The sequence below is a fragment of the Muscardinus avellanarius genome, assembly GCF_963383645.1.
Source record: "Muscardinus avellanarius genome assembly, chromosome: 1".
Taxonomy (NCBI): Eukaryota; Metazoa; Chordata; class Mammalia; order Rodentia; family Gliridae; genus Muscardinus; species Muscardinus avellanarius.
Window position 1 is genome coordinate 4747728 of NC_137786.1, and position 72089 is coordinate 4819816.

Here is a 72089-nt window from a genome sequence, read left to right on the forward strand (position 1 = left end):
TTACAGGCAAGAGACAATGGGTAGCGGTGAATGCACCACTTGAAGTGCTACAGGTTCAATTAACATTGGGTTTCAGTACATTTCTCAATTATACCAATCAGGATTTAAAAATTATGCCAGCAGACAGCAGATAAACAGAAACAACTCAAAATACTCCCTGAGCACCAAGTATTAGTCTGTACCCTGAATCCTCTAGATTCTGTTACACTCTCAGAACATCAATTTCCTATTCTAAAAAATGGAAGGACTGATTCCTGAATGTTAAAATAAATAATAGTTTTGAAGTGTCTTGCAGGGATCCTGAGAAATATCACATGTTTAAAAGACATTGGTTGTGCCAATTAGACAGCTAAAGAGAAATTAGGTAATAAAAGATACTTCAGATGAAGAATGGGAGACTCCAGTGGAATGAAGGTGGGGTTTTGGGAGAGAGTTAGCAGAAGGATATTTTATGAAGACGACAATACAAACAAATGCTATGTGCATATTCAAAATCATCAATACAATTTCAGCAACAGGTATAGGAAAGGGGAAGGAAAAGGGTGGAGTTCAGAGGAAAACACACAAGGCGCTGTGTGGGTATACATTCCTATCGCTCTGAACCTCATTATGATGCATAATTACAATGCACCAATAAAAGTATATTAAAAATTAGGAAGCTTACTGTAATGAGAACTTTTCATTTTCTATTTCTGAGTTCCTTGGCATTTCACACTTCATTACTGTCCACTGATGATTATTCTACTTTCAGTATTTTCAAGGAAGAGTTTCCGCATAAGTAAGTTTATGGCTTTCTCAACATTCTTTCTAAAAGCAAGGGGGATAACTTGATTAGAGAAATAAGTATCAGCAGAGCTATGGAAGGGGATGTTCACTGGCCCAGGCTGAGGGTGTTTCTGATGGTCCTTGACGGGCCTGGAGCTATTGGTTAAGGAAGATGCTTAGATCTCAGCATTCACAGAAAAGATGTTAGAATCACTGCATTTTGTGCTGAAAGGATCATGAGTTGTGAAGCACTATTCTTTTACAGATAAAGAAGCCAAAAGCCAGAAATGGAAAAACACTGTCCAAGCTCATGCAGCCAGTCAAAGAGAAAGATTCTAATCTCCTGACTCCTATCCAAGGCCTCCCCTCTAAACACTAGCAGGGTAGGTTGGACAAAAAAAAATTCTGAGCCAGATCCTACAGCTCAAATGTATTTTTATTAATCCTATATAAATCCAATAGAAGGGTTAAAATTATTATTATAACCAACAAAAATAATTATGTAAAATGAAAGTATTTTCCTGCTAAGCTCACTAACCTATATTAGATGTAGAACTATGTAAATATTTAACTTTATTGGCCACCTTTGTATGAGATATTAAAGCTGAGTCCAAGGGCTGCATTCAAAATATAGTGTCAGGAAAAATTGTGAAAGACTTTGAAGTGAGCAAAAGCAATTACTGTGCGGGGCACCTTCCTGGAGCTCTCTGCCCTTGATTGTCTTCAAGCTATGGTACAACTGAGGAGGTGACAGCGTGCTGACAGTAATGCAAGTCATTTTTGCCTGTAGAAAAGCAACTGTGGACTGCTGAGATGGACTTGAGTAATGCCCTGTTTATATTAGCCAAATTTGTATGTATTTGCAAATTCACTTTTATATTCCTAATGGTCTTTGTGTGTTCCTGTGAGTGTGTGTGTGTGTGTGTGTGTGTGTGTGTGTGTGTTCTTGTTCTAATTTTCTTTTCAAACAGTTACAACATCATACTAGTCCCCTCACTAACCAAAGAGTTAATAAAATGTTTAAGGCATGCTTATTGCATATTCCTATGAGAGACCTTATTTTACTGTTTCTTAAAATTATCATTCAATAGCACATACAAATGACAATGGCCACCTTTCATCCAAAAATCTAGAATCCAAGCCCTCTTTCTAAATAATGAATGAAATGTCATTTCTGTTCATTGCCTCTCCAGCTTTGAGCTATTTCAGGTCCGGATGTATCCCCCACACATGCAACCACGAAACTTGGCCAGGACCTATCAGCAAGAAGGTATCTTTGCAAAAAGGTGGCAAGTGAGAGCTCCTCTCCAGCACTGTGATTGGGAGAATCTGTGCCTCGATGCAAATAAATAACATCCAGGGCAGAATGATGAAGGCAAGTCTGTCACTGGGCCACACAGGCTGACGCCAGGGAAGCCTGACACCTTAACTGGCCCACGTCCTATTTGCTATCATCTCCTTCACGCCCAACACAAAATGTCATTCTCCATCCTAGAGAGGGATCAGTCACACACGCGATGCTTTAGGAAAATGACAAAAACGTAATTGCAACATCAATTGTTTGACCTCTCATGCTTTTCTTTCTTGCATTTGTTAAAATAATCTCAAGTGAAATGTTTCACAGGCGCCTCACCACTCTAACCACTCAGAGAGAATCTCGTGGTTATATATGAACCACGATGGATGTGCACATTTTGCTCTGTTTTCTAAATCTACCAAAAAAGGTATCTATTGGATATAAACAAGGATTAATCCAACTTCATTGTAACAGATAGGGAAATTCTTTCGATTAAAATTTTCACCTCTGCATGAAAACGCCATGAAAGTTGTCAATCTGAAGTTAATTTTAGAGTCCTCTCAACAGAAATGGAAGGTTAGGCTAGAATAAGAAAATTCAGAGGCTGGGAGTAATCATACTTCTGATTGGCATTTCCATCGTGCCTGGCATCACCCTGGGAGGCAGGAGCTGTTCCTCCTTCATCTCTGCATTTAAAGGTTGTAAATGTCACTCATTTGAAGGGAAGCAACAGGAAGTTGACAGCTCACACTCCTGGAGAACTGGCAAAGGTAATGATTGTCTCAAACTGTGTTTATATATAGTGTCAGCTCTGTGTTGCAAAACTCAGGAGTCCTTTGCCCTTCTTGGAATTGTACTGATAAGTTTTACTTAGAGTATGAACAACTTTCTGGTTTTACCTTAGTCTCTCTGTACGTGACTTGACATGCTAAGCAGAAGTAATAAAATCTAACAGTAAATTACCTATTTGAGTCAAGGAGGCTGGAGGCTTCAGCCCCTCAAAGAGGAATCTCAAGGACATAGCTTCCAAGATATTTGCTTTGGGGTTTCTGACTTGGGATGTTTTGGCATAGGAAAGGACTCTAAGACTATGCTATCTCTGAATATCTGCAGTCCTTTCCTGGGAACTTGAAATGTTAGAAAGAGCTCCCTGCCAAGGTCATTCTTGAGCAAGTGAGGGTCAAACCAGGCCAAAAACTCCAAGAATCCCACAGAGGAGCTTCCTTTACTCAGGGTAGAACTTCTCATTAGCAAAGGCTTGCGGGGCACATAGGCTACCAGAACTGAATCAGGGGATTTCCATTCCTTTACATAAACTATCCTTAGTAGCAGCAAGACTTTGAAGTATCAGGAATTTTTACCTTAATGTGCTCTTTTTTTTTTTTTTACAAACTTTCAACTGTGGAACTTCTACTGGATTGAACTATGCCTTCCCATACACACACACACCTACACATACACATACACACACACTATACACACACCCGTGAATATGACTTTACTCAACAGTAGACTCTGTCCAGATGCAACCCAGGAAAGATGGGGCCAGAAGGGTAGCCCTCATCCCGCAGCACTGGTGCCCCCATGAAAGGGGAGTGTCACACACAGCTGATGCCTTGGGATGATGGAGGAGGAGATGGAGTGATAGATCTACAGCCAAAGATGGACCGCAGCCACCAGGAGAAGAAAGAGTCTAGCAAATACTCTCCCCTGGAGCTTGCAAGAGATCATGACCCGGAAGACACCTTGGCTTGAAATTCTGAGATTCCAAAGCCAAGGAATCCATCGCAGGAGAATAGACTTCTATTGTGTTAAGCCACCCAGTTTTTTGGTAGTTTTTACAGCAGCCCTAGCAAAATTATGCACACCTATTGGAGGTCTGTGAGATCAGTCGATTGGTCACAGCCAGAAACTTGGGGGAAGAAAGGGAGGGAAAAACATTAGAGTGCCCCTGTAGCAAGGGCAAGCTTTGTTATGTGACGAGTTTGTTTCTGTTTTTGTGTACACAAAGTGGTCATGGAAAAAGCACTTCTTGCTAGAAATCGCAATCAGAAAACCACCAAAGGCCTTGTGTGAGGGGAGAGAGGCTGCAGAAGATAGAGAATCAGAGAAGACATTAGCCAGCCACTGCCAGGCTCCTCCCTCTGGTGGAATTCTGCCTGTGCTTCCTGGACAGCCTGGCCCTCAGCTGAAACTGCTGTGGTTAGCCTCCCACGTTCAGGAGGGAAACAGAATTTAAATCACAGGCTGCTTTGGCACCATGGCCAATTTCTACAGCTCCTCGGGGGGGCTGTGTACTTTCTGTGAAGTCCTGTTCAGCAACCAGTGCCAGTCCCCACTTACCCTCCTGCACTGGGAGACCTAATCCACTGCCCTGACTCCCAGAGGTACTGCAGACTACAATACTGTAAAGTTCATCACAGCCCTCCTTCCTGTACCCATTCTAGGAGAGGATTATTCTTCTTGCCTCCAAAGGGCAGGCCTGACCATGTGACTTGCTTTGGCCAATGAAATTCTGGCAAAAGTGGAATAGTTCCTTCTGAACAAAAGCCTTCCACGACATGCCACACCTCTGTGGGCTCTCTGCCTGAAGCCAAGCCATGTCCAGGGGTGGCTGTTGACAGGTTGAGTAAAGAGTCCATAGACCAGAGACACAGATGGTCTTATTTGGATTCTGAACATAAGCAAAAAAAGTAATCCTTGAGTCAGCCATTGAGATGGGATACTTTGTAACTGCAGCATAATGTTGTCTAAGTGGACTACTGCCCTTTATTCCTGAAGTAGGTGGAAAAACATACCATACCAAGTGAATGGTATGGTGGGTCTTTGGAAAACATGCAGTAGACCTAATGCTACATAGCTCAGGTGTCCCTTCCAAAAAGGACTTGTTGCCATGGGTGTAGAAATAGCTCCAGCTACCAAGATCCTCCTCAACGGAGCTCATACTCTTCCCAAGGAGACTCTGAGCCAGTGCTTAATTGGAGCAGGGGTGTGAAAGGCCAGCTAACTCCAGACAACTCTGCTGGCTCATTCAGCTGCAGAGCAATCTTGAGGCTGATCACAGTTTTCATCAGGTCTGGATCAGAGCCCAGCCACTCCTTCCGCCTGGTCCTGCTTCCTTCTCTTCTCTTCCTCAGCTGTTATCCAAAAGGCCTTCCAAAACACACATCCCACACACTGAACTCTACCTCTGGGTCTGCTTCCTGAGAACTTGGCCTTCAAAGGAGCAGGTATAGGGCACACATGTTCTAACCTTGGGTGTCAGGACACAGGGAGTCAAACCAAGCAAATCCCTTGCAGCCATCAAACCTGTCCCCACCCTACCTCATAAAAGTGGCTAGACATCACTTTCTACCCAGCAAAGCACAAAGCACATGGAGACTATTTTTGGAAGAAAACCACTTTACATCACAGTTTCAGCCACTTGCAGTAACAGTGCCAGGCTAGAAGAGTTCATTCTCCAAACCCGTAACCTAAAGAATGGGTGAGGACCATGGTGGCTGGAAATAGGCTCTCCTAGACTTCTGACATGCTCCCCAACACATGTCCCTCAGTGATAATGCAGGCAGATTGCTCTGGGTATATTTTTTGATCTTCATAAAACAGAGATTTGGAAAAGAAGAATTAAATCTTTAAGCCCCATAATATTAGTTGACCACATAAGAGAAAACCAGTCTCTCATTAGTTAAATATCGGTTTCTTCCATCTCAATTGCAAAGAGCTAAGGTGTGTGCATCTTTATGTGGCACTTAAAGATTTTTGTATTTGTACAGACTGGTAACACTTTATCCATGTTTACAAAGAAACAAGTGATAATCCTTGGTGATACTGAAGTGTCTTATCCTATTAATGATGCATGATGAGAAAGATCTTCTATGCCAATTAATACTTAGGATGTAGAAATTCTCCAAAACAAACAAATCCTATTTCTACATACTGTTTATACCATACAGCTCCCGCCAGGTAGTTAATAAGAGTGTCAAGTCAGGTGGCTCATGCTGAAACACCTTAGGCTCTGCAAAGCAGGCAGCTGATGTGGGCTCCATTAGAGGAAATGTGCAAGTGCGGAAGGCCCCCAGCTTTGCGTGAGAATGCACAACATGACTGTAATTTGGCACAGTGAGGGTAGCACTAACATTTGAATATATTAATCTCTTTATTTCTTGTAGGTCTCACATCCTAGTTTTGAAGCCCCCAAAAAGAAAAGAAGCTTTCATATACTGAGCAATACATAACATTCACAGACCTATGGGCACCACACAAATCCAGTCTACCAAGTGCTTTTTAAATAATGCACAGGACACACCTGGAGTGCTACCTGTGGAAACGAGCCAGCCCAGAAACAACACAGAGGAGGGAGGCCTCCCCCACCTCAACGGGGGAAAACTGTATATTCATAGGAATGTTTCCTTCTTCCAATTTTTTATTGTGATAAAATATACATAATATGCAATTTATCATCTTAGCCATTTTTAGTATAGTTTAGTGGGATCAAATACATTTATAATATTGTACAACTATCTCCAGAATGCTTTTTTAAGTACTTTTATTTAGAGCATTGTAATTATATATCATACTAAGATATAAAATGATAGAAACTTACATACACACACCTTTTGGGGTACTTCTCTCAGGGTTCTAACCCTTCCCTCCCCCCCATACATGTCTTTGAGACTGGAATTGGTGATTTTGGACACATATGTAACATTATTTCAACCATCACTCTTTACCTCTCTGCCCCCCTTTACCCTCCCCAAGTCCTCTCTATCACTCCACTGGAGTTTCTGTTTTCTACCTGATGTTAGCCTTATTTCCTAATTTCAATCTTGTCCCCACATGTAAAAGAAACATAACTATTCATCTTTGAGACTGCTAATCTTGCTGAGCATAATATTTTTGAGTTCCCTCCATTTTTCTGCGAATGGCATGATTTTGTTCTTCTTTATGGCTGAGTAAATTCCATTGTGTATATACCACCAATTTGTGGTCCATTCATTGTTGATGGACACCTAAACTGGCTCCATAATTTGGCTGTTGTGAATTGTGGTGCTATGAACAATTCCTTTGGAAAGATGCCCAGGACTGGTATCTGGGTCATATGGTAGTTTCATTTTCAACCTTCTGAAAAACTTCCACATTGATTTTCATAGTAGCTGTACTAGTTTGCAATCCAACTGAAAATGTAAGAGTTTCTATTTTCCCAAATCCTCACCAGCTTTATTATTTTTGTGTTATTGTTTCTGGTTTCTATTCTAACTGGAGTTACATGGAACCTCAGTGTAGTTTTAATTTTCACTTCCCTGATTGCTACTGTTTTCATACATTTATTGGCTATTTGTATTTCTTCTTTTGAGAAGTATCCATTGAGTAAAGTGTACCTTCTACTTCCGGGCTACACTCTAAGACCTATTTTATTTTTTATTTGGAAACAGGGTCTCGCTAAGTTGCTGAGGGCCTCACTAAGTAGCTGAGGCTGGCTTCAAACCTGTGCGATCCTCCTGTCTCAGCCTCACAGGCGCGGGGATTACAAGCATGTGCCACTATGCCTGGCTAATTCTTGTTTTAATGTCCTGAATGTTGGGGTTTATTGAGGACATTTCTACCAGTACCTAAGTGTTACAGTGTTTGTTCTCTGTCCTCTTCTAGCAGTTTCAAAATTTCTGATATAATTTCTAAGTCCTTGATCCATCTTTAATTGACTCGTGCAGGGTGAGAGGTTGGGGTTTAATTTCATTCTTCCACAAATGGATAGCCAGGCTGTCTTTTCCCCAATATATGCTTTAGCAAAAATCAACTGGTTATAAATAAGAGGGTTTGTATCCATATCTTCCATCTGTTTCATTGTTCTATGTGTCTGGGGGATTCTTTGTTTTTGTTTTTGCTAATACTGTGCTGTTTTTATTACTATCACTTTGTAGTATAATTTGAAATCAGGTATTGAGATACCCCCTGGCATGATTCTTATTGATGATAATTATTTTGGCTATTCTGAAACTTTTATTTTTCCATATGAATTTTATGATTAATTTATCTAGATCTGTGAAGAATCATCATGGTATCTTAAAAGGTATTGCATTCAATCTGCAGATCACTTTTGGTATGATAGCCATTTTGATTATATTTATTTTGTCCATACAAAAGCATGGAAGGTCTATTCATCTGCTAATATCTTCTTCATTTTTTTTTTAGTGTTTTATAATTTTTGTTGTAGGGGTCTCTTATCTCCTGGGTTAAATTTATTCCCATATATTTTATCCTTTTGGAGAATTATTATGAATGAAATTGCTTTCTAGATTTCTTTTTCAGTGAATATATGATTGATGTGTAGGAATGCTATTACTTTTGGGGCATTGATATTTTTATCCAACTACTTTGCTGAAGCCATTTATCAACTCTAGAAGGCTTCTGGTTGAGTTTGCTTGGATCTTCTAATAAAGGATCATGTAATCGGTAAACAAAGATAATTTCAGTTCTTCTTTTTCTATTTGTATTTCTTTCACTTCCTTGAAAGAAAATGTCAGGTAATATTAAGAGATAAATCAATGAGAATCATTCCAGATTTTTTAATTCAGAACTATTTTCATCTCCTGAAACTGATACTCTGTACTCATCAAACACCAACTTCCCATTTCCCCTCTCTCAGACCCTGGTGACTACCATTCTACTCTTTCAGAATCATCAAGATTCTGACTGCCCTTAGAACCTCATAAGTGAAATCATACAGTATTTTGTCTTTGTGTAACTAGTTTATAACCCTTGGCATAATGTCCTCAAGACTCATCCATATTGTAGCATATGTCAGTATGCTACCTTTTGAAGGCTGAATGCTATCCTGTTGTTTTGTAATAAATTTCATTTATTTATCCATCAAAGAATGCTTGACTTTCCCCAAAATTTTAGCAACTGTCAGTAATGCTGCTATTAACAGAGGTGTACAAATATCTCTTCAAGAATTTGCTTCCAATTTTTAGTTTAGTGAATAACAAAGTATTTAGCAAGGTGCTTGCTATGGTCAGATATAGAATGTTCCCCCTGAGAGCTCAAGGTAAATATAATTAAGTCATAATAGATTTATCTAATGGCAACCTAGGTCAGTGGCTGGAGAGGTGGGTCCCAGGGGTGTGGCCTTAAAGGTCTGTGGTTGTGTCTTTGAAACCTTTTGCCTGCTTGCTCTCTTGCTTACAGCCTCTCTGAAGTCAAGGAAGAACCTTGCCCTCCCCTTCTCTTTGCTTCTCACCACCATGCCTTGAGATCTGGAGACCCTGGCCTCATATGGACCGAACCTTGAAATCTCAAAAAAAAAAAGTAAATGCATCTTCCTTCCTCTAATATGTGTGCTTAGGTCTTTTGTATTATAGCAGTGAGAATTTTGATGGCAACAGAGTGCCATTTCAAAGGGCAGAGTCAAGGGTGTGTTTAAAAAAAGACAAGGATTACACACAGTAAAGAAGAAGGAAAGCAGGGAGAAGCTGATCTTTCTGGCAGTGGACTGAAGGTTGAGTGTATAGGACCTGATGAGTGCTCTGGACTTACATCAGAGAGGACTGGGTCTTCTTGTTAAGGATTGTGTACCAAGAAACGCACTAGAGAAGTATTGAAGGGTTTTGATCAATAACATGAAGTGATTACTTGAGAATGTCAGAATGAACAATTATGTGGAACAAGCTGATCCAGGAGAGAGAAATTAAACCATTAAGTCAACTCTTAATAAGCAAGTGGCAATTAGGATGATGCCTGGCCCACAGTGTAAGGTTAGGAAATAGCTGTTGGTCAACTGGGTTGTGAAGTGACGGTGGATAAAGAGACACAGATTTGAGAGAGTCTGAGAAAGTCGGATCTTCAGGATTCATTAATACAATGAACTTGGAGTGCCCCCCAAGCTGAAGTCATAGCTGCTGTGGCTGGGGTGCAGCCAGCATGTCCAGGCACCACATCCATCTTTAGGACTCAAGAGCAGTAGTGAGGAGTGCAGCCCTTCTTGAAAATTCATGAGGAAACTGTTCTAAAATACTGACCCTTTCACAGCCTCAGCCCTAAATCTGTTATTAATGTCACTTCTGGACATTTGTCCCCTCAAAGTTCCCAAAGCTCATTTATACTTTATCTAAAAATAGCCACCTCACCAAAAAACAGAAAAAGTTATTGCCTTAAACATGAACTGGAGGAGTCTCCTGGGAGCTGCAGGACTCTGAGAGTAGCTCAGTAAACAGAAACCTGATTTATGGTATTAGACTCTCTCCTGAAAAACCACATGAGCAGAAAAATCACCATATAGGACCTTCATACATCACAGAAGAGTTCCCGGCACCCTTAACCCGAGACTACACAATGCCAGTGGCTCCATCAGTGACAATGGAAGTAAAAAACATCCCATTTCCCTTCTAATTCCTCTTAGTGATCAATAAGTCTCCAGGTAAGAATTCTGGGAACGCATAAAAACTAGAACAAATATTCAGGATATATCTGGTTTTGTCCAGAATTGCCCGAGAGAAAGACCCAGAATCTAGAGAACAGATGGTGGTCCACTGGGGTTTATTGAGCTGGGTGGGAAGAACTTTAAAAAAAATCCATCAATGGCTCACACACACCCTTATAGAATTTCCTGCTCTTCTATGTGGACAGGACTTTGTCCTGATGACAGGACCTTACTCTACTGATGAGGTTATGCTCTAGGGTACAGCTGACTTAAGAAAGATAAACACCTCCACTGACTTCAGCCAATCAGGGGAGCTTTAAAAGGGATGTGGATCTATTTCATTCAGCATTCTCACCAACACAACCAAATGCCTAAAACATACAAAAAAAAAAAAAAAACTTGGAGAAAAAAACCTTTATTGCGCATCTCTTATTTTTTAAAAATCTCTCATATGGAGATTTCAGCCCTTGTTAGAATGACTTCCAAGCAGGATATGGAGCTTCAGTTCCTCAGGGCATTATGGTAGGGAGCAAAAAGGAAGAAAGAGCTTTTTATCAGCTCATGGTAATAGGTAAGAAAGAAGAACAAGAAGTTGTTACTTGCCTAGGGATCCCTCCCAGCAACAAGTCCTGATTCCAACATGGCTACCTTATCTACTGAATGAGTTCTACAGATATTTTAAATCCAAACCATAGCAGGATCTTTCTGGGGGAAAAAAAAGATGCTTGATGGCTAGAAGGGTCTTCAAAAAGAAAAATTTCTCCATTGATGGTTTTGAGGATGTTAGAAACCATGTAACGTTAAATGAGGACCATTCCAAGTTGCTGAGAACTAACTCCACTTGACTGCCTAAAGAGACAGATACATCAGTCTTGCAACCACAAGGATCAAATTCTATCATCAATCTGAAAGAACTGGGAAGCAGGTTCCTGAACAGGGCCTCTCATAAGGAGGTATCCAAGCCAACACCTGGATTTCAGTCTTAAAAGTCCCAAGCAGAGAGCCCAGCTGTGTCATGCCTGGGTTTCTGACTTACAGAACAATTAGATAATCCACAGCTGCTGTTGTAAACTGCCAAATTGGTGGTGATTCACTACACAGCAATTGAGAACTAAAACAAAAGGCTATGTTGATAATTCCTCAAGACAACTGAACTTTTTGCTGAAATTTTTGTTGTTGTTGCTGTTGTTACTGTTATTATTATTATTGTTATTATTATCATTATTATTATTATTATTATTATTATTAATTATCTTGTTTCTCACATACCTCAGCCAGGACTCTAGTGAGAAACAACATGACCAGTAAGACAACTAAGGAAAGGTTTTATTTACAGAGTTGTGGACTGGTGGGAGGGAGCAGGGTACAGCACCAGATCCAACTGAAAAGGTAGTACATAATTTCTAGGACTCAGAGAGAGCAGGTGTATAGAGAGCTACTGGCTTTCGGTGCAGAAATTAGTCAAGACATGGGGCCCTCTTAGCGGGAGCTAGCAGGTCATCTTCCTGTTCTCTGGATAAACTCAGAAAGAAGACAGGATGACAGACTGGGGAAAAGATCCACATGAGTCAGTCTTGTGCAGATTACAACAGGTGGAGGAGGGCGGGAAGAGAAGGCAGGCAAGCACTGAAAATCTTTGGCACTGTGGAGTTGATACCAAAGCTGCCTGAATTGAAGCAGATGGAGCTTATGAGACATCTGGCCTCCAGAGAAAAATTGCCCATCACAAAAGCTCAGGAACCAGCAGCAATATTGTTAATTCTTTTTTAGTTTGAGGAGAACAGGGTGGAGATGCAGGCTCTGGCCACATCTGGCAATGAAAAGCTGAGAAGACATGCTACAGTCTCTGGGTAGCAGACACACTGCAGCTCAGCCCCCTTTTCTCTTTATAAAGGATGTGTGTGAGCCAGGCACAGTGGTGCACACCTGTAATCCCAGTACTTGGGAGACAGTGATGGGAGGATTTCTTGTGTGAGGACAATCTCAACAACTTAGCAAGATTCTCAGCAACTTATGAAATCTTGTTTCAAAATAAAAATACGGATGGAGGTGTAGCTCAGAGGTAGGATACCTTTGTTCAATCCCCAGTACCAAAAAATTAAAAAAAAAATAGGAAGGCTGAGAGAGGAGATGAGGAGGAGGAGCAACATAGCAACTCTCCATGAGTGAATCATAAGAAAGGAGTGCCTTGTAGGTGGCCCTAAACTTCAAGACAGAAGAAAAGAGAAAGATACTCCCGAGAGGGGGCAGCGTGTGTGAAGGAATGAAGTAGGTGTGTTCAGTCCATGAGGTCCAGCCTGACTTGAGCCAAGAGCATGCTCCAGATCATGTTCACAGCTGTGCACTGCACTGGGAAAGGACACTAAGCTTAGATTTGGGTGGCACTGGTGGTGCAGTATCTTAAAGGAGAACATTTAAAAAATCTAATCGTAAAATGCCTGCAGTAAAAGCTGCCTCGAGTGTACACCTGAACCCTCTCACCTCACAGGACTGGGATCAGCAAACTGGCTGGCGACTCCCCACGGTGCTGTGGGTGGATATCGTCATCCCATGAAGGTTCATGTGCTATATGCTTGGCCCCAGATGTGGTGACGCTGAGGTAGTAGAAACTTTAAGAGCTAGAACCAGAGGAGAGTAACTAGGTCAGGGGACTCCACCCTCATAAGTGCTGCTTCTTGGGAGTAGACATGTTCTCAGGCTCATCTATCTTGCGATAAAGAAAACTCAATGGACAGCTCATCCTCTTGCACACAGGCTCCTTCTTGTGGGAACAACTTTCTTCCTGTTTCTCTTCCACATTGTGATGGAGCCAAAGGGGGTCCTCACCAGAACACTCGTGCCTGCTCTTTGGACCTGCTAGCCCCCAGAACTGTGAGCCAAATAAACCTCTTGTTTTATAAAGTACTCAGCCTTAGGTATTTTGTTATAGCAACACAAAATGGGCTAAGATGCATGGCCTTTTGCTTCTTTATAAAAGTATTTTATAAAGACCTTGATGAAAGGCCTCCTTTCTAATGGAAATTCCAATAATCACCTCATCAAAATCAGTCCTTCCTCCCTCCGTGGTCCTTTTCCATCACATGGCCCTATCTTATCCCACTTTTTGGAATAAGCTGGCATATTTATGCACTTGTTTACTACCTACCCTGGAATCATCAGCTTCCCGAGAGCAGTCACCCCACTGCGATGTGTGTCTCTGCTCCCGTAACAGCACCTGGCAGAGCCAAATGGAATGCCAGCCTCACAGGTCTCAAACGAAAAAGAAAGGGCTTCCCAAGCAGAGCCCTGCTTTCATGAAGCAAGACGATTCAGTTTAATGCTGATAAGAAAGGAAGAGCCAGAGGACTGAAGAGACAACACAGAAAGAACCCCTTGGAAGAAGGAAGGGAAGAGGACTGAGAGCTCCCATGATACAATTTTTGCTGGAAGCCAAGAAAGCAAAGCAAGCCCCCTTCTGTATCTCAGTCCCAGGAAGCAGATGGCATGTGCCTGTCCTTAGGAAACCTACAGATGTCACCCTAACCACCCTTCTCTCCAAACAGCAGAGAAGCCCACTGGTCCCACCCTTTTACACCCACCAGCACCATCCTTGTTCTACCAAGGACGTCTTCCTCTGGCTTAGTGAATGACTTAATGCTGCCTCTTGGGAGTGAGTGAGTTCTGCCATGGCCTTAGTTCCAGCTTGGTCATGTTCAGCACTCCCCTCATGTACACACCCACTATTCTCTACAAAGTGGTCTTTGTGGACACATCTTTCATCATGCCATTCCCTGTTCTAAAATGCTTAGCAGTGACTGAGGTAGCAACAGAGAAAATACAGATTAGCCTGGAACATTTTGTGGTCCATAAAATAATAAAGTGCTTAAAATAAGTACATAGGTGAAATAGGTAAATGGATGGGTGGGTGAGTGGGAGGGTAAACAGAAAGCAGGATGGATGGATAGATAGATGGTGGCATGTCAAAGGGAAACAGAACCCCCTTGAATCAAATAAGTACCAAGCAAATTAAGTTGTGAGTTGAACTGATAGAAAAATCCCAGTTATCAAACTGAAGAAATGAGGGAATTAGAAAACCCCAATTGGATGTCATAATCGAAGATGTTGTGGCAGGATCCACCAATGAATGATAAAATCAATGGGCAAAAAATTAAGGAGCAAAACGATATTTGCATCACCTCAAAGTATCTGCCCCCAGATTAAGAAGAGAAGCATCATAACTTTAGCAGAAACCTACAACACCAAACGACCTCAGTGAAATACCCCAGTGGTGAGGCACATTGATATCAGGAACCCCCTGGTATGTGCTGAGGAGGTTCTCTTCCTGAAACCCAAAACCTCTCTCTGATCATGAGAAAGCATTGCTCTAGCCCAAACTGAGAGACCTTCTACAAAATAGCAGTCCTCAAACGCATCAGAGTAAAGGTAGTTGGAGGGTATGCTGAGGAGCTGTCACACACCGGATGGAGAGGCATGAGAACCAAATGCCTAGCAGGGTCTTGGACTGGATCCTGGTGCAGAAAGGACCTTGGTGGACCAACTGATAAAATCTTAATAAAGCAGTTCAGTTACCAACATTATGTCAGTGCCAGCATCTGAGTTTCAACGAAAATACTATGGTAATGTAAGAAGGGATCAAAAATTGGATGAAGGATACAGGAAACTCTGTCTTCACAACTGTTGTGTAAATCAAAAATGATTTCAAAATATGATAATCATTCAAAATGGTAATTCAGGCATAGTGGTACAATCCCAGTGCTTGAGAGACTGAGACAGGAGGATAGCAGATTTGAGGACAGACTCAGCAGTTTAGTGAGGCCCTCCACAGCTTATACCCTGTTTCAAATTTTTAAAAAATAATAAAATTGGGCTGGAGATGTTTTTGGATATTTTCTGCACTTTACTGAAGTATCAGCTTTGGTTTTTCCACCCTGGCACTACAGTTAAGAATGGCCTTTACATTCCTCCCCAAGAGGCAGAGGAGGAGGAGGAAGAGGAAGAGGAGGAGGAAGAGGGGGAAGAGGAGGAAGAGGAGGAAGAAATAAACTTGCCTTCTTTCATAAAAGTCTAAACTTCAGTTTTCAAGATTCTGCTTTGCTAGACCTGCTTCTCAGTGCCCCATGAACCTGCAGGACTGTACGGTGGAGGTGGCTGCCCCATCTTCTGTACTGTGCTTAGCAGGTCTGGAAGAAAGACGTTTCTCTCGTGACTTTTCGTCTTGACTCTCCACTGACATCAGCAACTTTCTCAAAGCAACAGGATGCAAGCACTTTGGGTATTGCTTCTTGGTCAGTGAACATGGTTTTTAAAGTTGCCCCTGGCAACTTTATATGCTTTTTTATATTGATTTCTTGCCTTTCTAAAAGAGAGTCCAAAGAGTTCTGCTTTGGGGATAAGATTTCCAAGTCTGCTCCTGCTTTGTGGCACTGAATGTTTCATTCACATGGCACTTACATAAGTCTATGCCTCCACCTTGTCATTGATTTTCTCATTTTCACCTTCAATACTTGATTACAAGGAGAGAACAACCAAAAACGTAACACAGCTTTAGATTCAAACCTAATCTGTTTTCCAGTTACCACAAAAAGTCATAAAATACAATCAAATAAAAGAGAAGGAGGGAGATAAGAGAGAAAGGGAACAAGAATCATATCTCAGAAGAGAAGCCTGCTATTTTTGAAAATTATGGTTTTATTGAGTTCCTTTTCACAACAAAAGCTGGAAGGAGAGCTACTGAATCACCCCACATCTTCTTCTCTGCTGAGGACCAGGCGGAGAGGTCAGCAGTGCCTCCACCATCCCTGGTTCTCAGAGAAACATGGACTGAAGGAAGTCTGATGCGTACCTGTCACCAGAACATGTCCAGTGACCTGTCCGAGGACTCATATTATACTTTGAAAGTAAAATGACCCTCAGATGGGCTCATGCTCTGGAGCAGCCAAGCAGGGTGGTTAGTCCCGGGACGTGACTGCAGGGACTGTGTGTGCCTCTCCATCTTTCCTCTGTCTCTGCTCCTGCCCACTCAGAAGCCCTGAGGAAGGGCAGCGACAGAAGAAGCATGCCCAAACGGTCTATGACCTCAGAACCTCTCCAGAGCTGCCAGAAAGTAACCCTTCCTTCCTCTAACAGTGTGCACCTGAAGTGCTTGGTTCTCAGTGGCGAGGATGAGGACTAAACCAAGCCCTTCCCCACCCTCCTGAGCCAGCTCCTGCAAAGCTGAGGTGTGATCGCAAAGACACCTCTATTTTAGCCACATGGTTCTCTTTAACTTCTTTCCACTGCAGAAACATTTCTGGACATGTTCCAGCACATTCAACTGATAGCTAATCCACTCGCCATCTAAGCTAAACACATGAAGTCTCTTCTCCCTTTGCTTAAACCTCTCACCCTCACTAACCCTACTAGTCCCAAGTCCTGCGATCCCCCCTCTGAAAGACCTGGTTAGCAGCCCCCTGCGTGTTCATCTGCACTTTACTGAAGTATCAGCTTTGGTGTTTCCACCCTGGCACTACAGTTATGAATGGCCTTTATGCTCCTCCCCAAGAGGCGGCAAGGGAAAAGGGACTGGGGAGAGAGGAGAGAGGAGACCTCCAGCCCCAGCAGCAAAAAAGTCTAGAAGATGCACACAAAGGGAGAATGGGAGTTAAGAAGATAGGGATGACATCCTATTCCGTCTGCATGCCCATCCCACCTAAGACCCCAGTAGAGACTACACAAAATTAGGTGTATGTGCGGCTTTCTTCATTGTTGGCTTTTAAGCAATCCTTTTTGTTTCTTTATACTGGAAATTAATTGGCCCTTAGAACATCTTGAAAGACTTCATATTAGAGTGCCTGTGTTTGCATGGGGCCGGAGAATGTAGAATGTAGAATGTAAATGGAAGAGAGGGGAAGAGAGGAGAAGAGAGGAGAGGAGAGGAGAGGGGAGGAGAGGAGAGGAGAGGAGAGGAGAGGAGAGGAGAGGAGAGGAGAGGAGAGGAGAAGGGAGGGAAGGGGAGGCAGGAGATGCAAGTAAGGAACTTTGTATCCACACCTTTCTCTGCACTGGAATAGGTAGCAAAAATCCTTACAAGGGGATGGTGACTTCAGAAGAGAATAGAGGGACTATTCTGTTTTCATCTTTCAGACTCTGGCCTCTGCTACAGATTTACCACCTCCTGTCACCACACTAGCTTTTTCCACATCTCCAGCAACAGGATTTCTGCTACTTTCTTCTCCAGTCAAGGTCCCAACAGGAGACACAGCAACACCAAGGAGGTGCTAAGAAGTTATTAAGATCAATAACCCAATCCCTTCCCAGACAGGTTACAGAAATAGTTGAGTTCATTTCCTAGAAATTTTGAGTAGACTCGGCTACCTGAAGTATCCCAAAACTTAGCTCTCCCATGACAACTGTAAAAGACTTTTTGGAATTATGGCTTTACATTCAACCATGAAGTTTAGTGCCTTTGTTTCATTTAGTAGTGTTACCTGAGTGGATTTTTTCCAGGTGATGTTTAATTCAGGTTGGCACAGAGGTATAAAAGTACAGCTCATAACTTAAAACATAAGACAGAAAATATTCTTGAGGCTATGTTTTAAAGCTCTTACGGCACAGGCAATTCAGACAAGCTTGCTAATATGTGCACCACTTTAAATTAAAACATTTTCATAGGCTCCTAGTGGAAATGTGATTTTAGTATAATCATACTTAAGAATGTAGAAACATTAATAAAAGTAAATGTGAAATGTTTATGTTTATAGATTTTATATGCTTATAAAACTGAAACAAGTTGAAAAATTAAGGGTGTATTCATTCCAGTCACCTCTCCATGCCACTCTGGCATGGGGCTGTAACTATCTTCTGTATTTCTATCTTTTTCCTCTTTTTCTGTTTTTCTGTATTTCTCTGTTTTTCTGCTTTTTTGTGTGTGGGTTTTTTTTTTGTTGTTTCTTTGGGGAGTTTTCGGGAAATTATTCCCAGGGGTTTAACAAAGATCCTTGGGGACAGTTTCCCAAACTGCAACATATTTGGCGCCCACACGGGGCTAACTTTATTTTGGGTCATCCCACTATGTCACTATGTGGCATGGTGCTTTACTCTAAGCTCTAGCTTTCCCTCTTTCTAAGGGCGCCAAACCATATCATATTTGGTGCCCAACATCTTGGGGCAACATGGGGCACATGGCTCTGTATTTTTTCATGGGACTTTTTGGTGGGCAGCAGCAGCTTTACTTCCAGCTGTTGAGCTGTTGAGCTTTAAAACAGCTATAGAGCAGCCTTTGCATCACTGCATCTCTGAAAGTGACTTCCAGGGCATCTCGTCGGAGGTCCTAGTACCACTGCACCCCAAAAGGGTTAAAGCTTTCCGACAGACAGAACCTGACAGACATCTATCGAGGCCCTTTGGATCGGCATAGACGCACACGGCATGAACCCATCTGATTCCCCCATGCCAACTACATGCATGAATGTTACCCTAAAGCTGGGGCACCCAACTTCACCCCTGTACAGCTCGAAGCAGTTTATGACCAACTCGACGTCCTTATTCCTTTGCTGAGCTCGTGTTAAATGTTTGTAAAATTGTAAATGTCAAAATGTATTTTCTGTATCTACCTTTGGCCTGACAGGCCTGTCAGGAAGTTACTAGACAGAGGGGGAAATGTACCAGTATTGGGAATGGCCTAGGAAGATTTGAGAAAGCAATGATTATTAATATGTTTCAAAAATTGGGGACTTCCGGGAAGATGGCGACCGAGAAAAGCGGGGCTTAAGAGCCCCGCTAACAACAAATCTACATTACCACAAAATCAGAGCCTTTCATAGCCAGAAAACACCATCACCAGATAAACAAAAAAATCACCAGGCTCCAGAGAAAAAGCGGACTGAGAACAGAGCTCAGAGCCACAGAGGAGATACACCGGCCTCATGCCCGAGGACGCGGCAGCAGCACCATACTGCCGGCGGCAGCGGCGAGTTCACCGGACGGCTACAGCAAGCCGAGGTGAGCCGCTGTGGAACAGCCAGGCGGGATTTCTCGGCGCAGGGAGCTTCTAAAGCTCCCAGTGGCTGAGCTCAGCACACGCTGCAGGGATTCAGAGTAGAACTCAAAACCAAGAAGAAACACGCCAGCCTCACAGCCGAGGGCATAGCAGCGGCGCCATATTGCCACCAGCGGCAGCAGCAGAGAATTCACCGAATCCAGTACAGCTATATCTGCGTACTCAAGAACAGTGAGTCAAATTGCGGGCCACAGAGGAGAAATCCCAGTACTGTACTCCCTGGGACTTGACCCAGTGGGGGAGTGGCGGTAGAAGATATCACACCATAGGAGAATGTGCAACCTGGCACCCCCCACCCCAGTCTAAAGCAGCCTCTATCGACTCTCTGGGTCGGAGACTCTGTGATACAACCCAGTAAAGGAGTAGTGGGGTCTGAGATACTACAGACTTGAGATCCAGAGCACCTTAAGTGAAGCCGTAGTGACCCAGGGAAGAACCCAGAGAAGGCACAAACTTCCAAAATCATGGAAAAGAGGAATAATACTGGAGCAATGAATGCCCAAACCCCACAACATCAGAACCCGATAAAACAGAAAATCAGAGATTTCTAGAAGATCAAATCAGGAAAATAACTGTAGAAATAATAGAGGTGCTTCGAAAAGAACTCAGAGAGAGCCAAAAAGAGATAAAGGATGCAATTAATGAAGTAAAGGCCTCAATTCAAAGCACAAACCACTGATTAGACCACATGGAGAACAGAATCTCGCTCTTAGAAGATAAGCAATCCAAAAATGAACGCATAGTTTCTAATCTAGGAAAAAATATCCGACAGCAGGAATCTGATATTGAAGAAATATGGGCCCATTTTAAGAGAGCTAACCTAAGAATAATTGGAATAGAGGAGGGAAAAGAAAGTGAAACTAAAGGGATCAACAATCTCTTCAAGGAAGTAATAGCAGAAAATTTTCCAAACATAGAGCAAGAGGTTGATACACAGGTCCAGGAAACTTATAGAACTCCCGTTAGAGAGGATCAGAGAAGAGGATCCCCACGCCACATAATTGTCAAAATGACCAATGTGGAAGCCAAGCAGAGAATCTTAAAGGCAACAAAAACAAAGGGCCAAGTGACATTCAGAGGCAAACCAATTAGAATCACTCCAGACTTCCCAAACCAAGTCATGAGAGCCAGAAGGCCTTGGAGTAACATATTCCAAACTCTGAAAGAAAACAACTTCCAGCCAAAAATTTCCTACCCAGAAAAACTTTCTATCAAATTAGATGGAGAAATAAGAAGCTTCCATGACAAACAGAAACTGAAGGAATTTATGTCTTCAAAACCACCACTAGAGAAAATACTCAAAGAGATTAACTACAAAGAAGAAATAGGTAACACTCACCAGAACCAGAGAAACAAGAGTTTCCATCCAACAGTCAACTAAGATTGGTTATCTGTGGAGATTCATTACTTATGTTAGTCTTTTACCTATCTCTAAATGGTATTGTTTGCCTTTATTGTTGTTAATTTTTAGGATTTCTAGTTGGAATATTAATATACCTTCAGATTTAGCATTTGGAAATATTTTATCCCATTCTATTAGTAACTGTTAACTCTGTTTACATTGTCTTGGGATATACAATTTTTTTTTTAGGGAGTTTGTATACTCTTCTGTTGCCTGTGCCATTGAAATCATATCCAAGAAATCACTGCCAATTTCAATGTAGTGAGGTTTTATGACCCAGATTTTCTCCTAAAAGTTTATAGTGTTAAGATTTATAGTTAGGTCTTTTATCTATTTTGAGTTAATATTTGTATATGGGATTAGGTAAGGGTCCAACTTTATTCTTTTCCATGTAATTATTATGTTTCAACAATATTTAGTTAAAAGATTATTATTTCTACCACCAAATGTTCGTGGAAACCTTGTCAAAAATAACTTGACAATATAGGGAAGAATTTAGCTCTAGGCTTTTATTTAACTCCAATGGTTTATATATCTGCCTTTATAACAGTACTACACTGTTTCAATTATTGTAGCTTTATATGGTTTGAAATCAGAAAATATATATATTCTAGCTTTGTTCTTTTTCAAGATCATTTTGGGTATCTAGAGTCCATATTCCATATTAGGATAGATTTTTTTTTCTGAAAAATAAATATATAAATATATGATAGTTTCACCTAAAAAAAAAATAGAAAAAAAATATGCTCTGGTAAGAAAGAAAGCAAAAAGAAATATTGAAATGTTATCTTTAAGTCATTGAAAGCTTGCTATCAGACAAATGAAACTGTTATGTGAGATTATAATTTTTAATTTTGGATAAATTGCTATAATACTAGATGTCAACCACTAAGCCAAGCATGGGAGGGAGGGATGGGGAGATAATGGGGTAGGGATCGGGTGGGGGCTGACTGGGTGATGTGTGCATGTATGTCTACAAAAGTTTGTATCCCACTATGATGTATGAATACAGTGCACCAATAAATTAAAAAAAAAAATTCTAAAAAAAAAAATTGGGTGAGGGGCAAATCTGTACAAGGACTTGGTTTCTGCCTAAAAGCAGGAAACTATTCCAATGTAAATTAACCTAGCTAAAAGTAATTAACAAGTCAATAGGAAAGGAGAACTAGGACTTTATCTAAAGAGAGATCTACATGATAATCTAGGGAGGATGAAGCAGGGTTTGACCTTCATCCTTCAATGAAAGGAGACACCTTGCCACACTTTGCTGGGGGAGGTACCTTACAGGGATGTTCACTGCGTCAGAATGACGTAAGCAAGATGGAGGTCATGGGAATAAAAAGGTCGAGTCCACATGTGATCCCTTTGGTGTATTCATTCGACCCACCCCTCCATGCCACTCTGGCATGGGGCTGTATTTCTATTTTTTGTATTTCTATCTTTTTAATAAACTTCTTTAAATCTTCAAAAAAAGAAAAAGAAAAATTAAATTGTCATATTTAGCCTTAAGTTATGTTATATATTTTGGTTGAATTTAATATTATTAATTATGTTAAGTTACCAAAAGCTAACTGGCATTCTTAATAGGAAGAGAGTATAGACAGACCGTTACCATCCAGGTTCTACTTGACTTGGCAAGTCCCGTGGTGTAGCTCACCATGTGGAATGACCCGTATCTCCTTTCACCACCTTTCATTCTAATGACTCTCAAGTTGTTATCCATTTAGCAGTTCATATCATCACTTATCGTTCAATCTACTCAAACATATCAGTCTTAAATTAACAATGTTGATGGAATTAAACTAATTTGGATTCTTTTCCTACAAAATTAGAGACAAAATTTAAAAATTAATTAAATAATTTAACACTTAATTAAAAATTAAACAATTAATTACAATTCACAATGAAATCAGTTCCTCAGGTACTAGACACATAAAGGGAACCCAAAGTCAGAAGAGAACATTCAAGCTGTTACTGTCACCCAGGATAACATGAGGAAAGAGATAAGAGGCTCTGTGTCTAGGAGCAGGACAAAACAAAGATGTGGCCATGTCCTCTCAACTAGAAAAGCTAGAGTCTAGAGTCCCACAGAGATCCAACACCATAGAAGTGTTTTCTCCCAGTAGCAGATCTACAAAAACAAGACCCATAATTCTATGAAACCAGTAAGGAGGTCTGTAACTCACTAGGCCTGGTCGTTAGAAAAATAAAAGATCAAACATGATTAGAACCAGGCTTCGATAATGAGTCAAAAAGTCTTTCATACGGTAAAGAAATAACCAAGTCAATATAGTAACCTTTAAAAAGTCCCAAATTGCCAAGAGTTTTGGTTTTTAATCAAATCAATTGCAAATGCTGGCACAGTGTCATTTTTAGAACTTGGGGAACTGGTTTTCATAAGGAACAGTGGGAAAAAGGAAAAGAAAATTAGCTCACAATCAAACATTAAACACACACAAAAGAAGAAGTGCTTATGATAAGTCAACAGTAGATACCTTGAACAGAATAAATACTTAACGAAACAATTTGACCAAGACCACAAGAGAAGAATGTAAATCACTAGTTATCAAAGAACTAAGGCTAGATTAGTTTTAAAGTAACAAGAGGGTTCTGTATTCAACAGTGATGAACTTGATAATCGGGAACCACTCTCTCACTGAGAAACTGTACAAAATATAAAATAGATAAAATCTAAAAAATAGTGAAGAATTACCATGATCAAATATGACTAATATGGTAACGGAGTCATTCATTTGGGATTACTTTTTCTTTAAGAAGAAGAGAAAAATCAGGAAGCCTAGTTAGCAGAAGGGAAAGTGGTTAGTAGAATGTACATGGAGAGATGATCTAGGCTTTGGAATAAACAGAAATGAATTTGTAGAATAAATCAATTAACTTCCTGAAAGAAAGAATAGTGTGTGTGTGTGTGTGTGTGTGTGAGTGAGAGAGAGAGAGAGAGAGAGAGAGAGAGAGAGAGAGAGAGAGAGAAGAGAAGAGAAGAGAGAGAGAAAGAGAGAGAGGAGAGAGAAAGAGAGAGAGAAAGAGAGGAGGGGGGGGAGAGAGAGAGAGAGAGAGAGAGAGAGAGAGAGAGAGAGAGAGACTGCAGATTGAAGCCAGGAGCACCCTACCTCTGACCTACACACTCAGCTTGTGTAATTTTTATTTTTGAATAAGGTCTCCAAAAGTTACCAGACAGTGGATTCCTCCTGTCTCAGCCTCCCAAGTACTCCAAGGAAGTGATTATAGGTGTGTGCCACAGCACCTGACAAAATTTTTGAAAAAATGGATCATAATTTTCTAAGTTGAGTAAAATAAGTAAATTTACAATTCTAGTTATGTGCAAGAAGGAAAAGAGAAGGCACATGCGCAGCACAGCCCCTGACCGGGAGAAGCACTCAGAATGGTCCTTTGAGTTCCTGGAGGCCTACCAAGAGACTAAGACATTTCTGGACACACGAGGGGTGGAGGAGAAGGAAGGCCACACATTCCTGGACATCACTACTAGAACCTAGCAGGTTTTCATGGCAAAGATCTGAGAAAGATCTGTGAATATGAGAAGGGAAGACATTTTATCAAGAAAAATCACAGACCTTCTTAACAATAGTGGCTCACTCCCCAGGGAAAACATGACCAGAAACTTGTTCTGGGTGGGCTAAGGGCATGAGTACCAACCACTCCTGTCCTTCCCTTGAGAGAAAATAGTCAATAGGGGGCCCAGACGTCAAGGAACAGCCTCAGCACACCAGAGAAGGGAGCAGGGATTGAGGGGGAAGACCTGAACCAAGGAGAATCCCTGATCAAGGTCACAGCCAAGAACACCAGCCCGCTAAGATGCTGGGATCCAATCACAACATTATGGAATTCTCTTCCTCTCCTGCTTCTTCCAACCCACACCCACCATGACCCTGGTGTATCAGTGGATTGCAGAGAAAAAAAATGCCACAGTCACAGACTAAGGAGAGTTCTTAGGAGAGTTCAGGATAACAGGGAGATAACAAAAAGAACAGCTGAGTAACTTGAAGCCTCTAGAACTTAGAACAAGCAAATGTTAAAAATAGCTGAGTCTTAGATGACCATAAATCCTCACAATGAAGGGCTATGATAATAATAAGGCCCCAGTTCTTGTTGCCCAAACGTTGAAAAAAATTACAAGTCATATAAAGAGGCAAGAAAAATTACAGTCTGGGAGGCAAAATAAGCATCGAAAGCAGACTTGGTATGACACAGATGTTGAAATTAGCAGCTATTGAATTGAAAACAACTATGATTAGTATGTTAAAAGATGTAGTGGGGAAAGTAGTCAGCTTGGAAAAGTGTTTGGGTAGTGTAAGCAGAGGGATGGAAATTCTAAGGAAGAATTAAAAGGGAGGGTAGGCATCAGAAGCAGGACAGCAAAAATAAAAATGCTTTGGTAGGCTTGGGCAGATGACACATAACCAAGGAGAGTCGGTGAGCTTGAAGATACATCCACAGAACCTTCCCAGACATCAAACGTGTGGGACAATTCAGAACACATGTGTAATTGGAATGGCGGAAGGAAAATTTTAAAAACTGAGCAGAAGAAACATTTGAAGTAACAATGGCCAAGATCTTTCCAAAATCAGTGACACAAAAGACACACATCTAGGATCAGAGATCAGGCAGGGTTGATTTCAAATCTCTCTCTCTCTCTCTCTCTCTCTCTCTCTCTCTCTCTCTCTCTCTCTTTCTCTCTCTCTCTCCCCTCTCTCTCCCTCTCTATCTCTACCTATTCTCTACCTATCTCTCTCCCTCTCTCTCTCCCACACACACTCACACAGAGACATAACACAAACTATAGATCAAAGAGAAAATCCTTGAAAAAAAGGAAAACAAGAAAAACAAGAATAATAATTTCAAGGTTTCTACCAAGAATGCAAGTACAGAATAAAAGAATAGAAAGAAATCCATCAAGTGTTGGAAACAAATAAAAATTCTAGAAAAAAATTTTGTTTGTGCTACTGAGAATTTAACCCAGAGTCATTCTACCTCTATTTTACACGCTCAGTCTTATTTTATTATTTTTTGAAACAGGGTCTCACTAAGTTGCTGAGGGCCTGTTATACTGCTGAGACTGATCTGGAACCTGTGTTCTTCCTGTCTCAGCCCCCCAGGTACTGAGGTTAAAGGCATGTGTCACCATGCCCAGCTAAAACTAGAAATTTATATGCAGTGAAATCATTCTTCAAAAATGAATGACATATAGACGATCTCAGACAAACCAAGTGAGGGAATTCACCAACAGCTGATTAGTGAACCCGCCACATTGCAAAAGTGTTCAAAGTTCCCTATCCAAGGGAGAAGATGACAGTAAGTCAGAAATCTGGGTCTACATTTTTAAAAATCAAGAGTATCAGAGACAAAATAACGAATCTTCTCAAGCTCACCTGGAATATTTAACAAGATAGTCTACACTCTAGGCTATGAAAATTCTTTAACAAGCTTAAAAGAAAATAAATCATACAAAGTGTGTTCTCAAGCTATGAGAGAAATAAATTAGAAATCAACAACAAAAATAGCTGAAAACCTTCCAATATTTGAAAATTAAACAATATGTTCCTAATTAAAACAGATTTTAAAAGTAGTCTCAAAATGTAAAAGTATTGTGAATATGAAATACAACTTAGCAAAAATTCTGGAATTCAGAGTAAGCATCAAAGAATCAAAATCATGGAATCAAAAAGTTAATTACTGGGGACTCTGGGCCCCGGGCCGGACTGCGCATAGCACACCAGACCCCTGGAGAAACCGGGCTCAGTAAGACCCTGGGTCCCAGGCAGGGGTCACGCGGGGCACGCTGGAACCCAAAACAGCCGGGGCCCGGGTCATGGGACTCTGGGCCCTGGGCCGGACCACGCATACCACTCCAGACCCCTGGAGAAACCGGGCCCAGTAAGACCCTGGGTCCTGGACTGGGGTTGTGTGGGGCACGCTGGACCCCAGAACAGTCGGGGGCCAGGTCGCAGGACTCTGGGCCCCAGGTGGAGTAGTGCGGAGCACGCTGGACCCATGGGGAAACCAGGCCGGGTCACAGTGCTACTGAGTGCCTGATCCCACTACCTCCTCAAACCACACATACTGTCTTCTCTTATTAAAAAAAAAAAAAAGGAAAATAAAAAGAAAAATGAAAAATATTGGAGAGGAGTTAAGAAGGCCGTGGCAGATTCCAGGATACTGGAGATGCAGACAAAACTTATCCAAATGCACTGGAACTTATGGAAAAATTCCCCATGAAGGAGGACTGCTGTTTCTCTATATTGTTAAGAATCTTGGACATCACCTGTAAGGAGAGAGTTTAGTGGAGACCAAGGAGAAAGGCGGTGTTGAAAGTGGTCTCCGTGATGGCAATGGAGACTTGTATTCAGGAGAAGCAGAAATCGGATCCTACCAACCTTATTTTTTTGGAGAAATTACACCAAATGTCGAATGCTACCATCACACATGCTTAGGAACAATGGACAACATTCAGAGTGGAAAAGAGCTTGAGAAATATTTGAAATGGTGGAGGCAGTGGCAATGGCAGTGGCCAGTACTCAGGGGAGGCAGAGATCTGATGCATTACACCTGGAACCTTTGAAATAATAACCCCAGAGGCAGAATGCTACCACCACGCACCCTCGAGAACATGGGACAATTGGTTGGGCGAAGAGGGTGCTCGGATTGGAGCCTGCCGAGGGGTGAAGCTGGCAACGGACACAGCAAAGCTGAGATTGGAGCCTGCTGTGAGGCAAGGCCAGTGCTGGAGCCTCTGAGGCCGGGATCAGAGCCTGCCAAGGGGTTAGGCCAGTGCCAGGGCCAGCGGCCAGCATCTGAGCCTGCCGTGAGGCAAGGACACTACTGGGGCCTCCGAGGCCTGGATCAGAGCCTGCCGAGGGGTAAAGCCGGTGCCAGGGCCAGCGGCTGGCATCGGAGCCTTCCGTGAGGCAAGGCCGCTACTGAGGCCTCCGAGGCCGGGATCGGAGCCTGCCGAGGGGTTGGGCTGGTGCTGGGGCCAGTGAAGCAGGGATAGGAACCTGCCATGAGGCAAGGCCGGTGCTGGGGCCTTCGAGGCCAGGATCAGAGCCTGCCAAGGGCTTAGGCCGGTGCAGGGGCCAGTGGCCAGCATCTGAGCCTGCTGTGAGGCAAGACCACTACTGGGGCCTCCGAGGCCGGGATTAGAGCCTGCCGAGGGGTTGGGCCAGTGCTGGGGCCAGCAAGACTGGCATTGGAGCCTGCCATGAGGCAAAGCCACTACTGGGGCCTCCGAGGCTGAGATAAGAGCCTGCCAAGGGGTTAGGCCAGTGCTGGGGCCTCTGAGGCCAGGATTGGAGCCTGCTGAGGGGTTAGGCTGGTGCTGGGGCCAGCGAGGCCAGGATCAGAGCCTGCTGTGAGGCTAGGGCAGTGCTGGGGCCTCCGAGGCCAGGATCGGAGACTGCTGAGGGGTTAGGCTTATGCCAGGGCCAATGGCCAGCATCGGAGCCTGCCAGGAGGCAAGGTCACTACTAGGTCCTCTGAGGTCAGGATTGGAGCCTGCCAAGGGGTTAGGCTGATGCAGGGGCCAGTAGCCAGCAGTGGAGCCTGCCGTGAAGTCAGGCCAGTGCCGGGGCCTCCAAGGCCGGGATCGGAGCCTGCCGAGGGGTTAGGCCGATGTTTGGGCCAACAGCCAGTGTTGGAGCCTGCCGTGAGGCAAGGATGTTACTGGGGCCTCTGAAGCTGGGATTGGAGCCTGTTAAGCGGTTAGGCCGATGCCGGGGCCAGCGGCCGGCATTGGAGCCTGCCGTGAGGCAAGACCAGTGCTGGGGCCTCTGAGGCCAGGATAAGAGCCTGCCATGAGGCAAGGCCAGAGCTGGGGCCTCCGAGGCCGAGATCAGAGCCTGACGAGTGGTTAGGCCAATGCCGGGGCCAGCAGCCGACATCGGAGCCTTCCATGAGGCAAGGCTGCTACTGAGGCTGCTGAGGCTGGTATCAGAGCCTGCCTTGAGGCTAGGCCGGTGCTGGGGCCAGTGAGGCCAGAATCAGAGCCAGCTGAGGGGTTAGGCCAGTGTTGGGGCCAGCGAGACCAGAATTGGGGCCTCCCATGAGGCAAGGCTGCTACTTGAGCCAGTGAGGTTTGGATCAGTCCACCGGGTAACCATGCCACTACTGGGGCCATCAAGAGTGGGATCGGTACTTGCAACGCGGCATGCACAGAGAAATATCTCAGAAAATAAAAACCAGATGCTTCCCCTAATCAGCAATAACTAGGAGGAAAGGGGCAACAGGAAGAGGTCGAGCTATAGAAAGGGCCCTATAGTGAAGTAATTAAGGTGACCAATCAGAGGGTATGGAATAGGGGAGGATGGAGCCTCTTTAAAAAGCAGGAGGTACATAAACACATGTATCAAGGTTAATCACCAAACAAGCATGGGATTGAGGAAGGGGGAGGGAATGGGATGGGGGCTGGATGAGGGCTAATTGGATGATGTGTGCTTGTATATCCTCTCAAGTCTTGTATTCCAATGTGATATATGATTAGAATGCACCAATAAAAAATAAATAAATTTTTTTAAAAAGTAATTACTTGGAAATATTGATAAAATTCATATATATATATATATATATATATATATATATATATATATAGAGAGAGAGAGAGAGAGAGAGAGAGAGAGATGGAGGGAGGGAGAGGGAGAGGGAGAGGGAGAGGGAGAGGGAGAGGGAGAGGGAGAGGGAGAGTCAGGACAACCATGAAAGGAAGGAATAGAATACAAATAGCCAATATAATAAATAAAAACCAGTACAATTTTGCCATTAAATGACAAAAAAGTATAAACAATTTATGTTCCCAAAATTGGTAACTCTGATGAAATGACATATTGATGTGTTGATTATAAGAGATTTTAAAATTGAAAAATATCAGAACTCTCTGGATCTCCTTCCCAACCTCTCCACAAATTTAAAATTATTTTTAAATAAAATTTTTAGTTTTTGGACTTTGGGAAGATGGCAACCAAGGAAGCAGCACATACCAGACCTGCTGGCACCTAATCTCCATTGCCTTAAAAACAGCATTCTACAAAGCCATGAGATACTATCAGTAGAGGAATAACATGATACATACAAGGCAGCAGGTAAAAGAAGGTTAAAAGACCTATCAGAGAGCAGAAAAGAAACTCACCCACCTTGCAGCTGTGGGCACCCCAATAGCACCACCTTGCCTCACTGTGCCCGACTCCAGAAACAAACAGGAAAACAACCAAGGACCTGAAGTAAGCAGTCGCAGATCATCAGAATTATAAGTCATCAGTTCCTCCTGTGCAAACACTGGCTACTACTCCCAGCAGTGGAGGCTGAGCTCACCACATCCTCCAGAGATCTACACAGGCACACAACATGCCTGAAGTGAAGCCACAGTCTCTGCAGGAGAAAGCCCAGTGCAGTGCCTCAAGGGACTCGCACAACCACAATAAATGCCCTGGATCTGAGATTTTGTGGTTCAACCAGATGCAGGTGGGGTTGGAGTCTGGTGTTGGACATAGCAGAGGCTCAGACAGACTCAGGCTCTGCATTAGTGGAAAGTGTGAGGAGAGACCTACGCTTAATACTAGAACCAACTAGTAGGATTTCCAGGATCACTACAGACTACCCAATTATGGTGAACAGGGAGAAGTCAGACCAGCCCAGCCCTAGCTGTGGAGAACAGAGACTCTTACATTGACCCAACAGAATGGGAGAAGACTTTTACCAACTACGTCTCTGATAGAGGACTAATATCTAGAATATACAGAGAACTCAAACTCAGAACTAAGAAAACAAACACCCCAGTCAAAAAGTGGGCAGGTATCAGACAAATGAAACTGTTATGTGAGATTATCATTTTTAATTTTAGATAAATTGCCATAATACTAGATGTCAACTACTAAGCCAAGCATGGGAGGGAGGGATAGGGAGAGAATGGGGTGGGGATTGGGTGGGGGCTGACTGGGAAAAGTGTGCATGTATGTCTACAAAAGTATGTATCCTACTATGATGTATGAATACAGTGCACCAATAAAAAAAAAGTGGTCAGGTGAACTAAATAGACACATGAAGAAATTCAAATGACAAAAAACTGCATGAAAAAATGCTCAACATAATTATCAGAGAGATGCAAATCAAAACTACACTGAGATTTCACTTAACTCCAACTAGAATGGCAATCATTCAAAATACAAACAACAACAAAAGCTAGTGAGCATATGGAGAAGTGGGAACTCTAATACATTGTTGATGGGATTGCAAATTAGTATGACCACTTTGGAAAATAGTAAGGAGAATCCTCAGAAGAATGGGAACAAACTTACCATATGATCCAGCAATATCACTTCTGGGTATCTACCCCAAAGAAAGGAAACCGAACTACCAAACTAATGTATATGTATATATGTTCATAGCTGCACAATTCACCATAGCGTAACTATGGAACCAGCCAAGATGTCCATCTCCAGATGAATGGATTACAAAACTATGGGATATGTACACAATGGAATTTTACTTAGCCATAAAGAAAAACACAATAATGTCATTTACAGGGAAATGAATGGAGCTGGGGGACATTATGGTAAAATTCTTAACTTTTCATTTACCTAATGTACTTAATTCTTATCTTCATTTCTTAGATTTTTATTTTAAAACATCCACTTCTGGGACATGACAAAGAAAACCCAAACTAGCAGAATACACTCAAGGAATTTAAAGCTGTCTTTGAAGGGGATGGATCTTGGTTCATAACAAACAAAGTTGCTTTCAGCATTGTGTACGGTCTTCTTCATAGTCTTAAAAACATGCCTATTTCCTGTTTCTAATTTTTCATACTAGAATGTCATTTCCAGTCCCCATGAGCAAAATCTACTTTCCTAAAACAGTTTTTCAGACCTTGTTAATCCTTTAAAGAAAAATTCTCACATTTTGAATTCGCTTCTTTGTCAGCTTTTTTTATGTTATCATTTCAAGAAACAGTACATTCCAAATAGCTGTAGATGTTACAAACATAACCTTCATTTCATTTGTCTACAAAGACCAAAATAACTTTTTTATTTGAGCATCATCTCTTGCTTTACTGAACTCTTTAGAACATATATTTTCATGTCTAAATTAACTTTAATTTATATAATAGAATGTATTTGGCAATCCCAATTGTATGTTGGAGAATGGTTGCAAAGTCAAATTCAATAAGAGATCCCATATTTGGAACAATGCAGAAAAGAATATACATATAATTATGCTGGGCGTGGTGATGCATGCTTGTAATCCCCACTCTTATGAGGCTGAGACAGGAGGATTGCACAGGTTCAAAGCCAGCCTCAGCTACTTAGTGAGGCTCTCAGCAACTTAGTGAGACTCTGTTTCCAAATAAAATATGAAATAGGTCTGGGAGTATAGCCCAGAGGTAGAAAGCCCCTGGATTCCACCCCTAGTACCACCAATATATATATATATATTTGAAATTTATCCAAAAATTTTATTACTTTGTGTTACCGATGGGCTCAGTCCTTGTGGGGGGGGGGCAAGTCCACTCGTGGCCGGGAGCCTCAGAAAGATGGGGCAAAAGGCAGGTGATGTCCTGCAGAAACTTATCTGCAGCGATTCTTTCCCCTCTATGAATTCCCTAAGTTTTTAGGTACGACGTTTGGGAAAGAATCTGAGGTGGACAAAGGCTTCTTGAGCCAATGACACTTTATTACAAAAACCCCGAAAAATTTATACCCTTCACCAGTGAGATTAATAATAGGAGAAAAAAGAAAGGGAAGGGGGGCAATCACAGCAAAACAATAGTGAATTACATATAAACAAAGTAAATGACTAGTCCAGCATTTAGGAGATAAGCTCCGGATCTTTGATATTGCCGCAGGGCAGGTCCAAGGGTAAATTCCAAAGGCAATACAGGCACTCCCAAGGCCCAGGGCTTGGAGAATACGCCTTCTCATGGAATCTTCTTTTGCTTTCTTTTTTGAAGTTTCCATCTATATCCATATGACAAGCATGGGGAGATGTGGCGGTCCAGGGAGATGCGATGGGAGTCTCTCAGATCTCATCCGCTTTGCCTTCTGAAGTCTGAAAGCTTACAAAAACTCACAACACAGCTTGGCAAATAAGACACCACAAACAACACCATGAAGTTCTTGGATTTAGTTGTCAGATGTATTTCCTTAACTGCTGAACACTCTTCTTTAGACAACAAGCCTATTAAAGTTCTATCCATTTTTAATAATCCATTTCCCTGTCACAAACCCTCTGTAACCTGCTTTTAACCTTCTAATTCCTTCCTTTCCCAGTTGGGACTTTCTTATGATAAGCTCTTCTTCGTGCAAAAATGCTTTTCTTACTCTTACGGTATTTCCTTTCCTTCATACATATATACTTAAAACGTCTGTCCTTTATTTTGTCATATTCATTAACCATGCGGTCAGCCTCTCTGTCTTCAGGAATATTTACACTGGGCATAAAAGTCACCAATCTTTTTCCCTGAGTCTATTGTATTTGGGCAACTAAGTTGTTTATCAACTAAATTGCTTTAAGGTCACACACAAGGTTTTTATCTTTTCTGTCTCTAGGCAGGATCTCAAGGGTAAACAAAGTTACCTTAAACTGAGCTACCTTACCGGAGTTAATAGCTTAACCTAAGTTAGTGATAGTGAGGGTCGGAGACCCTTTGTGATTGCTCAGCTGGAATGCTTATCACAGCATCTGAATTCTGGCCAGTTTTTATTATTATTGAGCAGAGCCAAGGACGTTTAGGCAAATTATTAGAGATTTTATTTCCACAGACTCAATTTCATCATAGTCCTGATTTCACATCATTGGAGCAATTCGTGTAGAGAGTTAAAAGAATAATAGTAAAAGTGGGGGGTACTTTGGCCAGAGACAACACCTCCTTCTCGGGGCTTTTTGCCGAATTAACTATGTGGAGTGGGGTCTCAACACATAGATGCCGAGGCAGCAGGATGTCTTGGCAACTTTGAGTATGAGTCACTGCTCTTAGGAATAAATGTTTTTTTCTACTAGAATTCTGGCTTGCGTACTTTCCTCTTTGTCAACATTATTAATGTCTTTACCATCAGGTACTCTAATCTCTTATTCCCCAGCTATACTGTAGTATAATAACAAATAAAAATTGTATGTATTGAAGGTATGCAATTTAATGTTTTGCTGAGTCTATGTTTTGCGAAATAACTTGTACAGGCATGTTGCTTAACATATCCATCACATAGTTTCCATTTTGTTTTATTTATTCATTTTTATTATTTTGGTGCAGTTGTGAGAATACTCAAATACTCTAAACTGAACATTGTTAGGTCCATTTTTTTATGTCAAAACTTATACATTTTACCATAGATTTAAAACTAATGACAATCACTAACTTTGATGTCCCTTTTTTATTTGATACTTAGGAATAAATGTTAATTGGTCAATGTAACTTGTCATTAACAGTCTAGCTGAAATGAGCAACATTTAAGTGTTTATGATTTCTTCTCTCATTTCATTATTTTTATTTTTTTTCTGTAAGCTTAAAAAATTTTGTTATTACAAAGACAGAAAGATAGGACAGAGTTAATAAAGCCCTATACCAGAGAGGGTATAGGGGAGTAACTTGAAAATAAGTTACTGAAGATTTTAGATACAGAACAGTTTTTTTTTATATACAGAAAAGTTTTAGATACAGAACAGGTTTTTATACAGAAAAGATACATTATAGGCCATCATCGGAGAAAAACTATAACAGAATGAGATGTAACCGTGGGTTCTTGTTCTTAGCTATCTTAGAAAATAATAGCCTGAACTCTTTTTTTTGCTGTAATGTTAAGCAATTTTATTATTACAAAGACAGAAAGAAAGGACAGAGTTAATAAAGCCCTATACCAGAGGGAGTATAAGGGAGTAACTTGAAAACAAGTTACTCTCAGTTTATTATTTAAAAACATGAGTCTCACGTGAATTTTGCATCCTGAATAATGTTCACATGCTTTACTTTTCATCTACATTCCAATATCAGTAATTTTGTCCTCTAATTTTGAAATAATTTCTACTGGATTAGAAAATTGTGTTGCTTTCTGAACATATTGTAGTAATGTTACCATAAATGCACACTGCTCCCCTCATTGTCCTCATCAAGCTTGCTAAATACAGGCATAAAGTGTTATACTTAACCATCACATCAATGAGCTTCAGTGTTCAGATGTTTTTCTTGACACTCTTGATTTATATGTGGTCATTCAGACTTTTGCCCATGGTAATAATTGCACCTGTGTTATTTTTATGTCCTGTTGCTGTTTTATGTTCTTAAAGTTAAAGTGTTTCTAGTCACAGATACCATCTTAGCTAAACCAACTATAAAATATAAAGAGGGAGTTACAAAATACTTTAAGCACTTTATCTTTAACTTAAAAACAGAAGAGTTGGTTTCACCACTTTTTTCTCCACTTCAAAGAATTTTGATGTAAAATACAAAACTTTCTGCCACACTTTCCAAAGAAAAGTCAAAACCACCAATTCAAATCAGATTGTGTTTTCTAGAAACTCAGACGCTATCAAACGATGTGATGACGTTTTATCTTTCTTGCCCAATTTACCAATTCTATGAGTATTATTCTTCTCATCATAGAATAGAAGGTTGAAACTATCCTTGGGGCTTCCAGTCACAGATGTGGTAAGAATTATTCCTGCCCACTCTCAATAACTGAGAAAAATCCAATCTTCTTCAACAACAAATATGAAGAGATTTCATCAGAATTGTTTAAGCTTTATCTTTCGCAGAAATAATTTCTTACTCATTTTTATTAATTTTCAATAATTAAGTCTGATAATTAATGTTTTGTTTGCAAATTTCATGCAAGTCATATTTAACAGAGGTCAGCTCAGTTTCTTAGTTTCTAGATATTTAAATTAAAGCATAGGGGCACGCCAGATGGGGCCCGGGTCGCGGGACTCTGGGCCCCGGCCGAACTGCGCGTAGCACGCCAGGCCCCTGGAGAAACCAGGCCCAGTAAGACGCTGGGTTCTGGGCAGGGGTCACGCGCGGCGCACAAAAGCCGGGGCCCGGGTCGCAGGACCCTGGGCCCCGGGCCGAACTGCGCGTAGCACGCCAGACCCCTGGAGAAACCGGGCCCAGTAAGACGCTGGGTTCTGGGCGGGGGTCGCGGGCGGGGCACGCCAGATGGGGCCCGGATCGCGGGTCTCTGGGCCCCAGGACAAACTGTGAGTAGCACGCCAGACCCCTGGAGAAACCAGGCCCAGTAAGACGCTGGGTTCTGGGTGGGGGTCGAGCGCAGGGCACGACAGCTGGGGCCCGGGTCGCGGGACTCTGGGTCCCGGCCTAACTGCGCATAGCACGCCAGAACCCTGGAGAAACCAGGCCCAGTAAGATGCTGGGTTCTGGGCAGGGGTCGCGCGCGGGGCACGCCAGATGGGGCCCGGGTCGTGGAACTCTGGGCCCCAGGCAGAACTGCGAGTAGCACGCCAGACCCCTGGAGAAACCGGGCCCAGAACAGAAAAAGATAAAGAAAAATATCGGAGAGGAGGTAAGAAAGCCGTTATGGATGCCAGGACACTGGAGATGCAGACAAAACTTATCTAAATGCACTGGAACTTATGGAAAAATTCGCCGTGAAAGAGGACTGCTATTTCTCTATATTGTTAAGAATCTCAGACATCACATATAAGGAGAGAGTTTAGCGGAGACCAAGGAGAAATGCGGTGTTGAAAGAGTTCTCCGCGATGGTGGTGGAGACTTGTATTCAGGAGAAGCAGAAACCGGATCTTACCAACTTTATTTTTTTGAAGAAATTACACCAAATGTCGAATGCTACCATCACGCATGCTTAGGAACACTGGACAACATTCAGAGTGGAAAAAGAGCCTGGGAAGGATTTGAAACGGTGGAGGCAGTGGCAATGCCAGTGGCCAATATTCGGGGGAGGCAGAGATCTGATACATTACAACTGGAACCTTTGAAATAATAACCAAAGAGACAGTGATCGGAACCTGCTGAGGGGTTAGGCGGGCGCCGGGTCCAGTGGCCGACATCGGAGCTTGCTATGAGGCAAGGCCACTACTGAGGCCTCCGTAGCCGGGATTGGAACCTGCAGAGGGGTTAGACCGATGCTGGGGCCAGCGAGGCCGGCATTGGAACCTGCCATGAGGCAAGGCTTTTGCTAGGGCCTACGAGGTCGGGTCCGGAACTTTCTGAGTGGTTAGGCCGGTGCTGGGATCAGCAAGGCCGGCATCGGAGCCTGCCATGAGGCAAGGCCAGTGTTGGGGCCCCCGAGGACGGGACCGGAGCCTGCTGAGGGGTTAGGCCGGTGCTGGAGCCAGCGAGGCTGGCATCGGAGCCTGCCGTGAGGCAAGGCCAGTTCTGGGGCTTCTGAGGCCAGCATAAGAGCCTGCCGAGGGGTTAGGCCGGTGCTGGGGCCAGTGAGGCCGGCATCGGAGCCTGCCTTGAGGCAAGGCCGGTACTGGGGCCTCGAGGCCAGGATAAGAGCCTGCCGTGGGGTTAGGCCGGAGCTGGGACCAGTGAGGCCGGCATCGGAGCCTGCCATGAGGCAAGGCCAGTACTGGGGCCTCGAGGCCAGGATAAGGGCCTGCAGAGGGGTTAGGCCGGTGCTGGGGCCAGCGAGGCCGGCATCGGAGCCTGCCTTGAGGCATGACCAGTGCTGGGGCCTCCGAGGCCAGGATAAGAGCCTGCCGAGGGGTTAGGCCGGTGCTGGGGCCAGTGAGGCTGGCATAGGAGCCTACCGTGAGGCAAAGCCGGTACTGGGGCCTCGAGGCCAGGATTAGAGCCTGCCGAGGGGTTAGGCCGGTGCTGGAACCAGCGAGGCCAGCATTGGAGCCTGCCTTGAAGCATGACCAGTGCTGGGGCCTCCGAGGCCAGGATAAGAGCCTGCCAAGGGGTTAGGCCAGTGCTGGGGCCAGCGAGGCTGGCATCGGAGCCTACCGTGAGGCAAGGCCGGTACTGGGGCCTCGAGGCCAGGATAAGAGCCTGCCGAGGGGTTAGGCCGGTGCTGGGGCCAGCGAGGCCGGCATCGGAGCCTGCCGTGAGGCAAGGCCGGTACTGGGGCCTCCAAGGCCAGGATAAGAGCCTGCCGAGGGGTTAGGCCGATGCTGGAGCCAGCGAGGCCGGCATCGGAGCCTGCCTTGAGGAATGACCGGTGCTGGGGCCTCCGAGGCCAGGATAAGATTCTGCCGAGGGGTTAGGCCGGTGCTGGAACCAGTGAGGCCGGCATCGGAGCCTGCCTTGAGGCAAGGCCAGTACTGGGGCCTCTGAGGTCAGGATAAGAGCCTGCCGCGGGGTTAGGCCGGTGCTGGGGCCAGCGAGGCCGGCATCAGAGCCTGCCGTGAGGCAAGGCCGGTACTGGGGCCTCCGAGGCCAGGATAAGAGCCTGCCGAGGGGTTAGGCCGGTGCTGGGGCCAGCGAGGCCGGCATCGGAGCCTGCCTTGAGGCATGACCAGTGCTGGGGCCTCCGAGGCCAGGATAAGAGCCTGCCGAGGGGTTAGGCCGGTGCTGGGGCCAGTGAGGCCGGCATCGGATCCTGCCTTGAGGCAAGGCTGGTACTGGGGCCTCCGAGGCCAGGATAAGAGCCTGCCGAGGGGTTAGGCCGGTGCTGGGGCCAGCGAGGCCGGCATCAGAGCCTGCCTTGAGGCATGACCAGTGCTGGGGTCTCCGAGACCGGGATCGGAGCCTGCCGAGGGGTTAGGCCGGTGCTGGGGCCAGCGAGGCCGGCATCGGAGCCTGCCGTGAGGCAAGGCCGGTACTGGGGCCTCCGAGGCCAGGATAAGAGCCTGCCGCGGGGTTAGGCCGGTGCTGGGGCCAGCGAGGCCGGCATCGGAGCCTGCCGTGAGGCAAGGCCAGTACTGGGGCCTCGAGGCCAGGATAAGAGCCTGCAGAGGGGTTAGGCCGGTGCTGGGGCCAGCGAGGCCGGCATCGGAGCCTGCCTTGAGGCAAGGCCGGTACTGGGGCCTCCGAGGCCAGGATAAGAGCCTGCCGAGGGCTTAGGCCGGTGCTGGGGCCAGCGAGGCCGGCATCGGAGCCTGCCTTGAGGCATGACCAGTGCTGGGGTCTCCGAGGCCGGGATCGGAGCCTGCCGAGGGGTTAGGCCGGTGCTGGGGCCAGCGAGGCCGGCATCGGAGCCTGCCTTGAGGCATGACCAGTGCTGGGGCCTCCGAGGCCAGGATAAGAGCCTGCCGAGGGGTTAGGCCGGTGCTGAGGCCAGTGAGGCCGGCATCGGAGCCTGCCTTGAGGCAAGGCCGGTACTGGGGCCTCCGAGGCCAGGATAAGAGCCTGCCGAGGGGTTAGGCCGGTGCTGGGGCCAGCGAGGCCAGCATCGAATCCTGCCGTGAGGCATGACCAGTGCTGGGGTCTCCGAGGCCGGGATAAGAGCCTGCCGAGGGGTTAGGCCGGTGCTGGGGCCAGTGAGGCCGGCATCGGAGCCTGCCTTGAGGCAAGGCCGGTACTGGGGCCTCCGAGGCCAGGATAAGAGCCTGCCGAGGGGTTAGGCCGGTGCTGGGGCCAGCGAGCCCGGCATCGGAGCCTGCTGTGAGGCAAGGCCGGTACTGGGGCCTCCGAGGCCAGGATAAGAGCCTGCCGAGGGGTTAGGCCGGTGCTGGAGCCAGCGAGGCCGGCATCGGAGCCTGCCGTGAGGCAAGGCCGGTACTGGGGCCTCCGAGGCCAGGATAAGAGCCTGCCGAGGGGTTAGGCCGGTGCTGGGGCCAGCGAGGCCGGCAGCAGAGCCTGCCGTGAGGCATGACCAGTGCTGGGGCCTCCGAGGCTGGGATCGGAGCCTGCCGAGGGGTTAGGCCGGCATAGGAGCCTACCGTGAGGCAAAGCCGGTACTGGGGCCTCGAGGCCAGGATTAGAGCCTGCCGAGGGGTTAGGCCGGTGCTGGAACCAGCGAGGCAGGCACTGGAGCCTGCCGTGAGGCAAGGCTGGTACTGGGGCCTCCGAGGCCAGGATAAGAGCCTGCCAAGGGGTTAACCCAGTGCTGGGGCCAGTGAGGCCGGCATCGGAGCCTACCTTAAGGCATGACCAGTGCTGGGGCCTCCGAGGCCGGGATCGGAGCCTGCTGAGGGGTTAGGCTGGTGCTGGGGCCAACGAGGCTGGCATTGGAGCCTGCCCTGAGGCTAGGCCGGTGCTGGGGCCTCCGAGGCCAGGATTGGAATCTTGCCAAGGGGTTAGACCGGTGCAGGGGCCAATGGCCAGCATCAGAGCCTGGTGTGAGGCAAGTTCACTCCTGCGGCCTCCAAGGCCGGGACCAAAGCCAGCTTAGGGGTTAGACCGGTTCAGGGGCCAGCGAGACCAGAACTGGGGCCTCCCATGAGCAAGGCCGCTGCTTGAGCCAGCGAGGTCTGGATCAGTCCACTGAGTAGCCAGACCACTACTGGGACCATCAAGAGTGGGATTGGTACTTGCAACGCAGCATGCACAGAGAAATATCGCAGAAAATATAAATCAGACGCTTCTTTTAATCAGCAATAACTAGGAGGAAAAGGGCAACAGGAAGATGTTGAGCTATAGAAAGGGCCCTATAGTGAAGCAACTAATGTGACCAATCAGAGGGTATGTAATACTGGAGGACGGAGCCTCTTTAAAACGCAGGAGGTACATAAACAAATGTTTCAAAGTAAATCACCAAAGAAGTGTGGGATGGAGGGAGGGGGAGGGAATGGGATGGGGGCTGGAGGAGGGCTAAATGGGTGATGTGTGTTTGTATATCCTCTCAAGTCTTGTACTCCAATGTGATTGATATATGACTACAATGCACCAATTTAAAAAATAAATTAATTAAAAAAATAAAAATAAAATAAATAAATAAATAAATTGAAGCATAATCTCTTTTAAGGCTTTCCTAGTTCCTTTTTACATTTTTAGTCCTGAACTTTGCATTCATATTTTCTATAAAAATATATTTTGACTTATATTTACTCTTCATGGTTAGAGTAACTCTTGAGTTTATAACATGCAATATTTCAGATTAAAATATACAATGTACTCTTTGAAAGGCATAACATTTGACTATATGACATCAAAATATCCATTAAATATATGAAATATTTAAGTACAAGAGTATACAAATTAAAATATTAGTGTTGAAGATGTAAAATACTTTTGTGTATCTTATAAAAAATGTCATTTTTCTAAGATACTTAAACCACTTTTTTAAAATGATAGTTCAAAAACAGGCAATTGACTTCAGATTCCATCAGGGTGTCTTTCCACCCCCAAATAGCCTATTCGAGTGGCTTTTTCCCTGAGAGTGTGACCCTTCCCCCTCCTCACGACCTTTCTCTTATAGTGCCTTCACTTCTGTAAGTAAACCTCCTGTACCTTTCCCAACCCCCAGAAAATAAACAATTGAACTGAATAGATACTTCTCAAAAGGAGAAATCCAAATGGCCATTAAATCTATGAAAAAATGTTCAACATCATCAGCAATCAGGGAAAGGCAAGTCAAAACTACACTGAGATTCTATCTAATATCAGAGTGATGATCGTTGAGAATACAAACAATAAATACTAGTGAGGATAGAGGGGGAAAGGAACTCTTACACAATGATGATGGGATTACAAATTAGCACAGCTACTACTGAGATCAGTATGAAGGTCTATCTAAAGACGAGGAATGGAACCACCCATGAGCCAGCTATACCACTCTTCTTTGGTATCTTTCCAAAAGAAAATTAGGATACTATAGTGATACATGCATACTCATGTTTATGGTACCAACCCAGGTGTCCATTGATGAGTGAATGAATAAACGAAATGTATCTACACACAATGAGGTTTTACGCAGGCATAAATAATAAAATTATATCATTTACAAGAAAATGGGTAGAACAAGAGAGCATTAAGCTGAATGAAATCATCCAATCTCAGGAAGTCAAAGGCAGTACATTTTGTCTTATATGTGGAAGCTAGAGAGAAAATAGAAAACAAAAGGGACCTTGTAAAAATTAAAAGACACACCAGTAGAACTACAGAAGGGGATCAAGGGAGGGAGAAAGAGAGGGGAAAGGAGGCTTGAGCAGGAAAACAGACCAAATAATGTGCTCATCTACAAAGGTATCACTGCCAGTCTGACGAGTGTGAACCAGAAAGGAGAAGGAATGTCACGGGGTGAGGTCTGGAGGGGAGCCCATTAAGGGATATTGTGTGCATATATAAATCCACCCCTTTGAATCTCACCAAGATGTATAAATACATTGCACCAATAAAGCTCTAAAAAGTATACATCGCATAAAATTATAATTAGTAATCTCAAAAATTGTATGAGCATGGCGTTACACCCAAGAGGCTGAAGCAGAAGAATCACTCATCCAAGTCCAGTCTGGGCAATTCATAAAGATCTTGGCTCAAAGTAAAAATTAAGAAGCCTGGGGATGTAGCTCAGTGGTAGAGAACTTGCCAAGGACATGTAAGACGCTGGTTAGATTCACAGTATTGAAAATTTTAAATCAAAATTATGTAAATAAAGTTAAAATTATGTATGGGGGAGTTGTCCTGGGATTGAACTCAGGGTCATTCTACCTCTGAGCTACATCCCAGCCCTATTTTACTTTTTTATTTTGAAACAGGGTCTCACTAAGTTGCTGAGAATCTCGCTAAATAGCTGAAACTGGCCTCTAATCTGCAATCCTCCTGTCTAAATCTTAATTGTGTAATTTTTAAACCTTATTTCAATCTAATAAAATTAATTTTGCATGGATAAAGCTACTTGCAATTCTTGTTGAAGGACTCTAGCTACCAACTTAAAGAGCTGGCATCATGCTTTTTCGTGGCACATCTAGAGACACCCCCGGCCCTCTGCTCACAGTTCCCCACACCCAAGTGCAGCAGCTCTGACAGCTGCACAGGTTGACTCTCCAGCTCTCAGAGCCATCTCCTTTGCTCTGAAAACATGTACCAAGAGAAGTAAAAACATTGACCTTGGGGTCAGCCATGAGGTTGTAGGTTTCGGGATAAGGGCCTGCAGTGCTGGACCTGTTAGGTAGTTAGAGAAGCAGGGAGGCTGAATTGGAATGGACTGAAGCACTTCAGGGAAGAGGTTAAAGAAGCCCTTTTAAATGAAAATATCTGTGGTTAGAAAACTGCAGAGATGCTTAAACCCCCTGCAGAGTCTCACTTAGATTTGCAGAAGAAAATTTCCAACAGAGCAAAAACAGCACAGACTCACCACATTATGGCTGAAGAGAAGATAGGGAACTCTTCAAATGCAGATACGTTAGAGGGAAAGGGTTCCAGGCCAAATAACACTTGCCTCGAGGAAGACTCCATCCGTGGTTCACTCCTGGAGACAGAGCGCACCAGACCCTCTCTGATGAGTGTAGCTCCCTTGTCTCAAGCTCTTCCTCACCCAAGCAAGTGGCCCTTTGCAGACTTTCTCTTGGCATCACCCTTCCCTTTCTTCAGAATGCATTCCCCTTTATCACAGCCTTCTTTTATTTCTGTGCCCCCACTTCCCTACATAAACCTCTGATATTCCTCTATTCCTGATTTCTATTCGAAATTGTTTTCTTAGGAAGCAAGGACTGAGGTACTGCCATATAATGTTTATTTCTAGGCAGAAATTATTACCCAGTAACAGAATCATATGGCAGGTCCTATGTGGGCGAAGTGTCCATATGTCCCTGAACAAGTGGAGGAGTGACCTGTTGCTGTATGACAGGCCTCTCAGAGCAGGTCCAGCATGGGGCCTTGCGGCTGGCCCAGTCCCTCACCCCACTCCAGGCAGGCCCAGCATGGCCACATGCTCACGCATCAGGGGGCTATGCACACAGTTGCTCCGGGAAGCAGAACATTGAGCCTTCCTATGTCTGATGACAATGGAATGGACGAGTAGTGATGCATTCACACAGCAGAATAGCAAGGGCTGTGGCTGTGTGCGTCAGTGAGAGCCAGCATCACACACACACACACAAAGAAATGAAAGAAGCCAGGCATAAAAGAAAACACTGATTGATTCTGCTCACAAAAACCAACTACTGAGTTTAGGGATGGCACCTCTGGATACAATTGTCAGGAGAAGGCCAAGATGGGAAGAGGCTGAGGTAGCGTCAGGATGCCGGCAGCCCATAAGGGGATGGGAGAAAGAATCAGGTCAGAGGGAAGGGTGTCAGAATGTTCTTTCACTGGAATTATTAGGGGTGCTACAATCTGTTAACTATTACATTTATGCTCATGTACTTTTCTGTGTATGCATTATATACTTAAAAATTAAAGAAGGGGTTAAAGAGGAGAGTGAGAAAATTATAGACCATGCATTTAATTATTTATCAAGCCAATATTTGTCTACACTATGTATTGGGCTTGGCACAATTGTTCAGAAGCAAATTCACTTGCTGGGGCCCCTCTCTATCCTATAAGCAGGTTTCTGTAATTGGTCCCCTCCACTCCACTTGTGGCTGGACACATAATGTAGATCCAGCACTCTTCTCTACTGAAAACCCTGAGCAGAAAATCCGGGCATCCTTAGAATTTTTTGCTATGTAATTATCAAGCCTCCTTTCCCACTTTGGGAGGGGCAAGACGAGCCTGGGACTGAGCTTCCAGCTCCTTGGAACTGGCCTTGGTGCTGAAATTTCTTCAGACTCACAGGACCTCGCAGATCTCCCCTGGGGGTTGAACCCGGAGCATTCTACCTCTGAGGCACACCCTCAGTCTTATTTTATTTTTATTTTTTAAATTTTAGAACATAGTCTCATTAAGTTGTTGAGGCTGACCACAAATTCAGGAATCCTCCTGTCTCGGCCTCCCAAGTACTGAGATTACAAGTGTATGCCACCACTCTGAGCTCAAATCTCCCTGTTCTTAAAACTTTATTAGCTTTAGATGGTTTTCAACTAAATCTATAATTTATTTATTTTATTTTATAAAATTATCATGGTTTTCAAGCTCAAAACACAAGTGTAAGAAATTATTTCTCATATTTTCAGTAGAAATAACACCATATATCAAGAGAATTATGTTTCTAAATCAAACTGTTATGGACAGCTTATTTTATAATGGGTCAAATGTCTTAATAATCCCAGTGGATATCAATAGCCAGGTTCAATGAGCTATTTAGCTCATAATCCTCACAATTCTATTGTACACAAAAAGATCATCTGGAGCCAGGCTTGGTAGCACATGCTTGTAATCCTAGCATTTGAGAGGCTGAGACAGTAGGATCAACATCTCCAGACAGCCTCAGCTACTTAGTGAGGCCCTTTGCAACTCAGTAAGACTTGTTTCAAAATAAAGAATAAAAAACAGAGCTGGGAGTGTAGCTCAGAGGTAGAATGCCCCTGGGCTCCATCCCCAGTACCAAAAAAAAAAAAAAATTGGTTCCTAACTTAATATATGAGACGTGTGTAGCTTAAATTTGCAGATCAACATCCCAGCAGAGGTGGCCAGAATGACTCCTGTCAGGGAAGGAGATGAGGTGAATTTAAATCCTCTAGAATGCCACAGATAAGCCATTCCATGCTCTCCTGCAAAGCAAACCCAGGGAAAAACACTCTCACTTTTGATTTTAGCAGTGAAACATCATGTACAGTACTTTAGCTCAAAATAGTCCAAACTAGTAGAAAACAATATAAATTGCACTTGAAAATCTTAGTAGACTATGTGATATTATTAATTTGTCTTGTAATTCTCAATATCTTTCTTGATTTTGCAATATCTTTTTTAATGCATCTGGAGAACACTTTTAAAGTCCCCTTGGAGTTAATTTAATACCTATGAATTCCCCATGGATATTAAAGAAAGACATTGCAGCTTAGGGGATTAAGTACTTTACATTTTATTACAAAGGTACTAGCTCAAATATATAAAGAAAGGCTTTATTATCTGAAGAATGCTTTCCCTGTTTAAAGCTCAGCACATATAATGGGTTATTTTAGAAGAGAAAATTATTACGTTAGAACATGTCACCATCAATAAAATAATGTATTTAAATGCAATTCAAAGATTAAAAATTCAAGAAAATTAAAAGGAAGTTCTAATTTTTATAAAATACCACACTGTCTTTAAAGAAAACCTGTTTTAACTGAATTGGTATCCATGTGGTCTTAGATTTATTACACTGTTGTTCATTAATGCTATTTCAGTTAGATATACTGTTCTTGCCTTTTTGTATAAGTTGAAACCACTTCTCAGAGGAACTCAAAGTAATAAGTCTAATTAAAGCTAATCTTGACACTCTCAGTGAGGTAAAAGGAAGTAGCACCCAGCTTTGTTGTCAAGGAGGAATGCGCTTCCAGAAGAGCCAGGTGAAGATGTGGCCTTGGGAAGGTGCTGGGTGCTCCTGGGGCAGCACCAGTGTTTGTGGAGGAGATGCAGCTGGGTGCTCACCAACACTGAGGCCATGAGCTACCAACTGCTCCCTGTGACCTGTCTGCATCTCATTGCCTGACAAGTTCCAACATCAGAGGTAACATAAGATCTCTAGTGAGGGGACATTCTGGGCAAGGTCTCCCCGGAGCGTGCAAATCACCCCCAGGTGCACATATGGCTGGTCATACCCTCTACCCCCAGGGAAGTTCAATTGTGGTTCTGGAGGACTTGGCTTCTGCTCTCTTCATAGGTACTGTCTTCTCACTGTATCTCACCTGGTAGAAGTAGCAAGGTTCCTCTCTGGGATCTTTACTACAAGGGTGCTAATCCCATTCATGAAGGTTCCCATGCATAACCTAATAACTTCCCAAAGGGCCTGCATCCTAGAGGATCATCTTAAGGTTAAGGTTTCAGCACATGATTTATTTTGGGGGGAAGCATAAACATTCAGACTATCACAGGAAGAGGACGGATGGATGAGAAGGTGAAAGAGAAAGGGAATGAAGAGAGAAAGAAGAGGAAGAGGAGGAGACAGGGGATGTGGAAAGGTTTTCATTCCACCCTACCCACATGCAGCACAGTTCCCAGTACAGAATCCAAGAAAACAGCCACCTAATGACTGTCTTTGTGTCAATAAAACTAGCGAAGGTATCCGTATCAGTGATTTTTGTTTCTTTAAGTCATCATTCACTTAAAAAGCAAAAGACATTAAAAGTTAATAACCAGGAACACTTAGGGCTTTCAGAGAAAATGCAAACATTGTTGATATCTTATATCATTTTATTTAAAAATCCTTTTTATGATACTCTGCACCCAAACAGTTCAAAAACAAAAAATATTCAACTTTGTAAAGTATTACATAGTAAAGACCAATGTACCCACCAACTGAGTCAAGGAATTCTCCGAAGTCCAGGCACCCCTCATAGCTTATATAACATCAGATATTCAAAAGGAAACATGCCCACACCATCTTCCTCTTTTTTAGAACTGTCTTGACATAGCAATTCCATATAAAGTTAGAAGCAGCCCAACAGGTTAAATACACATGCACACAAAGGGTTGGATTTTGATAGGAATTATATTAAGCCACAACTTCATTTTGAATACCTGAGATTCCTTTCAATGCTGATCTTTATGTCCATAAACATGATATATTCATCCATTTATTGAATTTTACATTTTTCCATTCACAATATTCTCTACAAGGTATTACATATTTTGTGTCCTTTATTCTCAGATGCTTGATGTTACAAATTAGATATATATGATCTGTTTTAAATAATTTTTCATTTCATTTTTTCCCATGAGTTTTTATTAAGTCTTGATTTAGGGTTTCAGGATAGGGATTACCATGTACCAGAATTCGTTTTACCACCCTGGGGGAAGGACAGAGGACAGAGAAGGGGCAGAGTAGGGCTGGTTCAGATCTTCCCAGGAAATATACCTTCTGCTGGTGGTTATCCCAGGTAGAGACCCAGGATATAGGGCAGAGGGACTTGTACATACACAGGTACCACTAACACTAGGACATCATCCTCTTTTGTGGTCATTGCCTTCTGACAGTGGCCGAAGTTCTGCCAGCATTTCCTGGTCTCATTTTGGTTGGGGAAATGGCTGTCCAAAGGGACAATCTTACAATTTGTTATTTTAATCTCGATGCCTTCTGCCATAACACTGACTCCTAAAGGGGCCTCTGCAGCAGCACACAGCTCAATGTGTCCCTTCATCTTGAGTTTTATGTTTTAACTGAATATTACTTACATACATGTAGCATTTTTTACATTTCATACATTAATATTGCAACCAAGCCATACTTATTATTCATTTCCATAATTTGTGTATGTATGCAATCACATCATCTGTGAGTAAAAAGATCTTCACACTACTAAAAATTATCACTATTTTTATAATCATTGCTATGAAAATTCAAATTCATTAGTGTACACAAAGTCCCTGACACATGGGCTTGGATAGATAAGAAGTGTTCAATCCTATTTATTAATTGCTAGCTCTCTTATTGATTCCAAGGGCAGGCACTGTACCATCCACATGATGCCCAAAAAGTTCCATGATGCTCTGCAATTATCAGATGTTCTAACAACCCTAGAAAGTTACAAAACTGATTGTAAGAGGACCAGATAATAGAGGATATTATTATTATGGGAATGCTCACCCAGCATAGTATGTTTCCTGGTATGTTAGTATTGGAGAGGGTTCTTCAAAAGTTCCCTCTCTAGTCATGCAAAGGAAATGCACTAAATGGGGTTTTTTGAGCAACCTGAAAGGCAGGTCAGTGGCAGAGTGTGCATGGTCCTATGAGCTCTCATTACCTGGGAGAGCTATACACTTGCCTTCCAACAGAGACCTTACCCTAGACTGCCCTGTGTATTTGCAAGACAGAGGTTAGAAGATATCTAAGCCACTCTAAATTAGAAGCAACCTTGTGGAGAAAGGTGAGCATCCAGGATGGCTTGCCTGTACATTAAGCTGACTGGTGCCTGTTAGGCCAACTCTCTTCTAAAAGGGTGAGGAGATGAGGCACTAGGGTTTTCAGATTAGACAATAGAAGGTTTCAAGGGGAGACAAAGGTTTTTCATCAGCCAAGCCTTCTGTTAACTAGAGTTTCTCAAGGCGTAATGTCTCTTGATTATTTTGCTTTGAAAAATAACTCCCCTTAAAAGCACTGTCATAGTGACCAGGAGCAGAGCTGCCTTTTGGAAACACTTTGAACAGATATTTTCTAGGATTCTATCCCAAGAACACAGTCAAAAGTGCAGACAAGTGTTTATGTACAAAGATGATCACAATGGGTTGCCTCTAAAAGACAGAAATTGAAAAAGGCTTAAATGAATAATCCCAGTATGAAGCATTACAATTTATCCTCCAAACAGAGTACCACACAGCCACAGCTTTTCCGAGTAGTATTAAAGAACATAACAAAATTCTCCTGATGGATTATGTACAAAAGTGATCTGAAATAAATTTTATACGAAATGACCCCACATATGCTTTGGAAAGGTATAAGACACATAGGAGGAAATAAGAAATACCCAGATAATAATATTTTTTTATTTTTCCTATTTATATAATAGCTGGTTCTTTTCTAAAATTTTTTATTGGTGCATTGTAGTCATACATCTTAATGTGGAACAAGATGGTGGAGGCATACATGCACACATCACCCAATTAGCCCTGACCCAACTCCCGTCCCATTCTCTTCCCCTCCCTCATTCTCATGTTTGGCTTACTGATTGACATTAATATGTTTGTTAAAGTACATTATGGACTTCTGGGAAGATGGCAACCAAGAAAAGCGGGGCTTAAGAGCCCCCGCTAACAACCAATCTCTATTACCACGAAATCGGCGCCTTTCATAGCCAGAAAACACCATCACCAGAGAAACAAAAAAATCACCAGCCCCAGAGAGGAGGGGGTCTCAGAACAGAGCTCAGAACCACAGAGGAGATACGCCGGCCTGATGGCCGAGGACACGGCAGCAGCGCCTTACTGCCAGCAGCAGCAGCAAGTTCACTGGACGGCTAAGGCTACAGACCAACACACTCAACAGCCCACCAGGCTCCAGAGAGGAGCGGCAGACAGTGAGCCAAGGGACTCAGAGCAGAGCTCAAAACCAGAGAAGAAATATGCCAGCCTCACGGCTGAGGGCGTGACAGCAGCGCCATATTGCCACCAGCAGCAGCAGCAGCAGCGAATTCACCGAGTTCACTACAGCTCCATCTGCTTACTCAACAACAGTGAGTCAAATTGTGGGCCCCAGAGGAGAAATCCCAGTACTGACTCCCAGGGACTTGACCCAGTGGGGGAGTGGCGGTGGCAGAGATATCATCACACCATAGGAGAATGCACAACCTGGCACCCCCCCTAGTCTAAAGCAGCCTCGATTGACTCCCTGGGTCTGAGACTCTGCAATACAACCCAGTAAAGGAGTAGTGAGGTCAGAGATACCACAGACTCGAGATCCAGAGCACCTTAAGTGAAGTCGTAGTGACCCAAGGGAAGAACCCAGAGAAGGCACAAACTTCCGAAATCATGGGAAAGAGGAATAATACTGGAGCAATGAATGCCCACAACCCCACAACATCAGAACCCGATAAAACAGAAAATCAGAGATTTCTAGAAGATCAGATGAGGAAAATAACTGTAGACAAAATAGAGGTGCTTCGAAAAGAACTCAGAGAGAGCCAAAAAGAGATAAAGGATGTAATTAATGAAGTAAAGTCCTCAATTCAATGTACAAACAACCAATTAGACCACATGGAGAATAGAATCTCGCTCTTAGAAGATGAGCAATCCAAAAATGAACACATAGTTTCTAATCTAGAAAAAAATATCCAACAGCAGGAATCTGACATTGAAGAAATATGGGCCCATTTTAAGAGAGCTAACCTAAGAATAATTGGAATAGAGGAGGGAAAAGAAAGTGAAACCAAAGGGATCAACAATCTCTTCAAGGAAGTAATAGCAGAAAATTTTCCAAACGTAGAGCAAGAGGTCGATACACAGGTCCAGGAAACTTATAGAACTCCCTTTACACAGGATTGAAGAAGAGGAGCCCCACGCCACATAATTGTCAAAATGACCAATGTGGAAGCCAAGCAGAGAATCTTAAAGGCAACAAAAACAAAGAGCCAAGTGACATTCAGAGGCAAACCAATTAGAATCACTCCAGACTTCCCAAATCAAGTCATGAGAGCCAGAAGGGCTTGGAGTTTCATATTCCAAACTCTGAAAGAAAACAACTTCCAGCCAAAAATTTTCTACCCAGCAAAACTTTCTATCAAATTAGATAAGGAAATAAAAAGCTTCCATGACAAACAGAAACTGAAGGAATTTATGTCTTCAAAACCAGCGCTAGAGAAAATACTCAAAGAGATGAACTACAAAGAAGAAATAGGTAACACACACCAGAACCAGAGAAACAAGATTTTCCATCCAACAGACAACTAAGATTAGTTATCTGTGGAGATTCATTATTTATGTTAGTCTTATACCTATCTCTAAATTGTATTGTTTGCTTTTATTGTTCTTAATTTTTAGGATTTCTAGTTGGAATATTAATATACCTTCAGATATAGCATTTGGAAATATTTTACCCCTTCTATCAGTAACTTCTCTGTTTACATTGTCTTTGGATATACAATATTTTATTTTTTAGGGAGTTTGTTTACCCTTCTGTTGCCTGTGCCATTGAAATCATATCCAAGAAATCACTGTCAATTTCAGTGTTGTGAGGTTTTATGACCCAGATTTTCTTCTAAAAGTTTATTGTCTTAAGATTTATATTTAGGTCTTTTATCTATTTTGAGTTAATATTTGTATATGGGATTAGGTAAGGGTCCAATATTTTTCTTTTTCATGTAATTATTATTTTTCAACAATATTTAGTTAAAATATTTATTTCCTCCACCAAATGTTCGTGGAAACCTTGTCAAAAATAGCTTGACAATATAGGGAAGAATTTAGCTCTAGGCTTTTATTTAACTCCAATGGTTTATATATCTGCCTTTATAACAGTACTACACTGTTTCAATTATTGTAGCTTTATATGGTTTGAAATCAGAAAATATATATCGTCTAGCTTTGTTCTTTTTCGAGATCGTTGTGGGTATCTAGAGTTCATATTTCATATTAGGATAGATTTTTTCTGAAAAATAAATATATAAATATATGATAGTTTCACCTAAAAAAAAGAAAAAAATTCTCTGGTAAGAAAGAAAGCAAAAAGAAATATTGAAATGTTATCTTTAAGTTATCAAAAGCTTGGTATCAGACAAATGAAACTGTTACATGAGATTATCATTTTTAATTTTGAATAAATTGCTATAATACTATATGTCAACCACTAAGCCAAGCATGGGAAGGAGGGATGGGGAGGGAATGGGGTGGGGATCGGGTGGGGGCTGACTGGGCGATGTGTGCATGTATGTCTACAAAAGTTTTTTTGTATCCCACTATGATGTATGAATACAGTGCACCAATAAAAAATTAAAGTACATTATGTTCATTAGAGAATTTTTTCTTTGTAATAGGAAAATAGTTGGATTCTATTTTTTTGTACTCTTACATTTTTTCCTAGTTTTCAACAATAAGCATTTATAATTTTATCTCCAAGAATGTAATGTGGTGTGTGTGTGTGTGTGTGTGTGTGTGTGTGTGTATGTGTGTGTGTGTTACTGGGAATTGAACCCAGGGACATTATGCCTCTTAGCTACACCCCAGTCCTTATTTCTTTTCTTCCTTCCTTTCACCTTTTTTTAAATTTTCGTTGTTGTTGTTGTTGTTGTTGTTGTTGTTGTTGTTGTTGATGATGATGATGATGAAACAGAATCTTGCTAGGTGCTGATAACTCACTAAATTTCTCAGACTGGTCTCAAATATGCGATCTTCCTGTCTTAGCCTCCAAAGTACTGAAATTGCAGGCATGTGCCACCAGGCTCTGTAGAATAATGAACTGCTTTGTGTGAAGGGGAGAATGCCTGGCTGGACTCCGCCCTGCAGAGCTGGCCTCAAGCCCGGCTCCACTCCTCTCTGGGTATCTTGGTCACACCTTTGTCCCACTGTACTGTCAGCTCGTATTTCTGCCTCATGGGATGCACAGGAAGACAGAAAGCCAGATCACTGAAAGTAGGGGGCAATTGGTGGACCCAACTCTTCCTTGGACATTAGTAAATCATTTTAACTGACATGAACACATCATTCTTCCAGCAAGACCTTGATAATTAAATCAAATCTACAGTTTGTTTTGCCACGTATCTGTTTTTCCAGTGTCCTTACAACCATCAGGGTGTCCTAAAGACAGGCAGAGGGACTGAGGCAGCTCAGATGGGGAGTGCTCTGGGGTCTTGGGAACTTCTTGGGAAGAAGAGAAAAAAGGGATGTTACAGAAAGAGGGGTGGAGAGAGACAAACTCAAACTGCAATTTTCTTTGAGCCAGACTCACAAGGGGACTCGGAGCCCTTTCAGGGCCACACCGAGTATCCAAAGGCACTCTGTTCTGAGGAAGGCCTGCAAGCTGGCTTCTCCCATCCCTTGGTGCCCCACAGAGATGGTCATGTGTTCTGATGTTGGAACCAGAGAGGCTGTGGAGAGGGGGAATGTCACCCCATCCCCAGCAACTGACACCTGGGCCCTGTGCTTTCCACTTTGAGAAGCTGATGTGTTCTGCAGGTCCTATGACTTCTGTGCAGATCTGTCCCTGGTATGGCTAGAGACTCCTTAGCTTAGAAGACCACAGTGCACTAGATCTAATTAACAGAGATTACAGAGTGCTCAAGCATTCAGTCAGCTTGTAGATACTTTATCCAGCCCAGGCGGGAACAAAGCAAGCAATTATACCTGTGTTCTGTAAACAATGCTCTGGGGAGAGGCAGGTGTGTGCTCTATACTCAAGGGTGGAGAAGAAAAGAGACTGGCTGCTGTGTAGCTACCCAGGAACAGGTGCAAAACCCAAAAATGAAGGATGGGCAATGGATAAGGGGAGGAGCAGGAGCCAGGAGTCAAGGGGTGTCTGCACCCACCAGTACCAGCTTCTTCCCCAGATCCACCTGGCACAGGGCGCAAGAACTGTCCCTCTAAACCTGCACCTGCTCACACCTCCCACACACTGGGAACTTTGCATGTCCTCCAACCTGGGGAGGACCTCTCATCCTCAAGGATACAGGGGTGAACTGCTTCTTCTTTGTCATGCCCAGTGTTTATGCAAAAAATGAAGCCGTTTCTCAAGCACAGAATCTCCTCTTCCCAAGCCTGGATGCACTCCACTGGGGCTCACCTGTAGACATTCATCCCCAAGATGACCACACTCTGAGGTTCTGGTTAGCCATGACTTTGGGGGGATCCACCAAGCAACCCACTATTCCTGATGTGTATCAGGGCTTCAAAGGGGGCAGAGAAGTACCAGCCAAGAGGTCTCACCCCTCTTCTCCTGGGCTCAGTGGTTCCATAACCTCCCTCCTGCCGATCCCTACCATTTAAGATCAGCCTGCAGGAAAACTCTGTTGCAAATGCTCCCCAAAAGAAGATTTCAGACACTAAGAACTTCACCCCAGATTCCATAAATCGACATGGAGGAGGAGATATGAAGCCCCCAAGAAGTCAGGAGGGTGGAGCATACAGAACTCTCTAGCTTCATGGCAGAGCTGCTCACAGTCCTTCTGTCTCACCCCGTGCCTGTGTGTGCACAGGCTGACCAGCTCTGCCTGCAGCTCCTGCCAGGTAGACTCTTCAGGTGGTGCTGAGTATCCATGCAAAGCCATGGTGGATTCACACTGAGTGGAGAGCTCCTCCTGTAACTCTGTCTCCTGTGCTGCAGATTTGGGAATCAGCTAGCTTCCCCCAATTAAAGGTAACTCCCCTGCAAAGCCCTTATTTGGAACTTTACTAGAGACCCTTGGCATTAACCCCAGAAGGCAATATTAGAATCCAATAATTCAAGCTGGGAATGGTGGCACACACTTGTAATCCCAGCATCTGGGAGGCTGAGACAGGAGAATCATGGTTCGTGGGCAGCCTCAGCTACTTAGTGAGGCCCTTTGCAACTCAGTGAGACCCTGTTTCAAAATGAAGAATAAAAAATAGGGCTGGGGGTGTATATCAGAGGTAGAATGTCCCTGGGTTTCATCCCCAGTACCACAAAAAAATATCATAGAATCCAGCACATCAGTGTCAAAATATTAGAGTAATAATGAAGTTTGAAAACTTCTGCTGACCTAAAATTGCATTTCTTCTAAGTGTGAAATTTTTTTCTTTTTTTCTTTCTTTATTTTTTTCCTGGATCCATTTCTACCAGTAGGGCTGGCTCTGAGGTGTTAAAATGAACCAGGTCCAATGCTGGAGCCCCAAGTTCAGCCCTTGACGTGCAGGGTTTTTGCATGGGGAGGCTGAAGTCATCTGAATGAAAGGATCCTAAAAACCAGCATCCTAAAAACTCACTCTCCCTCATTCCCTCAGAAGCATACCCAGCCTCCAACAATAATGCAGAGACTAACTTCAGCCTGGATTCCCAGCCAGCAAGTATTTAAACCTTTTGCTTTCCCCAGCTATTCCTTGAACCTGGGATCCTCCTATCTCCGCCTCCAAGTACTGGGATGACAGGCTTATACCACCACCACTCCTGGCTGTCAAGAAGGACTTTTTAAGTAAGACTCTTCTGCCATTGCTAGCTATGTATGTATGTATGGTTGTATGTATGTATGGTTGTATGTATGTTTTTGGTTTTGGTGGTACTGGGGTTTCTGGAAGTCCTTCTACCTCCGGTATACACTCCCAGACCTATTTTATATTTTTATTTGGAAATAGGGTCTCTTAAGCCAGTGTGTCTGGCTTCTAACCTGCTCAATCCTCCTGTTTCCGCCTCCCAAGTGTGGGGATTACAAGCGTGCGCCACCACGCCTGGCTGTATGTATGTATGTATGTATGTATCTATTTATTGGTGGTACTTGGGGTTGAACTCAGGGGAATTCTACCTCTGAGCTACATCCCCAGCCTGATTTTCTTTATTCTTTATTTTGAAACAGGGTCTAAGTTGCAGAGGACCTCAATAAGTAGCTGAGGCTGGCCACAAACCCAAATCCTCCTGTCTCAGCCTCCCAAGTACTGGGATTACAAGTGTGCACCACCACACCCAGATTTCCATTGCTTTTTATTTTGTAAGTTGCAAGAAAAAATGCATGGCAATAATTATAAATTAGTGGTGATGCAGTGTTGATAATCAAATAAAACACTTAAGAAAGATGATACCAAAGTTTTGTGTTTGTTTGTTTGTTTGTTTGTTTGTTTTTAGAGGCAGCTGCCTTTTTGAGATGAAAGAAATTCAGTCCCGCATGTTGAAAGCAAAAGTTAAATAGAATTATTTCAAGCTGAAAGGGAAAGTGTGCTTGAAAATAAGGCAGGCTTTTTGCTGCAGCTTTCAAACCAATTTTAGTTGAACAAAAATGTTATCATTTCAATAGTCTGCACCAGACTGTTTTAGGAAGAGAAATGTTTAGGGAAACACTTAGAGGAATAGTAGACACTTGGAAGGAAAGTAAAATTGGAGGGGGCATAAGTAATCAGAAGATGCAGTAGACATTAGCAGGAAGGTGGAGCTGGGATCAAGATGATAAGAGAAATAGGGAGGAGAGAGACTGAAGACAACATCAAGTAGAAAGAATGAAGACATGGAAAGGAGCCATCAGGAAAAACTCTCTAAAGTTAAGCTAGCAGCACTACAGCATTAGCTCTGCCACATTCCTGAGACTTTCCATAGTCTTCTACATATTTAAATGTTTACGGGGGTGACGAATTCCATGTCAAGATGAAAGCCAGACTGATGGAGGGTCACACATGCTAGCTGGTAAGATAATTACATTCAGTCTACACAGGACTAAGTCCAAAGAAACAGGATCCTCTTGGCCCACAGGTAACCTTGAGAATGTATGCCATTGGGAATTTATTAAAATGTTTGGTAAAAGCATTGTAATTCCACAAGGGTAAAGTAAGGCTTTGAACTCAATCCAGGCTTTATGAGGTCAAAATCATCTTAGCAGATATGTGAGTACAATAGTGATGGTGATGACACTGGTCATAATTTTTGACAATGGTGATGGTGGTGATGGTGGTAGAGAAGGTGACAGCGGAGATGATGGTGACATGGGCATGATAGTTGTCATGATGATGATTATAAAAGTAGCAGTGGGGATGGTGGGGATGTTGAAAATAAAAATGATGGTGCTACTGATGATGATGGTGGAAATGGTGGTGGTTTTGGTGGCAGTGGTGGTGATGTTGATAATAAAAATGATAGTAATGATGATGAAAATGGTGGTGGTGATGATGATGATGGTAATGATGATGATGGTGATAATTATGTGATGATGATGGTGATGATGATGATGATGGTGGTGGTGGTGGTGGTGATGACAGAAATGACTTGTGGTGGTGGTGGAGATGCTGGTAATAGATTTGATGGTGATGATGGTGATGATAGTCATGATGAACTTGATGATAAATATAATGATAGTGTTGATGAAGGTGAAAAACATAATTATAGTTCTGCTACGTGTTAGACCATGACTCTTTTAATTATTAAATTTAAACTTTACAATGTATTATAAAAATTTCTAGCTATTATAATTTTATAGATATAAACCATAGCCTTATCACGAAGGAAGAATAAGACAGAGAGGAGGCTACTCAATCCCAGATTGGTCCTGACCTGAGTCTAAAGGATCTATAGTCATACAAAGAGAGAAAGAGGAGAGAGAGAGAGAGAGAGAGAGAGAGAGAGAGAGAGAGAGAGAGAGAGAGAGAGAGAAAGACTCACAGAGAGGCATGGCTTTGAAGTCCCATGGTGAATCCTGGGCTCTGCAGAAAAAAGAAAAAAGCAAAAGCACTTTTACTGTCAAGTCAGTAAGGACTGTTTAAAAGCCATGTTGAGTATACGTTATTTACTTTGTGAGGCCGACCAATACCTTAGAGGAAACAATGAAGAGGCAGAAAGGGGGACTGCTACAGAAGGAGAGGAAGAGAAGGGGTCACAAGTGGAGAGGCTTCCTGGAGCTGTTTGTACCTAAATGAGAGGAGCAGAATGAAAGACAAAAATAGCCACAGCACACCTACCTGCACCTCTACCCTCCCCACCTGTCTTCCAGTCTCTATCCTTCTCACTCCAGGCTCTGGAGAAATTCGCCTGACACTTTCAGTAATCTAGCCCACCCATTAGGTGCCAACCACAGCAGGGTTGCCAGACAGAGGATAGGATGCCAGTTACATTTGAATTTCAGATAAACAAGGAATATTTTTTTAGTATACATATGTCTCATGCAATGTTTGGAAAATTCTAACTTGGCTGGGTGTCTCACATTTCAATTTGCTACATGAGGCAATGCCAACCTTTAGCAAGACTGCACTCTTTCTATCCACCTCTCCACCCTTCTCTTCTGCTTTTTAAATTGAGGGATGCTGGAGAAGAGAAAATTCACCAAGTGTCTGCACAGTGAGACTAGATGTGCTTGTGTTTTTCTGAGGAAGCTTCCAAAAGCCACCTTGAGCAGCTTTGTGGTGAAGAGTAACATGTGGCATGGGAGGGGACATAAGATGATCTCAGGAAATCACCTTTCCTTCCCTCCTTCCTTCATTGGACAGATAGCAATGACGTACAGTCCTGTGATGCAAAACATCATGTTAGTCAGTGATGGACAGCACAGACGATGGTGGACCCACGAGATTACAAAGGAGTTGAAGAGTCATGTTGCCTAAAAATGCCACAGACGTAGTTATGTTTTAATGTGATGCAGTACTTGTGCACTTGTGATGTCAGCACATGCAAACCACTGCTACATCGGTCATGCAAAATTCTAACACATAATACTTAATAATGATAATACGTGACTATGCTACCAATTTAAGCATTGACTGTACTTTGATTACATTCCCTGTATTTATAACAAGAAATAGATTTTAAAAATAGTAGGACAAGTCGGGCATGGTGGCACACGCTTGTAATCCCAGCATGTGGAAGGTTGAGACAGGAGGATTGCACAGGTTTGAAGCCAGCCTCAGCTGCATAGTGAAGCCCTCTGCAACTCAGTGAGACCCTGTTTAAAAATAAAGAATAAAAGATAGAGCTGAAGGTGTAGTTCAGAGGTAGAATGCCCCTGGGTTCCATCCCCAGCACCAGAAAAAAAAAAAAAAAAAAGAGGGCATGTCCTTGCAGACACCTCAGCCAGACTTCTGGCCTCCACAACTGGGAGACAGGATTTTCTCCTCTTCTAAGGTGCCTAGCTGGAGGCACTTTGTTAAGGCAGCACATGAATAACATAAAACTCTAAAAGTGGGTAACAGGACATCAAGTGAGCACTAAGAAGGGAGGAAGTGTGTGTGCCGTGGGGTCAAGGTCAGAGGCTCTTTCTTAGCTGGGGACCTCTGAGACCACATCCCGAGGAAGCCATCTCTGCCCTGGAAGCTGGAGGAAATTGCTGGGCCAACAGGCAGAGGGGCTGGGAGGAGACAGAGCTCTGGGATCCAAGGGGAGCAGATGGTCTGTCCCCATCCAGCCAGGGACATGGGTCAGCCCATGTGACCCTCAATCAGGAAGCCTGGGACTCACCCCTGGGGGTTAGAATCACTCACCAGTGAGCCAGGCGTAGCGGCACACACTTATAATATCAGCATTCCAGAGGCTGAGACAGGAGGACTGTGGTTCAAAGATAGCCTCGGCTACTTAGTGAGGCTCTTTGCAATTCAGTGAGGCCCTGTTTAAAAATAAAGAATAAAACATAGGGCTGGGGCTGTAGCTCATAGGTAGAATGCCCTGGGTTTCATCCCAGGACCGGAAAAAAAAAAAAAAACAACACACTCATGAGCAAAAATCTTCCCGAAAGCAACCCTTCTGCCAATAAGGTCTATAAAGACATCGTTATAAAGTATCCAGGCTTATCAAGAAGCAGGAGATGCCAACATAACTAAACAAATACAAGAGCAACACATAGTCTGAAAGCCAGTGAGGCCCAATGCGGTGACAGCAGGGGCTTTGGTGAAGGAGAGGAATATTTCCAAGGAAGGCGAAGAGTGTTCCAGCTCTTCCAGGGCTGCCTGGGAGCATGGATGCCCCAATTTTAGCTGTCTCAGCCCCCCAGGACTTCTTCTAGAAATAGCCCCATAGTTGAAAAGGACACTGGTTTCTGCTACCACAGCACATTGGAAACGTCCCACAAGATCCCCAGTTCTCGCTGCTCCAATTTTGTGTTCACTAAGCAACCTTCTGAGTTGTAACTTGGTGCTCGGACTAGGGGACTTTTTCCAGGCCCTGTGCCAGGGCTGTTCTCAGGATCGGCATTCTGGCTGCAAAGGGCCAGGGAAGATGGAGCCTACACTGCGGCACTGGTCAGGACATGAGCCAGGGCAGAGGCACGGGGGCGCTGGGTGGAGCTGGGTCCGCCATGAAGAGCCTGGGAGTCCATAGCATCCCCCAGCTAACAGAAAGGACAGGCCTGGAGGCTGGCAAAGCTGCTGGAACAACCCAGACCTGTGGCAAGCATCCACTGCATCCGAGTAAGCAGGTGGCAGCCCCAGGAGAGGGGAGTGCAACGGAGGCAGGACCAGGTGTGCACTCAGGGACGACGGGACCACTTCAGAGCCATACCAAGTGAGGTCCTGAAGCAGTGTTCTGCATCTCTCGTCTCAGCACATGGCCCCCAGCTTCACCACAGTGTCAAATGCAGGGTTTCCTGCTTTTTCAAGCCCAGGATGTAGGGGGAGAAAAATGAAAGACAGAAAAAAGAGCCGGGCGTGGTGGCACACACTTGTAATCCCTGCACTTGGGAGGTGGAGACAGGAGGATCGCGCAGGTTCGGAGCCAGCCTCACTGGCTTAAGAGATCCTGATCCAAATAAAAATGTATAAAAAATAGGTGTGGGAGTGTAGCCCGGTGGTAGAAGGGCTTCCAGGAACCCCAGTACCACCAAAAAATAATAATAATAAAAATAAATAAACATAGTACTGAAGCCATCTCAGTGTCCAGTAGGTGATTTTTCTGGATAAAATGGAATAAAAAATGGCTTGGTGCTGACCTTGTGATTCAGCAATCACCATTACAGACTTGCAAGATCTCCATCAATCTGGGCAGCCTCTTCCTTAAAGTAAAAAGACTCTATACACCCAGAACCACTGGACAGATGTGCAGCTCTCGAGCCCACTCTCTGGATCCCCAACCTTTGTCCCTGTTCATTGTGACTTGTGTGCAGCATGGTAGAACTTTGGGCAGATGCAAAACCAGCGCTTGTATCTTTAAATCTGTGGGCTTTTCAAGGGAATCTTGGAGACTTCATTCTGTGACCCAAGCCAGGGAGCCCGTCACGCTTGGCCACGCTGCTGAGAGCTGCTCTCCTCTCGCCTCCCCTGGGACCATCAGCCACTCCACAAGTCTCTGTTAGCCCAACACCCGTCGACGTCGGCAGAGAATTCATCACTACACTATTATTGTTCTAAATTTACAACCTCTTGCCTTATTCCTCCAGTATTCATAGAAAGAATGAAGCCATTTCAATATTGCTATAAATTCTCTGCTCATAGAAGGGCTTAATCAAGCCACTTCCATCTGTTCTTTCTCCCAAGATGGTAACAAAATCATTTTCTGCCTGCAAGAAATAATTTTGGAGGAAAGGAAAATCCAACACAAATTCCAAACCTGTTTTGATTATTCTGTATTTGTCAGAAAGCTCTCAGAGTCGTATTTCATTGGTCTTGGGGATCAAGAGCGGCTCTGAATAGCAGGGTCCTGAAAGAGAAAGACTGATGCTCCTGGAGGCCCTGAAGCTGCCGCATCTGCCCAGAGCTGAACACCCACGGAGCCATTCCGCTGTGGCACGCTGACACCCTCCCCTGCCTTCCCCACAACACCCCAGCCCAGAGAACAGTGCCAAGGGCCCCACACTGGAGCAGGAGGCTGATGTTGGCCCCCGTACTTCATCTAGATCGCTGTCCTGTCCTGGACTCCAGTGTGGCTGTGTGTGTGTGTGTGTGTGTGTGTGTGTGTGTGTGTGTGTGTGTGTGTAAGTTGTTTCCATTACCTATTTTCCTCTAAGATGCCTGTATTTTCCTTCCTGTTCAATGACACCCTGCGTTTCCTCTTGCCCAGTGATATTTTAGCTTCACTTTACAGAGCCTTGCTATGATTGCTGAGTGTTTGTGTTGGAATCCTAGCCCCCTGGGTGTAGAGGGCAGGGTCTTTAGGAAGGTCTAAGAATGGAGCCCTCGTCAGCAGGATTGTTGGATAGATAGGTAGGAACAACAGGGCAGAGAAAAGCCTTCCCAAAAATAAAGCCAGAGGTTGCCCGACTGTGCTGGGGTCAGAGCCTTCTAGCCTGTTACACGGCAGCTTTATGTTTGCCAATGATACAATCCCTCACAGCTGCACTGCGCTGTGGCACTAAACCAAATGACTGTATGTAAAGAGAGGTGGGATTTATAGGCAATGTGTAAGAGCCTGCCATGCAGCTGGGAGCACTGCTCCTCTCTCTCCTTGGCCCTCTTGCCCTTTTGCTCTGCTCCCAGACCCTCCTGTGCAATTTATCCAATAAAGCTTTTCTTGGCTACCCTGAACCTGTTGGTTCCTTGACCTTCGACTTTCAGCTTCCAGAACTGTGAGAAAATAGATTTTTGTTGTTTATAAGCTGCCTGAGCTGTGGTATTTTGCTATAGCAGCCCAAATGGACCAATACACCCCTAAAGGTTATTTATTCTCCATGCAAATGACATTCTTTGTGTGTGTGGTACTGGGTATGGAATCCAGAGGCCTTCTACCTCCATGCTACACCTCTAGACCTATTTTATATTTTATTTGGAAATGGTCTTACTAAGTTGCTGAGAGCCTCACTTAGCTGCTGAAGCTGGCTTCGAACCTGCAATCCTCCTGTCTCAGCCTCCCAAGTACTGGGATTACAAGCGTGCGCCACCACGCCTGGCTGCAAATGGCATTATTATGGCCACTTCGTGACAGAGATGAGATGGAAGCTGAGCATCTATGCCCTGGCAGTTGTCTGGCTACACCCTGGATGCTCAGTGCACAGGGCAGAGGATTGCAAGATGTGGAGCCACCCAGCGCAAGCAGCCGGTGGTCAAGAGTGAAGGCCCAGGAGCAAGCTGAGCCCTCCTGAGCCTAGGCACGTGCTACTTCTACCTCTACAACTGTAAGGGGCATTCTCTTCCTTGATCCAAATGTTCTTTTTTGAATCATATAGAGATGGCAATATCTTCAGCTCCTACACAGGAGCTGAAGAGTCCCAATAGGCAAAAATAAAATATTCCGAAATGGGTCTGTTTTCCTTCAGTTACCCAGAAGCCACAGGGCACCTGTGACAGATGGTGGCATTGATCACAGCTGACGAGAGCAAGGGAAGGACTTGGGGATGCTGATGGAGAGAAGCTTGGCTACTTCACACGCTCTGCCACTCCTCCTGTGGAAGGCAGATGTGAGCCCCAGGAGACGGCTCAGTGTATGCTGACCGTCCTGCCCACGGCTGGGTGTCCTCTCGGTGGAAGGCCCCCAGGCTGCCTGCTCCTTGCCGGATGATTGCACTTGCATGATGGCTCTCCTTCTCAAAAATGTCAGAGTAAGTTGCACCCCCCTTGCTTGCTATCACACAATAAAGACAACTTACATAGCACCCATTTCCAGCTCATCAATACAGACTGAGCACTCACACCTCAGGATAGGAAATTATTCCAGAGAATGACACATTCTGATGATGGATCCCCAGTGATTCCAAGCCTGCCGCCTTCAGATGGGCGCGTTCCGGGACTCACATTGCACACTGATGCTTTGTTTATCAATCGATACATCCTCAAAAAGGGTCTCAGGTGGGACAGAGAATGTCAGACCATCATGCTCCTACTAAAGACAAGCCCTCTGCAGAAGAGGGGTTCATATTAACAGCCTGGAAACTCGGGGTTTAGTGGTGTTTCCTCACTATCTGCCGTTTCCTGCACTGTTTCTTTCCCTTTTTTTTTTTTATCACAACAAAGTGTTTTACAGGTCCTCTATCGCTTAGGGGGGAACATGGCCCATTTAACAAGATGATTTCTTCCATGGCTGTGCAATTTCTTTGTAGTTTATGAACAATTTTTGTCCACAGGGACTGCAGCAAATATTGGTTACAATGTAATCAGATGAATAGAGCCAGGGTTAGAAAAACAAATCCTTTGAATTATTTTCACAGCTTCATCATAGACCTTGTGATTTTGAGCGGTCCGTGAGCCTGTCATGGCTAAAGGTCGAACTAATCTGCAGCAAAGAAGAATAATGGAGAATTCAGAAACTGAATTTCTGCGTTATTGTTGCTTTCTAAATCTAATTATGGGAATAAATTACTTCTCCCTACGTGTATACAGTCAGTCCATGCTTGTTGAATGAATAACACACGATTGTACTGTGAATGGTGAATTAGTCAGCTCAGGCTGGCAAAACAGATTTCATAGGTTGTGCGACTTCAACCACAGAGATTTATTTTCTCCCAGTTCTGGAAGCTGGAGGTCCCAGACCAAGGTGAAGCCGCGTCAGTTTCTGAAGAGGGTCTCTTCTGGCCTACAGTCAGCCAACTCTACTGCATTCTCGCGTGATGCATCCCCTGTGAGCTCGGAGAGGGGTAGAGAGCTTTCTTCCTCTTGATAAGGCCGTCAATCCCAGCAGATTAGAACCCTGCCCTTAAAATCTCATTTAACCTCAATTATCTTAAAAGCTTTGTCTTCAGATGCAGTTCCACTGAGGATCCTGTGTGGATTAGCGAAGACAGTTTAGTCCAGAGCATAGAGTCACTTTCTGCAAAGTTCACGTGGGGTGTGTTAAGGCCCTGGGCATTACGTGTCTGTATGTATCAGGGAGAGAAGAGACTAGAACAAAAGAGCCGTTTGGCGGGGGCTTCCTGGAGAATGAGCCAGAACGTACTGTGGCCTCACTTGAGGCAGGAAGAAGGCAAGGACCGGACTCTCGGGAATCGGTAGGGATGGGTGAGCGTGCTCCAGTGCGTAAGGATGTCACAGTCAGAGCCCCAGGGACGTCAGAGGCAGCCTGGGCGCCCGAGGCCGAGCCAAGGACGGGAAAGGGCCGCAGTGATTTGGCAGTTCTGGTGCCCTGGGAGGGTTGTGTGTAAGAGAGGAGCTCCAGGGCCGCTGGCTGGAGCGGAGACCCCCAAAGACCCCAGCAGCCAGGCTGGGAGGACAGCCTGGGAGGGGAAGGCAGAGTAGGGAACATCTTGTTTGCTGTATTTGTGTGTGTGTGTGTGTGTGTGTGTGTGTGTGTGTGTGTGTGTGTGTGGTACTGGGGTTCCTGGAAACCCTTCTACTTCCAGGCTACACTCCCAGACCTATTTTAAACTTTTATTTGGAAACAGGGTCTCTTAAGCCAGCAAGGCTGGCTTTGAACCTGCGCGATCCTCCTGTCTCCGCCTCCTAAGCGCAGGGATTACAAGCGTGCGCCACCATGCCCGGCCTGTTTGCTGTATTTTAATGTTGGAGTCCATAAGTTTCACATCTTATTCCAAGATGTCTAATTCCAAGGACAAATAAAATGCATGTTTTTCACCATTAACACTGTTAACAACTCTAAAACCCTTCCAGAACCATGGGTGTAAAAATACAACAGCAAACACCACTTACATGTCTGAAGTCTTCCCTTGCAGTAAACATCACAGGTGATTAAATATTTAGGTAACCACTGATCCGAGACATGAATTTCTGGGCCAAATAAGTTAATTGCTACAATTTTACACAAACTAAATGGCATTTGCTGTCTAATGAAAGGGATTGAATGCACGGAAAACTTTAAAGGCTAAATGTAGTTACTGTGATATACTAATGCTTTTACATCAAAAGTAAAGCTGTAAAAAGGACTTTTATTCTTGTGATTACCTTGTGCAAATAAGCCATCTTCTAGATCTTAAATATTTCATGAATCACCACTATAGAAATGAAAATTAAAATTAATGTGTTTTCTCATAACTTCTGGTGTATGTCAAATGCTATTAAGATGCAATGTCTGCACAGATTTCAAAAGCAAAAGGGCTGGTTAGGAGTGTGAGCCCCCAAACCCCAGCAGCTCCTGACTCCTGCCGCTGTCTATACCCAGGGAGCAGGGCACTGTCGCCGAGTTTTATTTCATAAGGAGGGTGGGTGGAGAGGAAATTGATTTTTGCTAAACCGAAAAAACTTTTATAGGAAATAGCATGTGTTCATTAAAGTGTTTATAGGGCCTTGCAAATTATTCAGAGAGAAACACTGAAACCTATAACACAACCCAGACACACTGTGCCTGGCCTCGTCACAGGATCCTGGGAAGATGAAGAGCTGTTTCATTTATGAATATAGACGCTCTGGGTCTGAAATCGCCTATGGCATCTTTGCAAGACACAATAACAAAGAGCGGTGATGTCAGCTGAGGCCACACTCCAAGCACATCCCAGGGGATATTTGGAGACTCCTTTCTTAGGCAGGTGGCCAAAGCAGTTTTGCAGGATAGGAAGAGAAGGAGGAGGAAGAAGAGGAGGAGGAGGAGGAAGAGGAGGAGGAGGAGGAAGAGGAGGAGGAGGAAGAGGAGGGGGAGGAAGAGGAGGAGGGGGAGGAAGAGGAGGAGGAGGAGGAAGAGGAGGAGGAGGGGGAGGAGGAGAAAGAGAAGGAGGAGGAAGAGAAGGAGGAGGAGGAAGAAGAGGAGGGGGAGGAGGAGAAAGAGGAGGAGGAGGAGGAGGGGGAGGAGGAGGAAGAGGGGGAGGAGGAAGAGGGGGAGGGGGAGGAAGAGGGGGAGGAGGAAGAGGGGGAGGAGGAGGAAGAGAAGGAGGAGGAGGAAGAGAAGGAGGAGGAGGAAGAGGGGGAGGAGGAGGAAGAGAAGGAGGAGGAGGAAGAGAAAGAGGAGGAGGAAGAGGAGGAGGGGAGGAGGAGGAAGAAGAAGAGGAGGAAGAGGAGGAAGAGGAAGAAGAAGAAGAGGAGGAGGGGGGAAGAGGAGAAGGAGGAGGAGGAGGATGGAACCATTTCTTGCGTTAGTTGAAAGTGAAAATAGCTTTGTGAAAGTGTCCATAGAGATCTATCTCCTTAAACTTGGGTTTCCTGGTCTGCTAAATAGTGGATATCAAAAAGAAAACTAGATGGCTTATTATATACTTTTATTGGTGCACTGTGACCATTCATCCTAGGTTTGGCGTGGCAGAGACACACATGCACACCACACCGGGTGCGCTTCCATCCAATGCCGCCCTGCTCCTCCCCCTCCCGGTCACAATATTGAAATTGGTCTTGATAGCATCACACATGCACAGAGGGTTGTTTGAACCATTTCCTCATCAGCTCCTCCCTTCCTCCTCCACTCACCCCAATCCCCTTTCACTATCCGCTGGTATCTCTCCTCGTTTATCTGAACTCTTTTTGTCGCCCAGTTTCTCTCTAGCTTCCACTTACAAGAAGAAACATATAATTGTTCCCTTTGAATAAAATGGCTTTTTAATCATGGACAGCAAACAGCCGAGCAGCTTTGTGAAACCTGGACTGATGGTCAGCTTCTCTGGGATAACCCTGAGGGCCACTCCAGCGCCTTCCCAAAGCCTCAGCTGCCTGGCAGAGTCGGGACTGAAGAGAAGTGCCCGTCCCTGACTTCACGTACCAGCACCTGGCTCGAGCTCTGTGGGGCCCCGATGAGCCAACTCCCCGACAAGTAGAGGGAGCCCACACTTAACAATTACTTTCCAACAGCCATAAGAGAGGATGTCAGATGACTATGGCATCCTCATAGGAAAGGAAATCTGCGGCTGCACACCCAGCACCAACACCACCACACCCATGGGTCACACACTCAGATAGGCACACTCAGCCCTCACTGCGACCCCAGGACTTGGCACACTTATTGGGAGACCTTCATGTAGCCAATAATGTAGAAAGAGAAGGCCCCTGGAAGGTGACATTGTGGTCTGCAATGCTAGCATAGAGCAGGGAGGTCGGAATTGCCTTAAAGAACAGAAAGTGTCAGGTGGGTACCCGCTGTTGGAATGTCTGAAGGAGCCCAGCTCACTGCTCAAAAGAGAGAACGGAAGATGGCAGAGGGAGCCAGCAGCCTGGAGAGTACCTGGCCATGCCCACTGAAGGCACGAACAAGTTGTGTGCCTTTGCCCACCCCTGATGGCAAGAGTACCCCATCTCCATTGTGAAATGGACACCACACCTGCCACATTAATCATCCAGCTCAACCACCTTCAGATTCCAGGCTCTGAAAGGAAGCACCCTGTGATGGCTTTGATCTGCAGTGCTCCCCAAAGCGCTCAGTGGTGGGGCTTTGGGGAGTGGCTGGGGTGTGAGGGCTCTAACCTTATCAGTGGATTGATCTGTGGATAGCTGGAGGGACTACTGGGAAGTGGGGTCCAGATGGAGGTGTGCCCTGGAAGGGTTCGTCTTCCCCAGGATCTCCTACTCTCTGCCCTCGATGCCTGCGAGCTGAGCAGCTTCCCTCAGCCACACCCTTCCACCCAGAACTGCGGTCTTGCGGGCAGCCAGCCATGAACTGAATCCTCTGACACCACAGCAAAAATAAACCTTCCTCATCTAAATTGTTCTTACCAGGTATCTTGGTCACAGTGATGAAAAGCTGACTAACATGTCCCTTTACCTGGTAAGCGATCACCAGACCACTGGGACATCTCAATCCCAGAGTCAGGTATAAAAGAAAACCTCCCAGCCAAGAAGGCTGAAGATTCAGGGATGGCAGGGAAGGCTTAGGGGTAATACACAGACATTTGATATAGCAGGCAAGCAAAAGTATACTGTGGCTTTTATCTAATCATACTATTAAGCTGAGCAGACTGTTCCCAAGCTCCCAGGAAATGGAGACCTGCCAACCACCTGTACCTCCCTTTCCATGGGGCCACCAGAGAGCTCTAAGCTCTGTTTCCCTGTTCAGCTGCAGAACGTGTCTGAGACACTACAGCCAGTAAGTGTGCACCCTAGTGTTCCCATCGATGTCAGTCCCAGGGTTTGGTTTGTACTTTGTGTGGATATTGTATATCTTGGTTCTATTTTACATTTTTAACTGTCTACTCTTTCTACAAACTGTTTCTGATCTTTGTAATACGTTGCCTGGCAGTCCCTGAAGACGATCTGCTCTTCCGAAGCCTCCATGGGTCAGTTTCCACTTTCCAGTCTGCACAGGTGCCCCAGGGCGCTGTCCTCTGGGCACAGCCCTCCTCCCAGCTCCTCGGCTTCTTACCACACTGCTACAGAGTCAGGAGTGAGTTCATGTCCTCATTATCTCTTGGAAGATGGGGAATCCAGGTGCCAGGAAGAACAATTCCAGACACAGAGGAGGCATCCACTACAGCTGGGATGGGGAAGGACAGCATGATTAACTGGACTCTGACTGAATGAGGGATCGTCGCAAGCTCAGCCTTTCCTCTGTTGGATATTTCATGACCAGTATCCCTTACTTCTGTGGAGTCGGACACTAGTTCCTGGTTTCCTGAGGCTACACCTGAACCAGCTGCCTGTGAATCCAGAAAGAAACTCCATCCTGGGGAAAAAAGCTCCTTGAGCTCAGTTCCCCTTAGGTCTCTCTGCCTGCTGAGCAGACAAGCTGTATGAAAAAGTTCGTGCGGTCTGAAACCATACAGGAGCAGTGGTAGCAATCGCAGTAATGATAGGGATGCAAATAATCAGGAGAGCCAGAGCAGGTGCTCTGACTTTGAGCAGCACTTCACTGCCATCAGCGTGCCTCCAAATCCCTTTCTGACTTCTTTCCCTGCCTTCAGTGACCCATACCTACCTAGATAATCACCACTATGGTTGCATATTAAACTTTTTGTGCTTTTTAAACCAAGAGTCAAGGGTGCGTGGAAAAGGAAACTTGAGTCGGCATACAGGAGATTTACAACTCTTCACCTGGTGGACCATTCGGGAAGGGTGGGCACCCCCAAGGGCTGGAATGGGATCAGGCCACCCACGCCCTGCCGTCCACATCTGCAGGAACTTGTAGGTAAACATCTTGGTAACCGGCAACAGCGTGAAACTACAGGCTCAGGACGACCAGCGAGAAAGCGACCTTCTATTGCACATCACAATCGCATCTCTTTTCCTCCTCAGCAGAATTTTAATCAGTCTGAACATCAGTTAATGATTCTTTCTTATCCATTTGATTAAAGCACAGAGTCACTGAGGCAGGAGCAAATTGGATGTTTTTCCCCTTGGCCCTTAATACACTGCTGTAATGAAACCCATGACTCCCAACCTCTGCCGGTGAGGAGCCGGCATGTGCAGTAGAAAAGCTCATTTGTCTCATGGCTGGTTCCCCTTCTTGAAGAAGGCCTGCACGGGAGGAGTGGAGGATGGAGCCTCTGCCTAGAATATTCTCACAGATGACAGAGAAATCATTTACAATATAACTTCATTTCTTTAAAAGCAGCTGCAGCTTTTATTGCTTGAATGGAATCACATCCCACATACTAATTTAATAAACTCCTTTAAGCTTCTGCAGAGCCCTTGCTTGGAAAAGGATGTGTTTCTATGCCACTGGCCAGAGCACTGAATAATTTCCATCCACAACTCCAGGGAGAAAGAGCACTGAAGATTAAAAACAAGGCAGAGCTACTCCAGTTCGCATTCTGATTAAACTTTACAGATGCTGTTTATCACAGAAGTGGGTTGTAAAAATTAAATGGCAAGGTGAGCGTCCAAACCTTTGCCATTCAAATATAAAGAAATTTGATTTATTTGCCTTTGTTATTCCTGTACCGAGAAACCCTCCCGTCCTGCATCTCGCTGCCTCAGGCCCCAGGACTGCCTGCCTTGGCCAAAGTCTGTCTTCTTGGAACTCAGCATTGACCCTGCCAGTGGGGTGGGCAGAAGAACCTGCGGCCCACCTTTCCTACCCATTCTCATTTTTGAAGAGTAAAGAAGCCAGGTGAGATAGAATTGGAGAGGAACAAACCACTGAAGTGGACTCTTTGTTCTCAACATATTAAGACCATTTATCATTTACTTGGGGAAGGAATAGAATGAGCCCACATACCTGATGTCATATGCATTTATTTAACAGAATTCTGTGGTCTCCTGCAGTGCATCAGACTCTAGAGATATATATCCATAAGCAAAACAGACAAAAGCCTGCAACCTCACAAGGCTTTTCATTGTATTATAAATTATCCTTTATGTACTTAAAAATAGCCCAGCAGTTTCCTCATACTTGCATGGCAGACCCTTGAGAAGTCTATTCCACCGTGCCTTCCAGGGTCATCCAACTTCGGCACTACAATAGCGGACAGCTTCATACAACCGGGCAGGCCCATCTCTCCAGATCTGCCCTTACAGTACAGCTCATTTTCTCATTTGTGTCATGTGTATTGAGAAATTGTGCTGTTAAATTTTGGGTCTTGCCGGGCGTGGTGGCGCACGCTTGTAATCCCCACACTTCGGAGGCGGAGACAGGAGGATTGCGCAGGCTCAAAGCCAGCCTCGCTGGCTTCAGAGACCCTGTTTCCAAATAAAAATATAAAATAGGTCTGGGCATGTAGCCTGGAGGTAGAAAGGTTTCCAGGAACCCCAGTACCACCAAAAAAAATAAAGAAGGAAAGAAAAAAATCTGGGGTCTGGTCTTCCCAATACACACCTGGAGCAAGGTACACGTACCTTCTTTGGGAAGTGATCCAGTGTGAATGATTGGAAAGGGAAGTGAGGAATGCGTGTCCTGTGAAAGAGACGGACATGGCTTTCTCCATCATGAAGCAGAACAAGGGTGCTGAGCTGCACACCACTGCAACCTGAGAGGGGAGTCTCTGTGCTCCCAGAGCAGTGCTCCTTCTTTGGGAGGTGGCAGTCTGTGTGTAGATGCCTGCAACAGGCCTATCCCTCAAATAAACAGTTCGGAAACATGGTTCTCTGGTCTCCGGAGGGCCGACTCCCCGTCTCCCTCAGGGGTAACCCTCACAGTAAGGAAACCCTTACTGATGTGTCCCTCCTCTCAGAATCACTTTCCAATCACACTGTTTCTCTGGAAACACCTTCCATGAAGCTATTTGTACCGTGCCCCAGAGGGTGCTTTGGGAGACCAGAAACAAAATTTAACAGTACAATTTCACAAGAAGCAAGAAACAAATGAGTAAATGAGCTGTCACTGTGAGGACAGCTCTGGGAAGCTGGGCCTTCATGTAAACAAGTGGACATTAGCAGAATTTATGTTGGAGACATGTAGGGATGATATATTAGGCGTGTGTGTGTGTGTGTGTGTGTGTGTGTGTGTGTGTGTGTGTAAGTATTGGGTTTTAAGAAAAAAGCACTTATTCAAATAGAAACACTACACATTAAAAGGTTAAAAATATGGGAAAATATAATAGTAGG